This window comes from Ranitomeya imitator, chromosome 2, assembly GCF_032444005.1.
Source record: "Ranitomeya imitator isolate aRanImi1 chromosome 2, aRanImi1.pri, whole genome shotgun sequence".
Classification (NCBI taxonomy): Eukaryota; Metazoa; Chordata; class Amphibia; order Anura; family Dendrobatidae; genus Ranitomeya; species Ranitomeya imitator.
The window spans coordinates 572,289,964-572,350,911 of NC_091283.1; the positions used below are offsets into that span (position 1 = coordinate 572,289,964).

The following is a 60,948-nucleotide window of genomic DNA, read 5'->3' on the forward strand; positions in this document are numbered from 1 at the left end:
ATGGAATAGGACACCGCAAAGGCTCCAAGAAAAATCCACAACGTTTAGCATAATCCAAATCCATCAGATTCAGGGCAGCGCCTGAATCCACAAACGCCATGACAGAATACGATGACAAAGAGCACATTAAGGTAATGGACAAAAAGAATTTGGACTGTACAGTACCAATAACGGCAGAGCTATCGAACCGCCTAGTGCGTTTAGGACAATTAGAAATAGCATGAGTAGAATCACCACAATAGAAACACAGTCTGTTCAGACGTCTGTGTTCTTGCCGTTCTACTTTAGTCATAGTCCTGTCGCACTGCATAGGCTCAGGTTTACTCTCAGACAATACCGCCAGATGGTGCACAGATTTACGCTCGCGCAAGCGACGACCGATCTGAATGGCCAAGGACATAGACTCATTCAAACCAGCAGGCATAGGAAATCCCACCATTACATCCTTAAGAGCTTCAGAGAGACCCTTTCTGAACAAAGCCGCTAGTGCAGATTCATTCCACAGAGTGAGTACTGACCACTTCCTAAATTTCTGACAATATACTTCTACATCATCCTGACCCTGGCATAAAGCCAGCAGATTTTTCTCAGCCTGATCCACTGAATTAGGCTCATCGTAAAGCAATCCCAGCGCCTGGAAAAATGCATCAACATTACTCAATGCAGAATCTCCTGGTGCAAGAGAAAACGCCCAGTCCTGTGGGTCGCCGCGCAAAAAAGAAATAATAATCAAAACCTGTTGAATAGGATTACCAGAAGAATGAGGTTTCAAGGCCAAAAATAGCTTACAATTATTTCTGAAGCTCAGGAACTTAGTTCTGTCACCAAAAAACAAATCAGGAATCGGAATTCTTGGTTCTAGCATCGATTTCTGATCAATAGTATCTTGAATCTTTTGTACATTTACAACGAGATTATCCATTGAGGAGCACAGAGCCTGAATATCCATGTCCACAGCTGTGTCCTGAAGCACTCTAATGTCTAGGGGAAAAAAAAGACTGAAGACAGAGCTAAGAAAAAAAAATGCTGTCAGGATTTCTTTTTTCCCTCTATTGGGAATCATTGGTTTGGGCTCCTTGTACTGTTATGGCTGGCAATCAGGCAACACAGCGTGCAGTAATCAGCGCACATACAGAGATCTGGCAATAACCAAAAACAATAGGACGAGCTCTGAGACGTGGAATCTCTGTAGACTGCAGTACCTGATCTATCCTCACACAACTATAAGCAGCAGTGGATTGCGCCTATCACTACCTATGCAACTCGACACTGCCTGAGGAGCTGACTAGCCTGAAGATAGAAATACAAGCCTGACTTACCTCAGAGAAATACCCCAAAGGAATAGGCAGCCCCCCACATATAATGACTGTTAGCAAGATGAAAAGACAAACGTAGGAATGAAATAGATTCAGCAAAGTGAGGCCCGATATTCTAGACAGAGCGAGGATAGCAAAGAGAACTATGCAGTCTACAAAAAACCCTAAAACGAAAACCACGCAAAGGGGCAAAAAGACCCACCGTGCCGAACTAACAGCACGGCGGTGCACCCCTTTGCTTCTCAGAGCTTCCAGCAAAAGTTAATAGCAAGCTGGACAGAAAAAACAGAAAACAAACTAGAAGCACTTATCTAGCAGAGCAGCAGGCCCAAGGAAAGATGCAGTAGCTCAGATCCAACACTGGAACATTGACAAGGAGCAAGGAAGACAGACTCAGGTGGAGCTAAATAGCAAGGCAGCCAACGAGCTCACCAAAACACCTGAGGGAGGAAGCCCAGAGACTGCAATACCACTTGTGACCACAGAAGTGAATTCAGCCACAGAATTCACAACACCGGGCCCCCCCTGCAGGCGCTGCGGCTCACTATTGACGTGCGGGCCCGTGCCCGCACGTCAATAGTTAACAGTCGCCGCCAGCCAGTCGGAGGCTGGCAGCTGACTTGAACGGCGGCAGTGCGCAGGCGCACCTCGCCGGCGTCTGACGTCATCGTCAGCCGCCGGCGAGTGCGTCCTTCACCTGCGTGGAGGAGCTTCGCCCGCCGCGGGAGCATGGCAAGGTAAGAAGTTTTTTTTTTTTTTTGGTAGCGGCGATCCAGGGGAGGGGGCCCGGGGCAGAGGAGATGCTGGACACAGACAGGGGCAGAGGAGATACTGGACACAGACAGGGGCAGTCGGCAGAGGAGATGCTGGACACAGACAGGGGCAGAGGAGATGCTGGACACACAGGGGCAGAGGAGATGCTGAACACAGGGGCAGAGGAGATGCTGAACACAGACAGGGGCAGAGGAGATGCTGGACACAGACAGGGGCAGAGGAGATGCTGGACACAGACAGGGGCAGAGGAGATGCTGGACACAGACAGGGGCAGAGGAGATGCTGGACACAGACAGGGGCAGAGGAGATGCTGGACACAGACAGGGGCAGAGGAGATGCTGGACACACAGGGGCAGAGGAGATGCTGGACACACAGGGGCAGAGGAGATGCTGGACACAGACAGGGGCAGAGGAGATGCTGGACACAGACAGGGGCAGAGGAGATGCTGGACACAGACAGGGGCAGAGGAGATGCTGGACACAGGGGCAGAGGAGATGCTGGACACAGACAGGGGCAGAGGAGATGCTGGACACAGGGGCAGAGGAGATGCTGGACACAGACAGGGGCAGAGGAGATGCTGGACACAGGGGCAGAGGAGATGCTGGACACAGGGGCAGAGGAGATGCTGGACACACAGGGGCAGAGGAGATGCTGGACACTGGGGCAGAGGAGATGCTGGACACAGACAGGGGCAGAGGAGATGCTGGACACAGGGGCAGAGGAGATGCTGGACACAGACGGGCAGAGGAGATGCTGGACACAGACAGGGGCAGAGGAGATGCTGGACACAGACAGAGGCAGAGGAGATGCTGGACACAGACAGGGGCAGAGGAGATGCTGGACACAGACAGGGGCAGAGGAGATGCTGGACACAGGGGCAGAGGAGATGCTGGACACAGACAGGGGCAGAGGAGATGCTGGACACACAGGGGCAGAGGAGATGCTGGACACAGACAGGGGCAGAGGAGATGCTGGACACAGGGGCAGAGGAGATGCTGGACACACAGGGGCAGAGGAGATGCTGGACACAGACAGGGGCAGAGGAGATGCTGGACACACAGGGGCAGAGGAGATGCTGGACACAGGGGCAGAGGAGATGCTGGACACAGACAGGGGCAGAGGAGATGCTGGACACACAGGGGCAGAGGAGATGCTGGACACACAGGGGCAGAGGAGATGCTGGACACAGACAGGGGCAGAGGAGATGCTGGACACACAGGGGCAGAGGAGATGCTGGACACAGGGGCAGAGGAGATGCTGGACACAGACAGGGGCAGAGGAGATGCTGGACACAGACAGGGGCAGAGGAGATGCTGGACACAGACAGGGGCAGAGGAGATGCTGGACACAGACAGGGGCAGAGGAGATGCTGGACACAGGGGAAGAGGAGATGCTGGACACAGACAGGGGCAGAGGAGATGCTGGACACAGGGGCAGAGGAGATGCTGGACACAGACAGGGGCAGAGGAGATGCTGGACACAGGGGCAGAGGAGATGCTGGACACACAGGGGCAGAGGAGATGCTGGACACAGACAGGGGCAGAGGAGATGCTGGACACAGGGGCAGAGGAGATGCTGGACACACAGGGGCAGAGGAGATGCTGGACACAGACAGGGGCAGAGGAGATGCTGGACACACAGGGGCAGAGGAGATGCTGGACACAGGGGCAGAGGAGATGCTGGACACAGACAGGGGCAGAGGAGATGCTGGACACAGACAGGGGCAGAGGAGATGCTGGACACAGACAGGGGCAGAGGAGATGCTGGACACAGACAGGGGCAGAGGAGATGCTGGACACAGACAGGGGCAGAGGAGATGCTGGACACACAGGGGCAGAGGAGATGCTGGACACAGACAGGGGCAGAGGAGATGCTGGACACAGGGGCAGAGGAGATGCTGGACACAGACAGGGGCAGAGGAGATGCTGGACACAGACAGGGGCAGAGGAGATGCTGGACACACAGGGGCAGAGGAGATGCTGGACACAGGGGCAGAGGAGATGCTGGACACACAGGGGCAGAGGAGATGCTGGACACACAGGGGCAGAGGAGATACTGGACACAGGGGCAGAGGAGATGCTGGACACAGGGGCAGAGGAGATGCTGGACACAGGGGCAGAGGAGATGCTGGACACAGGGGCAGAGGAGATGCTGGACACAGACAGGGGCAGAGGAGATGCTGGACACACAGGGGCAGAGGAGATGCCGAACACAGACAGGGGCAGAGGAGATGCTGGACACAGGGGCAGAGGAGATGCTGGACACAGACAGGGGCAGAGGAGATGCTGGACACAGGGGCAGAGGAGATGCTGGACACAGACAGGGGCAGAGGAGATGCTGGACACAGACAGGGGCAGAGGAGATGCTGGACACAGGGGCAGAGGAGATGCTGGACACAGACAGGGGCAGAGGAGATGCTAGACACAGACAGGGGCAGAGGAGATGCTGGACACAGGGGCCGAGGAGATGCTGGACACAGACAGGGGCAGAGGAGATGCTGGACACAGGGGCAGAGGAGATGCTGGACACAGACAGGGGCAGTGGAGATGCTGGACACAGGGGCAGAGGAGATGCTGGACACAGGGGCAGAGGAGATGCTGGACACAGGGGCAGAGGAGATGCTGGACACAGGGGCAGAATGGAGATACGGGGTATGATGAAAGACATGGGGGCATGACTGGAGACAGATCTTGCAGGATCATGGGGCAGGATTGATATGATGGAGACAAATGGGTCAGGATGGGGAGATCATATGGGGCAGAATGGATACTCATGAGGGCAGGATGGGAGAACATATGGCTGACGCCAGGAATGAGACACACGGTGGCCAGGATGGGGAATATTATTACCATAGGGACTAATTTAGGGATATTATTACTGCAGTGATGTATTTATTTTATTTTTTGAGGATACTGTTTTAAATGAGGGGGCGATCCTGTTACTGTGTAGAGTGATACTATGTCGCCTCTTTTTCTTCATGTGGTGTAATGTAGAAGTTGGGAAAATTAATTAATGTATTCTACAAGCAGAGCTCGAGATAACTGTGTTATTTGCTGCAGAAACGAGTCCTGGCTGGATGAAATGATGGCGGTCTGTGCTGGATGAAAGATGAAGGACTTCAACCTAGAGACGTCACTGGTAAGTCAGTGTGTTACCTATACACTGACACTATACACTGTATACAGAGCTCCTGTGTATAATTTCACTAGTGATCACTGTATTATCTGTACACAAACACTGCATACTAAGTACAGATCTCCTGTGTATAATGGCACTTATGGTGATAGTATGGTGCTTTTTTTTTTATTACTGATCAGAATTGTAGTATTCAGTCACTATGTGGTGGTAATATGTGGTCTGGTCATGGTGTTGTGGTATTTGTTCTTTGTATGTGATATTATTGGTCATTTAAAAAATTGAAAAATAAATATAAATATACCTAAATTGTATTGCATATTTTAACAAATATTTAATAGGTTACAGTAGAGTAGGGCCCGGCCAAAAGTGTCTACTGTGTTATGGTGGCAGCATAAAAAATCTTTTGGCCAAAACAAAAGCTGCCGGCTATATGTGTGATCTGGTGATGGGAACTGTTAATGTGTGATAGGTGAGAAGTGGAGTTTTTCCAAGAGAGAGCGGTGGGACTGTGGACAGCTCGAGGGGTGGAGCCTGGAGGCGGGGCTGGGGTGGAGCCTGGGCGGAGTCTCAAGGGGGCCCCGAAAATTTTGCCAGTATGGGGCCCCGAAATTTCTAGTGGCAGCCCTGCCCATGTGTATAACCTTACATTTATCATTGTTAAACCTCATCTGCCACCTTTCAGCCCAAGTTTCCAACTTATCCAGATCCATCTGTAGCAGAATACTATCTTCTCTTGTATTAACTGCTTTACATAGCTTTGTATCATCTGCAAATATCGATATTTTACTGTGTAAACCTTCTACCAGATCATTAATGAATATGTTGAAGAGAACAGGTCCCAATACTGACCCCTGCGGTACCCCACTGGTCACAGCGACCCAGTTAGAGACTATACCATTTATAACCACCCTCTGCTTTCTATCACTAAGCCAGTTACTAACCCATTTACACACATTTTCCCCCAGACCAAGCATTCTCATTTTGTGTACCAACCTCTTGTGCGGCACGGTATCAAACGCTTTGGAAAAATCGAGATATACCACGTCCAATGACTCACCGTGGTCCAGCCTATAGCTTACCTCTTCATAAAAACTGATTAGATTGGTTTGACAGGAGCGATTTCTCATAAACCCATGCTGATATGGAGTTAAACAGTTATTCTCATTGAGATAATCCAGAATAACATCCCTCAGAAACCCTTCAAATATTTTACCAACAATAGAGGTTAGACTTACTGGCCTATAATTTCCAGGTTCACTTTTAGAGCCCTTTTTGAATATTGGCACCACATTTGCTATGCGCCAGTCCTGCGGAACAGACCCTGTCGCTATAGAGTCACTAAAAATAAGAAATAATGGTTTATCTATTACATTACTTAGTTCTCTTAGTACTCGTGGGTGTATGCCATCCGGACCCGGAGATTTATCTATTTTAATCTTATTTAGCCGGTTTCGCACCTCTTCTTGGGTTAGATTGGTGACCCTTAATATAGGGTTTTCATTGTTTCTTGGGATTTCACCTAGCATTTCATTTTCCACCGTGAATACCGTGGAGAAGAAGGTGTTTAATATGTTATCTTTTTCCTCGTCATCTACAACCATTCTTTCCTCACTATTTTTTAAGGGGCCTACATTTTCAGTTTTTATTCTTTTACTATTGATATAGTTGAAGAACAGTTTGGGATTAGTTTTACTCTCCTTAGCAATGTGCTTCTCTGTTTCCTTTTTGGCAGCTTTAATTAGTTTTTTAGATAAAGTATTTTTCTCCCTATAGTTTTTTAGAGCTTCAATGGTGCCATCCTGCTTTAGTAGTACAAATGCTTTCTTTTTACTGTTAATTGCCTGTCTTACTTCTTTGTTTAGCCACATTGGGTTTTTCCTATTTCTAGTCCTTTTATTCCCACAAGGTATAAACCGCTTACACTGCCTATTTAGGATGTTCTTAAACATTTCCCATTTATTATCTGTATTCTCATTTCTGAGGATATTGTCCCAGTCTACCAGATTAAGGGCATCTCTAAACTATTCAAACTTTGCCTTCCTAAAGTTCAATGTTTTTGTGACTCCCTGACAAGTCCCCCTAGTGAAAGACAGGTGAAACTGCACAATATTGTGGTCGCTATTTCCTAAATGCCCAACCACCTGCAGATTTGTTATTCTGTCAGGTCTATTAGATAGTATTAGGTCTAAAAGTGCTGCCCCTCTGGTTGGATTCTGCACCAATTGTGAAAGATAATTTTTCTTGGTTATTAGCAGAAACCTGTTGCCTTTATGGGTTTCACAGGTTTCTGTTTCCCAGTTAATATCCGGGTAGTTAAAGTCCCCCATAACCAGGACCTCATTATGGGTTGCAGCTTCATCTATCTGCTTTAGAAGTAGACTTTCCATGCTTTCTGTTATATTTGGGGGTTTGTAACAGACCCCAATGAGAATTTTGTTACCATTTTTCCCTCCATGAATTTCAACCCATATGGACTCGACATCCTCATTCCCTTCGCTAATATCCTCCTTTAAAGTGGACTTTAGACAAGACTTTACATAGAGACAAACCCCTCCTCCTCTCCGATTTTTACGATCCTTTCTAAACAGACTGTAACCCTGTAAGTTAACTGCCCAGTCATAGCTTTCATCTAACCATGTCTCGGTTAAACAGTGCTTCTTCCCTTCCAAGTTCTCCCGTGCGCCCAAACAGGGGTTTACCCCAACATATGCAGTATCAGCGTACTCAGGACAAATAGGACAACTTTTGGGGTCCAATTTCTCCTGTTACCCTTATGAAAATACAAAACTGGGGGCTAAAAAATAATTTTTGTGGGAAAAAAAAAGGATTTTTTATTTTCACGGCTCTGCGTTACAAACTGTAGTGAAACACTTGGGGGTTAAAAGCTCTCACATCACATCTAGATGAGTTGCTTAGGGGGTCTAGTTTCCAAAATGGTGTCACTTGTGGGGGGTTTCTACTGTTTAGGTACATTAGGGGCTCTGCAAACGCAATGTGACACCTGCAGACCATTCCATCTAAGTCTGCATTCCAAATGCCGCTCCTTCCCTTCCGAGCACTCCCATGCGCCCAAACAGTGGTTGCCCCCACATATGATGTATCATCGCACTCAGGACAAATTGGGCAACAAATTTTGGGGTCCAATTTCTCCTGTTACCCTCGGGAAAATACAAAACTGGGGGCTAAAAAAATAATTTTTGTGGGAAAAAATTTTTGTTTTATTTTTACGGCTCTGCATTATAAACTTCTGTGAAGCCCTTGGTAGGTCAAAGCGCTCAAAACACATCTAGATAAGTTCCTTAGGGGGTCTACTTTCCAAAATGGTGTCACTTGTGGGGGGTTTCAATGTTTAGGCACATCAGGGGCTCTCCAAACGCAACATGGCGTCCCATCTCAATTCCTGTCAATTTTGCATTGAAAAGTCAAACGGCGCTCCTTCCCTTCCGAGCTCTCCCATGCGCTCAAACAGTGGCTTACCCCCACATATGGGGTATCAGCGTACTCAGGACAAATTGTACAACAACTTTTGGGGTCCAATTTCTTCTTTTACCATTGGGAAAATAAAAAATTGGGGGCGAAAAGATAATTTTTGTGAAAAAATATGATTTTTTATTTTTACGGTTCTGCATTATAAACTTCTGTGAAGCACTTGCTGGGTCAAAGTGCTCACCACACCTCTAGGCAAGTTCCTTAGGGGGTCTACTTTCCAAAATGGTGTCACTTGTAGGGGGTTTCAATGTTTAGGCACATCAGGGGCTCTCCAAACGCAACATGGTGTCCCATCTCGATTCCAGTCAATTTTGCATTGAAAAGTCAAATGGCGCTCCTTCGCTTCCGAGCTCTGTCATGCGCCCAAACAGTGGTTTACCTGTTGTGAATTCTGTTGTCGGGCTCCCTCCTGTGGTCATGAATGGAACTTCGGCTGGTTCTGTCCATGGACTTCCTCTGGTGGGTGTTTCGGAGTTTCCTTCCTCAGGTGACGAGGTTAATTCGTTAGCTGGCTGCTCTATTTAACTCCACTTAGATCTTTGCTCCATGCCACCTGTCAATGTTCCAGTATTGGTCTAGTTCGCTCCTGGATCGTTCTTGTGACCTGTCTTCCCAGCAGAAGCTAAGTTCCAGCTTGTATTTCTTTGGTTTGCTATTTTTCTGTCCAGCTCGCTATTTTTATTGTTGTCTTGCTTGCTGGAAGCTCTGGGACGCAGAGGGAGTGCCTCCGCACCGTGAGTCGGTGCGGAGGGTCTTTTTGCGCCCTCTGCGTGGTCTTTTTGTAGGTTTTTGTGCTGACCGCAATGTAACCTTTCCTATCCTCGGTCTGTTCAGTAAGTCGGGCCTCACTTTGCTAAATCTATTTAATCTCTGTGTTTGTATTTTCATCTTTACTCACAGTCATTATATGTGGGGGGCTGCCTTTTCCTTTGGGGCATTTCTCTGAGGCAAGGTAGGCTTTATTTTTCTATCTTCAGGGCTAGCTAGTTCCTTAGGCTGTGCCGAGTTGCATAGGGAGCGTTAGGCGCAATCCACGGCTATTTCTAGTGTGTTTGATAGGATTAGGGATTGCGGTCAGCAGAGTTCCCACGTCCCAGAGCTCGTCCTTTATTATCAGAAACTATCAGGTCATTCCGTGTGCTCTTAACCACCAGGTCCATTATTGTCCTGACCACCAGGTCATAACAGTACAGGTGGCCCAAAGTACTAATGCATCTCAATAGAGGGATAAGAGAAGTTCTGAGACCATTTTTTTTCTTTGCAGTGTGTTTTGTCTCTCTCTTCCCCTTTACCTCTGGGTGGTTCAGGACACTGGTGTAAACATGGACATTCAAGGTCTGTCCTCTTGGATGGATAATCTCACTACAAGGGTACAAAACATTCAAGATTTTGTGGTTCAGAATCCGATGTCAGAGCCTAGGATTCCAATTCCTGATTTGTTTTTTGGTGATAGGACTTTGACCAGAGCTGAACGGCAAGAACACAGACGTCGGAATGGGCTATGTTTTACTGTGGTGATTCCACTCATGCTATCTCCGATTGTCCTAAGCGCACTAAGCGGTTCGCTAGGTCTGCCACCATTGGTACGGTACAGTCTAAATTTCTATTGTCTGTTACTCTGATTTGCTCTTTGTCATCCTATTCTGTTATGGCATTTGTGGATTCAGGCGCTGCCCTGAATTTGATGGACTTGGAGTATGCTAGGCGCTGTGGTTTTTTCTTGGAGCCCTTGCAGTATCCTATTTCATTGAGAGGAATTGATGCTACGCCTTTGGCCAAGAATAAGCCTCAGTACTGGACCCAATTGACCATGTGCATGGCTCCTGCACATCAGGAGGATATCCGCTTTCTGGTGTTGCATAATCTGCATGATGTGGTCGTTTTGGGGTTGCCATGGCTACAGGTTCATAATCCAGTATTGGACTGGAACTCTATGTCTGTGTCCAGCTGGGGTTGCCAGGGGGTACATGGTGATGTTCCATTTTTGTCTATTTCGTCTTCCACTCCTTCTGAAGTTCCAGAGTTTTTGTCGGATTATCGGGATGTATTTGATGAGCCCAAAGCCAGTGCCCTACCTCCTCATAGGGATTGCGATTGTGCAATTAATTTGATTCCTGGTAGTAAGTTTCCTAAGGGCCGATTGTTCAATTTATCTGTGCCAGAACACGCCGCTATGCGGAGTTATATAAAGGAATCCTTGGAGAAAGGCCATATTCGCCCGTCGTCATCACCGTTAGGAGCAGGGTTCTTTTTTGTGGCCAAGAAGGATGGTTCTTTGAGACCTTGTATTGATTACCGCTTTCTTAATAAAATTACAGTCAAATTTCAGTATCCCTCGCCGTTGCTGTCTGATTTGTTTGCTCGTATTAAAGGGGCTAGTTGGTTCACCAAGATAGATCTTCGAGGGGCGTATAATCTTGTGCGTATTAAACAAGGCGATGAATGGAAAACAGCATTTAATACGCCCGAGGGCCATTTTGAGTACCTGGTTATGCCATTCGGGCTTTCCAATGCTCCATCAGTATTTCAGTCCTTTATGCATGATATCTTCCGAGAGTACCTGGATAAATTCCTGATTGTGTATTTGGATGATATTTTGGTCTTTTCGGATGATTGGGAGTCTCATGTGAAGCAGGTCAGAATGGTGTTCCAGGTCCTTCGTGCGAATTCCTTGTTTGTGAAGGGGTCAAAGTGTCTCTTTGGAGTTCAGAAGGTTTCATTTTTGGGGTTCATTTTTTCCCCTTCTACTATCGAGATGGACCCTGTTAAAGTCCAGGCCATTTACGATTGGACTCAGCCGACATCTGTGAAGAGCCTGCAAAAGTTCCTGGGCTTTGCTAATTTTTATCGGCGCTTCATTGCTAATTTTTCTACTGTTGCTAAACCGTTGACTGATTTGACCAAGAAGGGTGCTGATGTGGTCAATTGGTCTTCTGCAGCTGTAGAGGCTTTTCAGGAGTTGAAGCGTCGTTTTTCTTCTGCCCCTGTGTTGTGCCAGCCAGATGTTTCGCTTCCATTTCAGGTTGAGGTTGATGCTTCTGAGATTGGAGCAGGGGCTGTTTTGTCGCAAAAAAGTTCTGATGGCTCGGTGAGGAAGCCATGTGCTTTCTTTTCTAGAAAGTTTTCGCCTGCTGAGCGTAACTATGATGTTGGTAATCGTGAGTTGTTGGCCATGAAGTGGGCATTCGAGGAGTGGCGTCATTGGCTGGAAGGAGCCAAGCATCGCGTCGTGGTCTTGACAGATCACAAGAATTTGACTTATCTTGAGTCTGCCAAACGGTTGAATCCGAGACAGGCTCGATGGTCGTTATTTTTCTCCCGTTTTGATTTTGTGGTTTTGTACCTTCCAGGCTCTAAGAATGTGAAGGCTGATGCCCTGTCAAGGAGTTTTGTGCCTGACTCTCCGGGTGTTCCTGAGCCGGCGGGTATTCTCAAAGAGGGGGTAATTTTGTCTGCCATTTCCCCTGATTTGCGGCGGGTGCTGCAAAAATTTCAGGCTGATAGACCTGACCGTTGCCCAGCGGAGAAACTGTTTGTCCCTGATAGATGGACTAGTAGAGTTATCTCTGAGATTCATTGTTCAGTGTTGGCTGGGCATCCTGGAATCTTTGGTACCAGAGATTTGGTGGCTAGATCCTTCTGGTGGCCGTCTTTGTCACGAGATGTGCGTTCTTTTGTGCAGTCCTGTGGGACTTGTGCTCGGGCTAAGCCCTGCTGTTCTCGTGCCAGTGGGTTGCTTTTGTCCTTGCCGGTCCCGAAGAGGCCCTGGACGCATATTTCTATGGATTTTATTTCGGATCTCCCCGTCTCTCAAAAGATGTCGGTCATTTGGGTGGTTTGTGATTGCTTTTCTAAGATGGTGCATTTGGTACCTTTGTCTAAATTGCCTTCCTCCTCTGATTTGGTGCCATTATTTTTCCAGCATGTGGTTCGTTTACATGGTATCCCGGAGAACATCGTTTCTGACAGAGGTTCCCAGTTTGTTTCGAGGTTTTGGCGATCCTTTTGTGCTAGGATGGGCATTGATTTGTCTTTCTCCTCGGCTTTCCATCGTCAGACAAATGGCCAAACCGAACGAACTAATCAAACTTTGGAAACATATCTGAGATGCTTTGTTTCTGCTGATCAGGATGATTGGGTGTCCTTTTTGCCGTTGGCTGAGTTCGCCCTTAATAATCGGGCCAGCTCGGCTACTTTGGTTTCGCCGTCTTTCTGCAATTCTGGTTTCCATCCTCGTTTCTCTTCAGGGCAGGTTGAGTCTTCGGACTGTCCTGGTGTAGATACTGTGGTGGATAGGTTGCAGCAGATTTGGACTCATGTGGTGGACAATTTGACATTGTCCCAGAAGGCTCAACGTTTCGCTAACCGCCGGCGCTGTGTGGGTCCCCGACTTCGTGTTGGGGATTTGGTTTGGTTGTCGTCTCGTTATGTTCCTATGAAGGTTTCCTCTCCTAAGTTTAAGCCTCGTTTCATTGGTCCGTATAAGATTTCTGAGGTTATCAATCCTGTGTCATTTCGTTTGGCCCTTCCTGCTTCTTTTGCCATCCATAATGTGTTCCATAGGTCGTTATTGCGGAGATACGTGGCACCTGTGGTTCCATCCGTTGATCCTCCTGCCCCGGTGTTGGTTGAGGGGGAGTTGGAGTATGTGGTGAAGATTTTAGATTCTCGTGTTTCGAGACGGAAACTCCAGTACCTGGTCAAGTGGAAGGGTTATGGTCAGGAAGATAATTCCTGGGTTTTTGCCTCTGATGTTCATGCTGCCGATCTGGTTCGTGCCTTTCATTTGGCTCATCCTGGTCGGCCTGGGGGCTCTGGTGAGGGTTCGGTGACCCCTCCTCAAGGGGGGAATACTGTTGTGAATTCTGTTGTCGGGCTCCCTCCTGTGGTCATGAATGGTACTTCGGCTGGTTCTGTCCATGGACTTCCTCTGGTGGGTGTTTCTGAGTTTCCTTCCTCAGGTGACGAGGTTAATTCGTTAGCTGGCTGCTCTATTTAACTCCACTTAGATCTTTGCTCCATGCCACCTGTCAATGTTCCAGTATTGGTCTAGTTCTCTCCTGGATCGTTCTTGTGACCTGTCTTCCCAGCAGAAGCTAAGTTCCAGCTTGTATTTCTTTGGTTTGCTATTTTTCTGTCCAGCTCGCTATTTTTATTGTTGTCTTGCTTGCTGGAAGCTCTGGGACGCAGAGGGAGTGCCTCCGCACCGTGAGTCGGTGCGGAGGGTCTTTTTGCGCCCTCTGCGTGGTCTTTTTGTAGGTTTTTGTGCTGACCGCAAAGTAACCTTTCCTATCCTCGGTCTGTTCAGTAAGTCGGGCCTCACTTTGCTAAATCTATTTCATCTCTGTGTTTGTATTTTCATCTTTACTCACAGTCATTATATGTGGGGGGCTGCCTTTTCCTTTGGGGCATTTCTCTGAGGCAAGGTAGGCTTTATTTTTCTATCTTCAGGGCTACCTAGTTCCTTAGGCTGTGCCGAGTTGCATAGGGAGCGTTAGCCGCAATCCACGGCTATTTCTAGTGTGTTTGATAGGATTAGGGATTGCGGTCAGCAGAATTCCCACGTCCCAGAGCTCGTCCTTTATTATCAGAAACTATCAGGTCATTCCGTGTGCTCTTAACCACCAGGTCCATGATTGTCCTGACCACCAGGTCATAACATTTACCCCCACATATGGGGTATCGGTGTACTCAGGACAAATTGTACAACTTTTGGGGTCCATTTTCTCCTGTTACCCTTGGTAAAATAAAACAAATTGGAGCTGAAGTAAATTTTTTGTGAAAAAAAGGTAAATGTTCATTTTTATTTAAACATTCCAAAAATTCCTGTGAAGCACCAGAAGGGTTAATAAACTTCTTGAATATGGTTTTGAGCACCTTGAGGGGTGCAGTTTTTAGAATGGTGTCACACTTGGGTATTTTCTATCATATAGACCTCTCAAAATGACTTCAAATGAGATGTGGTCCCTAAAAAAAAATGGTGTTGTAAAAATGAGAAATTGCTGGTCAACTTTTAACCCTTATAACTCCCTAAAAAAAAAAAATGTGGTTCCAAAATTGTGCTGATGTAAAGTAGACATGTGGGAAATGTTATTTATTAAGTATTTTGTGTGACATATCTCTGTGATTTAATTGCATAAAAATTCAAAGTTGGAAAATTGCAAAATTTTCATAATTTTCGCCAAATTTCCGTTTTTTTCACAAATAAACGCAGGTACTATCAAAGAATTTTTACCACTATCATGAAGTACAATATGTCACGAGAAAACAATGTCAGAATCATTGGGATCCGTTGAAGTGTTCCAGAGTTATAACCTCATAAAGGGACAGTGGTCAGAATTGTAAAAATTGGCCCTGTCATTAACGTGCAAACCACCCTTGGGGGTAAAGGGGTTAATTTTTTGAGATGCACCTGTATAAGCAGCTGTTGGGTGTTAGTCCGGAGATCCTTGGCCGTTCTGTGCAGCGCAGGCCATAATTCGGATTGTAAATCTGGTCTTAAAGGGAAGGTTGTCTGGTCTTCTGATGAAAGTCTGCAGTCACTCTATGTGACTATAGGCTTCTGATTCCTTACAGCACACGCAATACAAATGAATTGTATTATTGAATACAAGTGAGGTTTCTTTCCTTTTTTTTCAGAAGATCAAGGGTCGTCAGTTGGATTGAGCGTACAGTAAAGATATTAAAACCCCATGTGTTTATTTCATTCAAATACTTTATTCATAATGTGTGTATTTATTTAACCCTTCATTACTATTGGATTAACCCCTTTCTGACCTCGGATGGGATAGTACGTCTGAGGTCAGAACCCCTGCTTTGATGCGAACTCCGGCGGTGAGCCCGCATCAAAGCCGGGACATGTCAGCTGTTTTGAACAGCTGACATGTGCCCGCAATATCGACGGGTGGAATCGCGATCCACTTGCCGCTATTAACTAGCTAAATGCCGCTGTCAAACGCAACAACGAGTGCAATGTGTTGTTTTTGCGCCTCTCATATGTCTGTAAAACTCGCTAGTGTGACGCCCGCCATAGACATTATTCTGAATGACGTTACACAAGTGTGAGAGTATGTGCATACGTTACGGATTTTGCTGCGGATTCGCAGCAGTTTTCCCTGAATTCACAGTTCCATGTAAGCCTATGGAAAACAAAATCCACAGTGCACATGCTGCGGAATAGTAGCATTGTTTATTCCGCAGCATGTCACTTCTTTGTGCGAATTTACACCTGCTCCATAATAGGAATCCGCAGGTGTAAAACCGCAGGTGGAATGTGGAATAAAAATCGTGGTTTACCTGCGGATTTACCAAAATCAGTCCGGAAAAATTCGCACCACTTTCTGCAATGTGTGCACGTGGCCCGAAAGCAGCTTGTGCCAACTCTTCCTTGGTGAACTTTAGGCAATTTATGCCAAAACTTAGCAAGGCGCAATAATAAAAATGTGCTCTGTGACCCCAGCTCTGTGCATCCTTTCTGGTGTAAATCACTCATTATTCCTGGGAGACTGCACCGTGCACAGCAGGCGGAGGAGGAGCAGCGGTGCTCAGTGCTAGCTGCCAGGCCACTAGCTGTAGCTGGAGAATGGCGGGCGCGGCCAGTGACGGCGGCTGCAGCCTCAGGACTTCCTTTCAGCGAGCGCAGCAGGGCCGGCGCAGGCAGTAAGGGTATGTTCACACGTTCCTGATTTCCATCCTTTTTTTTTCAGGACTGTTTTTTAAAAAACTGCAGCTCTTGGCAGAAAACGCAGGTCCTTTTTTTGGTCCTTTTTTTGTCCTTTTTTGATGCGTTTTTTGATCCTTTTTTTGATCCTTTTTTTGATCCTTTTTTTGATCCTTTCTTTGATCCTTTTTTTTATGCAGTTTTCTATGCAGTTAAAATGGCTGAAAATACCCTAACCCTACCCCTAACCGTACCCCTACCCCTAACCCTACCCCTAACCCTACCCCTAACCCTACCCCTACCCCTAACCCTACCCCTAACCCTAACCCTAACCCTATTCTAACCTTAGTGGGAAAAAAAAAAAAATCTTAATTTTTTTTATTGTCCCTACCTATGGGGGTGACAAAGGGGGGGTGTCATTTACTATTTTTTTTTATTTTGATCACTGAGATAGGTTATATCTCAGTGATCAAAATGCACTTTGGAACGAATCTGCCGGCCGGCAGATTCGGCGGGCGCACTGCGCATGCGCCCGCCATTTTGCAAGATGGCGGCGCCCAGGGAGAAGACGGCCGGACGGACACCGGGACGCCGGGTAAGTATAAGGGGGGGAGATTAGGGCACGGGGGGGGGGGGGGCATCGGAGCACTGGGGGGGGGGCATCGGAGCACGGGGCGGTGGGATTGGAGCACGGGGGGCGGGATCGGAGCACGGGGGGGCAGCCACACTCCGCCCACGCACTTCCGCCCGCTTCCCCGCACTTCCTGCTGCAGCGGTTCTGCACCACAAACCGCAGTAAAACCCGCAGATATTTGTTTCATCTGCGGGTTTTACTGCGGGTTTGACCTCACAATGGAGGTCAATGGGTGCAGAACCGCTGCGGCTCCGAAAAAAGAAGTGACATGGTACTTCTTTTTTCCCGCAGCTATTCAGCGCGTTTTTTTTTTTTATTTTCCGCATTGTGGGCACAGCAGTTCCTGTTTTCCATAGGGTACAATGTAATGTACCCTGCATGGAAACAGCTGCGGACCCGCTGCGGGAAAATCGCGGCAATTCCGCATGAAAAAAAGGATCGTGTGAACATGGCCTAAGGAGGACAGCCCCGGCAGTGAGGAGGAGGGCGCAGGCAGTGAGGAGGACAGCCCCAGCAGTGAGGAGGACGGCACAGGCAGGGTTGTGGCTAAATCCAAGTCGGCTAAAGGACCTGGTCCCTCTGCCGACTTGGAAATAGCCGGCTCAGTATAGAGAAAGCTAAATCCCAGTCGGCTAAAGGACCAGGTCCTTCTGTGCACTGGGATTTAGCTTTCTCACACTGAGTCGGCTATTTCCAAGTCGGCAGAGGGACCAGGTCCTTTAGCCGACTTGGTTTTAGCCTGCTCTGTATAAGAATGCTAAATCCCAGTAGATAGAAGGACCCTTACTGTATATAGATATATATCAATACTGTCATGTGATTTTTTTTGAGCCGCAGACTAAATATGACATCTGATCACACATTTATTTATATGTGACAATTACACGCAAGAATTTTCCCCTTAATCCCAGTGTGTACAATATTCTGCGCCAATCTCATCCGTGTCCCGTTTTATTTTCTGGTGATCATTTTTGTAGATTACACGACCACAGATTTTTTCCATGCATGCACCTAGGAGTGTTTTAACCCTCGGGCGATTTTCCGTTTTTTAACATTTTTTTTCCTTCCCATAACTTATTTTTCCATCCACATCGCCGTTGGGATTTTTTTTTTATTTTGGCGGGACGTTATTAATGATACCATTTTGGCGCGGATACCATGTTTGGATCACCTCTTATTTCATTTTATTGCGATGTTTGCGGCGACAAAAAAAAACGTAATTATGGCGTTTCGAGTTTACTTCTCGTTATGCCGTTTACCAATCAGATTATTTTATATTTTGATTGGTCAGACCTTTCTGAACACATCAATTCCCAATTTATTTATTTTTTTTAATGGAGCAAAAGCGATATTTTTTTTTTCTTATATTTTTATGATATATGACGTAACTTGTAGATCACACAACCACAGATTTTTTTCCATGCATGCACCTAGGAGTGATTTAACTCTCTGGCGATTTTCATTTTTTTAATATTTTTTTTCCTGCCCATAACTTATTTTTCCATCCACATCGCCTTTGGGATTTTTTTTTATTTTGGCGGGACGTTCTTATTGATACCATTTTGGCGCGGATACCATGTTTTGATCACCTCTTATTTTATTACAATGTTGCGGCAACCAAAAAAAAGTCATTATGGCGTTTCGAGTTTTTTTCTCTTTGTGCCGTTTACTGATCAGATTATTTTACATTTTGATTGGTCAGACCTTTCTGAACACGTCAATTCCAAATTTCCAATTTTTTTTTTTTTTTTTAAATGGAGCAAAAGTGATATTTTTTTTTTATATATTTTTATGATATATGATGCAACTACATCATGCGTTGTGAAGGGGTCAATTCTATAACTATTGGCCAAATGGACCAGGTCCTTCTGCCGACTTGGATTTAGCCTGCTCTCTGTGAGAAAGCTAAATCTCGGTCGGCTAAAGGACCAGGTCCCTGTGAGTGTTTTAACACTAAATCTAGCAGGCTAAGAGACCAGGTCCTTCTGCCAACTTGGATTTAGCCTGCTCTCTGTGAGAAAGCTAAATCCCAGTTGGCTAAAGGACCAGGTCCCTGTGAGTGTTTTAATACTAGATCTAGCAGACTAAAGGACCAGGTCCTTCTGCCAACTTGGATTTAGCCTGCTCTCTGTGAGAAAGCTAAATCCCGGTCGGCTAAAGGACCAGGTCCCTGTGAGTGTTTTAACACTAAATCTAGCAGGCTAAGAGACCAGGTCCTTCTGCCAACTTGGATTTAGCCTGCTCTCTGTGAGAAAGCTAAATCCCAGTTGGCTAAAGGACCAGGTCCCTGTGAGTGTTTTAATACTAGATCTAGCAGGCTAAGGGACCAGGTCCTTCTGCCAACTTGGATTTAGCCTGCTCTCTGTGAGAAAGCTAAATCCCAGTTGGCTAAAGGACCAGGTCCCTGTGAGTGTTTTAATACTAGATCTAGCAGGCTAAGGGACCAGGTCCTTCTGCCAACTTGGATTTAGCCTGCTCTCTGTGAGAAAGCTAAATCCCAGTTGGCTAAAGGACCAGGTCCCTGTGAGTGTTTTAATACTAGATCTAGCAGGCTAAGGGACCAGGTCCTTCTGCCAACTTGGATTTAGCCTGCTCTCTGTGAGAAAGCTAAATCCCAGTTGGCTAAAGGACCAGGTCCCTGTGAGTGTTTTAATACTATAGGAGGCTAAAGGACCAGGTCCTTCTGCCAACTTGAATTTAGCCTGCTCTCTGTGAGAAAGCTAAATCCCGGTCGGCTAAAGGACCAGGTCCCTGTGAGTGTTTTAACACTAAATCTAGCAGGCTAAGGGACGAGGTCCTTCTGCCAACTTGGATTTAGCCTGCTCTCTGTGAGAAAGCTAAATCCCAGTTGGCTAAAGGACCAGGTCACTGTGAGTGTTTTAATACTAGATCTAGCAGACTAAAGGACCAGGTCCTTCTGCCAGCTTGAATTTAGCCTGCTCTCTGTGAGAAAGCTAAATCACGGTCGGCTAAAGGACCAGGTCCCTGTGAGTGTGTGAGTGTTTTAATACTAGACCTAGCAGGCTAAAGGACCAGGTCCTTCTTTCAACTTGGATTTATCCTGGTCTCTGTGAGAAAACTAAATCCCAGTTGGCTAAAGGACCAGGTGCCTGTGAGTGTTTTAATACTATAGGAGGCTAAAGGACCAGGTCCTTCTGCCAGCTTGAATTTAGCCTGCTCTCTGTGAGAAAGCTAAATCCCATTCGGCTAAGGCCTCTTTCTCACTTCCTTTTCTTGCAATCCGTCGCAATCCGTCATTTTGGGCAAAAACGGATCCTGCAAATGTTCTCGCAGGATGCGTTTTTTTTACCATAAACTTGTATTAGCGACGGATCGCAACGGATTGCCACACGTCGCGTCCGTCGTGCTACGGATCCGTCGTGTTTTGGCGGACCGTCGTCACAAAAAAATGTTCAATGTAACGTGTTTTTGTACATCGTGTCCGCCATTTTCGACCGCGCATGCGCGGCCGAAACTCCGCCCCCTCCTCCCCAGACTGCAGAATGGGCAGCGGATGTGTCGAAAAACTGTATCCGCTGCCCACGTCGTGCAAAACTTTCACAACGTCCGTCGGTACGTTGGCCCGACGCATTGCGACGAAAGATGATCTACTAGATCTAGCAGGCTAAAGGACCATTGGGCGTGCGCTAGCGATGTGCCATCATTTGAGTGTCGGACCACGAACACTGCTTGCAGCGTTCGCGGTCCGTTCCTTGCTAGCGCAGATCGGGGATCTGCGCTAGCGGGATCGGCTAATGCGATCCCTTTTGGGACATTGCGTTAGCGCAGTCCATAGCGCTATGCGCTAAACGGACTGCCCTAACGCAATGTGACCCTAGCCTTAGTAAGCTAAGCTTAGTAAGCTAAAACACCAGATCCTTCTGCCCACTTAGATTTAGCTTGCTGTATGTAACAAATTCTAGTGGGCAACGCAGTCCAAAAGTGATTCACCATCTGATGCACTGTAATGATTCCACTGGTTCACTGTCGGACTTCCGTACTGTAGTGCCCCTGTGTCACGCAGGGGGCAGTCCGGCAATCCAACCTACTACAATGTTTCCGCCAGGTTATGCATATTGCCGGTCACTGTGCTCCTTGAGTTCACCTCAAGTGACAGTTGACAGCTCAGAGGGTTCTGTGATAACCGCAAACTGTAATCTCCAGTGACCTCACAGGTGGTGGCTTCCATGCCACCCTTAGGCCGGGGTCACACTCGGCATAAGACAATACGGTCCGTAATTTACGGCCGTAATACGCAGAAAAGTCCCCAAAATAGTGGTCCGTATCTCCTCCGTAGGCAGGGTGTATCAGCGTATTTTGCGCATGGCATCCTCCGTATGTAATCTGTATGGCATCCGTACTGCGAGATTTTCTCGCAGGCTTGCAAAACCGACCTATGGACATACAATGGATCCATGTGCTCAAAAAATCGTAACAACATATATACTGTCTATATATATATATATATATATACATATATATATATATGTCAGTAGACACATATATGTATATATATTAATATTTCATCCAGCGCGAGATAGCAAAAGCCGGCAATTGAATTATCGGCTTTAAAGCTATCTCCTTCCTAAGCCCGACATGATATGAGACATGGTTTACATACAATGAATGAACAAAACGCACCAACCCATTTCCTCAGGTTACCAATGGGCCACATTCCAAGCTCAATATAAACATATTGACCATAAGGTAATAAACCCTAGTCACGAAGTGTATTCTTTAAGACAAAATCTTTATTTAACATACATAAAACAACATATAAATATTAAAACAGTGCCTCACAATCAGATGAAATACTACACCAAGGTGAACAGCGAACATCACAGGTATATAATCTTAAGTGTATTTTATAGTTACCTAGAAATCATCGGATAGATATTTCCTATTTCATATCTCCACCAGAGTAGTAAAGCCAGTGACTGAGGGCAGATAGTCCATGGTTATTGGCCCCCTCCCTGGCTAAAAACATCTGCCCCCAGAAAAGGCACATCTGGAAGATGCGCCTATTCTGGCACTTGGCCACTCTCTTCCCATTCCCGTGTAGCAGTGGGATATGGGGTAATGAAGGGTTAGTGTCACCTTGCTATTGTAAGGTGACATTAAGCCAGATTAATAATGGAGAGGCGTCACTTATGACACCTATCCATTATTAATCCAATTGTATGAAATGGTTAAAAAACACACACACACACACACACACACACACACACACACACACACACACACACACACACACACACACACACACACACACACACATACACATACACACACACACACACACACACACACACATTATTACAAAATCTTTTAATGAAATACAAACACAGGTTGTTGGAATATTTTATTATCCTGGTAATCCACCTGAAGACCCTCGCTCTGTAACAAAGGAAAAATAAAAAAACAACATCTCATACCTTCCGATGATCTGTCACGTCCCACGATGTAAATCCATCTGAAGGGGTTAAAATATTTTACAGGCAGGAGCTCTGCTATAATGCAGCTGTGCTCCTGCCTGTAAAACCCCAGCGAATGAACGGAAAGTAGGTCAATGACCTGTAGTTACCTTCATTCGCGGTGATGCGCCCTCTGCTGGTTGTCCTCATATGACCTCGAGGCTGGGAGAATATTCTGAAAAGGTCCCACGCTCGAGGTCATATGAGGACAACCAGCAGAAGTGTCTATCAGCCATAGGCCGGCGTCACACTCAGCGTAAGACAATGCGGTCCGTATATTATGGCCGTAATACGCTGAAAAGTCCCCAAAATAGTGGTCCATAGCTCCTCCGTAGGCAGGGTGTTTCAGCGTTTTTTGCGCATGGCATCCTCCGTATGTAATCCGTATGGCATCTGTACTGCGTGTTTTTCTCACAGGCTTGCAAAACCGACATACGGCTATACAAGGGATCCATGTTTAAAAAAAACCCAAAAAACATATATACTGACATATATATGTCAGTAGACACATACAGTATATGTATATATATATATATTAATATTTCATACAGCGCGAGATAGCTTTAAAGCCGGTAATTCAATTACCGGCTTTTGCCATCTCCTTCCTAAACCCGACATGATGAGACATGGTTTACATACAATAAACCATCTCATATCCCCATTTTTTTGCATATTCCACACTACTAATGTTAGTAGTGTGTATATGCAAAATTTGGCCGTTCTAGCCATTAAATTAAAGGGTTAAATGGCGGAAAAAATTGGCGTGGGCTCCCGCGCAATTTTCTCCGCCAGAGTAGTAAAGCCAGTGACTGAGGGCAGACATTAATAGCCTGGAGAGGGTCCATGGTTATTGCCCCCCCCTCCCTGGCTAAAAACATCTGCCCCCAGCCACCCCAGAAAAGGCACATCTGGAAGATGCGCCTATTCTGGCACTTGGCCACTCTCTTCCCATTCCCGTGTAGCGGTGGGATATGGGGTAATGAAGGGTTAATGCCACCTTGCTATTGTAAGGTGACATTATGCCAAATTAATAATGGAGAGGCATCAATTATGACACCTATCCATTATTAATCCAATACTAGTAAAGGGTTAAAAAAAACACACACATTATTAAAAATTATTTTATTGAAATAAAAACAAAGGCTGTTGTAATAATTTATTCTACGCTCAATCCTTCTGAAGACCCTCGCTCTGTAACAAAGTAAAAATAATAAACCAACAATATACATACCTTCCGAAGATCTGTAAGGTCCCACGATGTAAATCCATCTGAAGGGGTTAAAACATTTTGCAGCCAGGAGCTCTGCTAATGCAGCGCTGCTCCTGCCTGCAAAACCCCGGGGAATGAAGGTAAAGTAGGTCATTGACCTATATTTACCTTCATTTGCGGTGAGGCGCCCTCTGCTGGCTGTTCCTGGAGCGTGGGAACTTTCCTAGAAAGCTCAATGGCTCGAGTTCATATGAGGGCGCCCTCTGCTGGTTGTCCTCATATGAACTCGAGCCTGGGAGCTTTCTAGGAAAGTTCCCACGATCTAGGAACAGCCAGCAGAGGGCGCCTCACCGCAAATGAAGGTAAATATAGGTCATTGACCTACTTTACCTTCCTTCCCCGGGGTTTTGCAGGCAGGAGCAGCGCTGCATTAGCAGAGCTCCTGGCTGCAAAATGTTTTAACCCCTTCAGATGGATTTACATCGTGGGACGTTACAGATCTTCGGAAGGTATGTATATTGTTGGTTTATTATTTTTACTTTGTTACAGAGCGAGGGTCTTCAGATGGATTGAGCGTAGAATAAATTATTACAACAACCTTTGTTTTTATTTCAATAAAATAATTTTTAATAATGTGTGTGTTTTTTTAACCCTTTACTAGTATTGGATTAATAATGGATAGGTGTCATAATTGACGCCTCTCCATTATTCATTTGGCTTAATGTCACCTTACAATAGCAAGGTGACATTAACCTTTCATTACCCCATATCCCACCGCTACACGGGAATGGGAAGAGAGTGGCCAAGTGCCAGAATAGGCGCATCTTCCAGATGTGCCTTTTCTGGGGTGGCTGGGGTCAGATGTTTTTAGCCAGGGGGGGGGGGGGGGGCAATAACCACGGTCCCTCTCCAGGCTATTAATATCTGCCCTCAGTCACTGGCTTTCCCACTCTGGCGGAGAAAATTGCGTGGGGGCCCACGACAATTTTTTCCGCAATTTTACCCTTTAATTTAATAGATAGAGCCCCCAAATTTTACACCAAGACACTTCTTACATTACTAAAGAGGAATATGTAATAAAAGAAGAGATATGAGATGGTTTACTGTATGTAACCATGTCTCATATCATGTCGGGTTGGGGAAGGAGATAGGAAAAGCCGGCAATTGAATTACCGGCTTTTCTGCTATCTAGCGCTGCATGAAAAAAAAAAAAAAATATTTATATATATATATATATATATATATATATATATATTAATATGTGTCTCACTGACATATATATATATCCCTATACTATGTATAGACATTTATTTTAGCTATTCTATGCTAACCTGTCAGTGTGATTTAACTGTACACCGCACTGAATTGCCGGCTTTTCTATAGAACACCGCTGCGTCTTTCTCGCAAGACACACTGTTGGTCCGTGTGTAATCCGTATTTTTCTCGCCCTCATAGACTTTCATTGGCGATTTTTTTTTTTGCGCAATACGCTGACAAACGCAGCATGCTGCGATTTTCTACGGCCGTAAAAGACCGTATAATACGGATCTATAAAATACGGCAGATAGGAGCTGGGCCATAGAGAATCATTGTACCGTGTGCAATCCGTATTTTCTACACCTCTCATACATCCGTAAAACTCGCTAGTGTGACGCCGGCCTAACTCTCGACTCTGCCCTGTCCATCAAACCGCACGTCCAAACTCTTGCCACCTCCTGTCGCCTCCAACTCAAACATATTGCCAGAATCCGTCCCTTCCTCTGCCCTCAATCTACTAAAACGCTTGTGCATGCCCTCATCATCTCTCGCCTCGACTACTGCAACATCTGTGGCCTCCCCGCTAACTCTCTTGCACCACTCCAGTCTGTCCTCAACTCTGCTGCCCGGCTAATCCACCTCTCTCCTCCCCTCTGCAAATCCCTCCACTGGCTCCCAATTCCCCAACGAATCCAGTTCAAACTACTAACACTGACCTACAAAGCCATCCACAACCTGTCCCCTCCCTATATCTCTGAACTATTCTCCCAATATCTTCCCTCACGTAATCTTCGATCCTCCCAAGACCTCCTACTCTCCTCCACACTTATTCATTCCTCACACAACCGCCTCCAAGATTTCTCCCCAATATCCCCCATCCTCTGGAATTCAACACCTCAACACGTCTGATTAGCCACTAGTGCCACCACCCTCGGATCCTTCAGACAGAACCTGAAAACCCATCTCTTCAGGAAAGCCTACAGCCTGCAATAACCATTCTGCCGCCTCCCCACCACCAGAGCTGCTGCACCCCCGACCTTCTGTCTCTTTCCCATTATCCCATAGAACATAAATCCGCAAGGACAGGGTCCTCTCCCCTCTGTACCCGTCTGTCATTGTAAATTTGTTCACTGTAAATGATATCTATAACCCTGTATGTAACCCCTTTCTCATTGACAGCACCATGGAATTAATGATGCTATATAAATAATAATTCATGCCAGGCTGCCCAGAGGCAAAGACAAACTGTCCTCTGTGGGAGGTGTATGGTCTATGTCCTCCCTGCCATGCTCCAGTGATGCCCGTGAGCTACTTTGAGTGCCACCCTGTTGTGTTCACGACATGGTGAAGTGTTGTTCCACAGAACTACTCACCCGTGCGTGCTGCAGCTGAAACTCCAGTATTGCTTCTGCTCGCACAGCCTCTACAGCGTATGCAACTTTTGAGTTCCACCTTGTTGATGTCGCATATGAGGCGCTGAGCGAGAAGGCAGAAGTGACGCTGCAGTGCAGACCGTCAAGCAGCTGCAGGGTGTGAACGCCATAATTGTGCACGGACGACCTCTCACATATGGGTAATTTTTAAGAAAGATTTGCACCACTAAACTTGACACATGTGCCAGGCAAGGGATGTGGTCAAACCAGCTACGCCTAGAGGTGCTACCAGATTTCGTCCGTTATTGCACACCACCAGGCCTGGATTTAGGTCCAGCAGCACCAACCACTCATCAGTCTCGTTTATTCCTTGTCCACAGCTCTTGAGCAGTATGGAACTTGTCCCCCAAAATGATGAGTTTGAGAACAGCCTACTGTCTTTCCCCCCTGGCTGTGTTAAAGTTGCTGGTGCAAGTCTTACTGCTAGGTGATGGGAGTAAGTGGAGTAGGCCACATGGGCAGAGCAATGTCCAACAATAGATGTAGGACATGCGCTAGAACGCCTTCCTCCTCTGTCCCAGCTGCAACATTTACCCAGTGTGCAGATAGGGAGATATAACGTCCCTGCCAATACTTACTGGTCCACGTATCGGTAGTTATCTGGACTGTGCCACTGATGGCGTTGCACAGTGCACACCTGATTTTGGTTGCAACATGTGTGTGCTGGGCAGGGATGGCCAACTTGAAACATTAGTGGTGGATGGGAACCATGTACTTAGCAACAGCCACCACCATCATTTATTTAAAATGTTTTTTCTCCATCAGCTGGAATGGCAGTGTTTCAAAGGCCAGGAATTGGTAAATGCTGTTATTCAGGACCAGGGCCTGTGGGCGGGTAGTGGGGTATTTCCTCTTTCTCTATGGGGTTTGGGTGATGGAGAGATGAACACTTCAATGGGACAGGGTGGAGATGCTTGGTGACACTGCTGGTGGTGGTGCTGTCATATCCTGTCTTTGCGGGTAGGCTGTTGTTCGTGAGCTGGATGAAGAGGTCAAGACAGCAGCAGAAGAGGGAGCAGGAGGAAAGCTCACATCTGTCATGCTTTTTTTTTTTTAAGGTGTCTACTCTACTGCTGCTCGTACTTAGAACTCAGATGCAGGTGGTGCTCAGGTTAAGAAAATGTTAAAAAAAAAAAAAAAAAAATCAGAAGAGACTGCTTCATGACTTTGGGCTGATACTGCTTGGCCGATTTGCAAAGGGGTGAGGTGGTAGAAAGATGCCCACGGTCCTCAGGTGAAAACTGCGCTTTCAGCAGTAGACCCAGTGGAAGGAACTAGAGGCGCTCTCAGCCATCATAGATGAGGAGGGTGAGGTTTTATTGTCCTGTGATTTAGGCCTGATCCAGGGTTGTGAAGTCTCCAGGAGGTCTGAGGGAAACATTCCTTAATTGATGGAGCAAGATAAATACATGCGACACATTCATTCCAGCTGTGTCACAGGTCGTCAGAATTTTGTAAACCATTAGTACAAAAAAAATAAAAAAGTATGTAAATATTGCCTAACATTCCAGAGATACATTATTCCTCTGGAAAATATGTCACAGCCTGTCCCATCAGTGGTGGCAGCAGCACCCTCAGAGGAAGCCAGCTTATGTCTTTTACAGAAAAAACAATTATGGATTTAAAAAAAAACACCCAAGTGCGGGTCCGGTCTACTGGTGAGGACATCCCTACAGATAGTTTCCCCAATAACCTGCAATGTGTAAACTCAGCCTGATACAGATCCAACTCCTTACTCTCCACTAATGTCACCCCGCGCTTAAGAATTATAGAAATGAAAATTCAACTCATAGCTGTCAAACAATTTTATTACAAGTCAAATAGTTAGAAATAAAAGAGATATATAAATATATGCATAAATACAAATGAATAAGTTGTGTTTTAGAAATCAAAACAATAAATTAAACATTAAAGACAGATTAATGATAAAAAAGCAAAACACATTTTGTACCAAAGTCCCCTGTGCTTTAGCTGCAAAAATTGTATTGTGGTGCTTAAAGGGAACCTGTCACCCCCAAAATCAAGGGTGAGCTAAGCCCACCAGCATCAGGGGCTTATCTACAGCATTCTGTAATGCATTCTGTAATGCCCCCGATGTATCCTAAACAAATGAGAAAAAGAGGTTAGATTATACTCACCCAGGGACAGTCCCGGTCCTGTCCAATGGGCATCGCGGTCCGGTCCAGCACCTCCTATCTTCATCAGATGACGTCCTCTTCTTGTCTTCTCACTGCGGCTCCAGCACAAAGTACTGCAGTGCGCAGGCCCCAGGCATCTCTGACCTTTCCCGGCACCTGCGCACCGCAGCGTGAAGACAAGAAGAGAACGTCATCCTAACAAGATGTGAGGCCCCGGACCGCGACGCCCATCAGATCGGACTGCCTGCGTGACTATATTATAACCTCTTTTTCTCATCTTTTAGGATACATCAGGGGCTTATCTACAGCAACAGCATTACAGAATGCTGTAGATAAGCCCCTGATGCTGGTTGGCTTAGCTCAACTTGAATTTTGGGGGGCGGCGGAGGGACCCGACGGGGCCGGGGCGGCGGAGGGACCCGACGGGGCCGGGGCGGCGGAGGGACCCGACGGGGCCGGGGCGGCGGAGGGACCCGACGGGGCCGGGGCGGCGGAGGGACCCGACGGGGCCGGGGCGGCGGAGGGACCCGACGGGGCCGGGGCGGCGGAGGGACCCGACGGGGCCGGGGCGGCGGAGGGACCCGACGGGGCCGGGGCGGCGGAGGGACCCGACGGGGCCGGGGCGGCGGAGGGACCCGACGGGGCCGGGGCGGCGGAGGGACCCGACGGGGCCGGGGCGGCGGAGGGACCCGACGGGGCCGGGGCGGCGGAGGGACCCGACGGGGCCGGGGCGGCGGAGGGACCCGACGGGGCCGGGGCGGCGGAGGGACCCGACGGGGCCGGGGCGGCGGAGGGACCCGACGGGGCCGGGGCGGCGGAGGGACCCGACGGGGCCGGGGCGGCGGAGGGACCCGACGGGGCCGGGGCGGCGGAGGGACCCGACGGGGCCGGGGCGGCGGAGGGACCCGACGGGGCCGGGGCGGCGGAGGGACCCGACGGGGCCGGGGCGGCGGAGGGACCCGACGGGGCCGGGGCGGCGGAGGGACCCGACGGGGCCGGGGCGGCGGAGGGACCCGACGGGGCCGGGGCGGCGGAGGGACCCGACGGGGCCGGGGCGGCGGAGGGACCCGACGGGGCCGGGGCGGCGGAGGGACCCGACGGGGCCGGGGCGGCGGAGGGACCCGACGGGGCCGGGGCGGCGGAGGGACCCGACGGGGCCGGGGCGGCGGAGGGACCCGACGGGGCCGGGGCGGCGGAGGGACCCGACGGGGCCGGGGCGGCGGAGGGACCCGACGGGGCCGGGGCGGCGGAGGGACCCGACGGGGCCGGGGCGGCGGAGGGACCCGACGGGGCCGGGGCGGCGGAGGGACCCGACGGGGCCGGGGCGGCGGAGGGACCCGACGGGGCCGGGGCGGCGGAGGGACCCGACGGGGCCGGGGCGGCGGAGGGACCCGACGGGGCCGGGGCGGCGGAGGGACCCGACGGGGCCGGGGCGGCGGAGGGACCCGACGGGGCCGGGGCGGCGGAGGGACCCGACGGGGCCGGGGCGGCGGAGGGACCCGACGGGGCCGGGGCGGCGGAGGGACCCGACGGGGCCGGGGCGGCGGAGGGACCCGACGGGGCCGGGGCGGCGGAGGGACCCGACGGGGCCGGGGCGGCGGAGGGACCCGACGGGGCCGGGGCGGCGGAGGGACGTTTTGCTTTCTTGGGGGTTTTTTGTAGGAAATATACTCATCTATCTGACATTATCAGACACCCACAGTGCCATCACTTTGGGTCCTCGCATGGATTGTGGGGGCACAAGCATTCCACTTGGTGAAGAGAAGTCCAGTGATGAAATGACATCTGCAGGGAGGTCACTGCTCTGGAGGACACAGGATGGGGAAAAGCCACAATACCTAGAATAAAACAGAAAAAATCATGCAGAAAACTCAAGTAGTGGCTGACACCAGTGGCCACCAGGCTAATACTGAACAGAATAGCGTGCGAGGAGAGAATAAAGCCCGGGATCTGGAGACATTATCACGCAGTTTTGCTCCCAGAGGTCATAGGTCAGTCATCATCCTGACGTCATGTGCTCCCAATAATATTAATGAGAAAGTTTTATAATAACATCAGCCCCACTCAGCAGGTAGACCCCCCTGCACACAGATCCCCCACGCATGCAACATGACCCCCTTCCCAACAGAGACTCCAGCACACAGCCTCTCTTCCCCAGAGACCCCCAGCACGCTGCCCCCCTTCCCAACAGACACCCAGCCCAGCTCGCAAGGAACATGACCCCCTTCCAACAGAGACCCCCAGCATGCAGTCTCCCTTCCCCAGGCAGGCCCCTCCAGCACGCAGTCCCAGGCAAGCAACGTCACCCCCTTCCCCAGGCAGGCCCCTCCAGCACGCAGTCCCAGGCAAGCAATGTCACCCCCTTCCCCAGGCAGGCCCCTCCAGCGTGCAGTCCCATGCAAGCATCACCCCTGTCCCCAGGCAGGCCCCTCCAGCGTGCAGTCCTATGCAAGCATCACCCCTGTCCACAGGCAGGCCCCTCCAGCGTGCAGTCCTATGCAAACATCACCCCCTTCTCCCCAGGCAGACCCCCTCCAGCATGCACACGCAGCCCCATGCAAGCAACATCACTCACTTCCCCCAAGGCAGACCCCCTCCAGCATGCCCATGCAGCCCCATGCAAACATCACCACCCCTTCTCCCCAGGCAGACCCCCCTCCAGCATGCACATGCAGCCCCATGAAAGCATCACCCCCTTCTCTCCAGGCAGACCCCCCTCCACTATACACATGTAGCCCCATGCAAGCAACATTACCCCCTTCTCCCCAGGCAGACCCCCCCGTCCAGCATGCACATGCAGCCCCACGCAAGCATCACCCCTTTCTCCCCAGGCAGACCCCCCGTCCAGCATGCACATGCAGTCCCATGCACATGCAGCCCCATGCAAGCATCACCCTTTCTCCCCAGGCAGACCCCCCCCCGTCCTGCATGCACGTGTAGCCCCATGCAAACATCACCCCCTTCTCCCCAGGCAGACACCCTCCAGCATGCACACGCAGTCCCATGCAAGCCCCCTTCCAGCATGCACATGCAGCCCCATGCAAACATCACCACCCCTTCTCCCCAGGCAGACCCCCTTCCAGCATGCACATGCAGCCCCATGAAAGCATCACCCCCTTCTCTCCAGGCAGACCCCCCTCCACTATACACATGCAGCCCCATTCAAGCAACATTACCCCCTTCTCCCCAGGCAGACCCCCCGTCCAGCATGCACATGCAGTCCCACGCAAGCATCACCCCTTTCTCCCCAGGCAGACCCCCCGTCCTGCATTCACATGCAGCCCCATGCAAACATCACCCCCTTCTCCCCAGGCAGACCCCCTCCAGCATGCACATGCAGCCCCATGCAAGCCCCCTCAAGCATGCACATGCAGCCCCATGCAAGCCCCCTCAAGCATGCACATGCAGCCCCATGCAAGCCCCCTCAAGCATGCACATGCAGCCCCATGCAAGCATCACCCCCTTCTCTCCAGGCAGACCCCCGTCCAGCATGCACATGCAGCCCCATGCAAACATCACCCCCTTCTCCCCAGGCAGACCCCCTCCAGCATGCACATGCAGCCCCATGCAAGCCCCCTCAAGCATGCACATGCAGCCCCATGCAAGCATCAACCCCTTCTCTCCAAGCAGACCCCCGTCCAGCATGCACATGCGGCCCCATGCAAGCATCACCCCTTTCTCCCCAGGCAGACCCCCGTCCAGCATGCACATGCAGCCCCATGCAACATCACTCCTTTCTCCCCAGGCACTTACCTGATCTGTGACTATGGAGAACGACCCAAAACACTCCAAATCTTGCACAAAATCCTCGAAATCCCGCCATGACATCCACATCTTCCTCCTGTCTGCTCTGCTCTATGGAGGAAGAGGCAAATCCTGCACAAAACAGTCCAAATCCAAATCCTGCACGAAATCCCGCCATGACATCCACAGCTTCCTCATGTCTGCTCTGTCTGCTCTATGGAGGAAGAAGCTCCGCCCCTTCCGGTCACATGGGCACGACGTCAGCAGAGGTCCCTTAGCGGCTTAGCCGACTTGGATTTAGCCTCTACCGCACAGTGAGGAGGACGGCGCAGGCAGTGAGGAGGACAGCCCCGGCAGTGAGAACTCGGAGGACAGCCCCGGCAGTGAGGACTCGGAGGACGGCGCAGGCAGTGAAGAGGACAGCCCCGGCAGTGAGGACTCGGAGGACGGCGCAGGCAGTGAAGAGGACAGCCCCGGCAGTGAGGACTCGGAGGACGGCGCAGGCAGTGAAGAGGACAGCCCCGGCCTCACTGACATCAAGCGGGAACCTGGGAGTGGAGGAGAATGATGGAGGAGCTGGACGAACAGCCTGCGGACACGGTAACCTGCCGCTCCCCCTCACCGGCTGTATCTGTGGGGCAGTGGCGGACCCCCGGAGTATGTGTGCCCCCGTGCAGCAGCCATGAACGCCAGTGTCAGCACAGACATGTGCACATTGGGTTCGCAGCACTTGTAAATCCGCTTTCAGGTAGACTCTGAATGCAGCCCATGCTGTATGGTAAACCACAGGGGTGGCGGAGCCTGGCATGGGGCCACAGTGGGCTACCAATGATGGCAGTGTGTTATGTCACTGGGCAACTGTGAGCTAGCATTGGCGCCACATTGCCATCAGGCCACTGCATGGCGGGCACGGCTCTAACACGTCGCGCCTCAGTGGCTGGCAAAGCATTGGGCCACAGAGTGCCAGGCACGGGGACCAGGCATCAGGCCACGGCACCTCATGCAGGGTAGAGCATTGGGCTAGCACGTGGCAGCGGTGCACGGTGGCTGCGTTGTGCCAACACTTCGGATCAGTATGACAGCAGGCCCCAGGGCGTCGGTTGGCAGAGCTACTGCAGACCATGGGTCCCTTTAGTTCCTTGGAAACCGCACCAGCGAGACCCCATGATCAAATGTAGTTTGTGGAAGAAATAATTCCTTGTGGTCCTACGTCTCCGGCCTCTGATGCCAAGGGTGTATGCCACTAGCCGTACCTGTGTCCGCGCCGTGTATACAACGATGTGCCACTTGTATCATGTTCAAAGCCGGGGCTGCAGAAATCAAATGACCTGTTTATGTAGCAGATCGGACTGGTCACCCAGCGTAGCCGCATCGTTCTCCCAACAGTGAGCTAGTGTAAAATCTGCCTGCTCTCACTTATTGCTTCCTCATGCTTTAGGCTAAGTGACGCGGGTATATCGCATGTGGAATTGGCATGTGTATTCCCGCTAAACACTAGCGTTTTACAAGTGTAATTAGCTTGCAGAATGCTAGCGTTTTCCAAGCGATCTGTAGCATCACTTCGTAAACTGACTGACAGGTTGGTCACACTTGTCAAACATAGTGTTTGACAAGTGTGACCAACTTTTTACTATTGATGCTGCCTATGCAGCATCAATAGTAAAAAATAGTGTTTAAAAATAATTTAAAAAAAATCATGATATTCTTACCTTCCAGCGTCCCCCTCAGGCTTCCAGCTACACGCAATGCTCCAATTCCCAGTAATGCCTTGCGGCAATGACCCCAGATGACGTAGCATCACACAAGACCACTACGTCATCACAGGTCATTTTTGCAATACATTATTGGGAACGCGAGTATCGCGAGGAGCTGGAAGCCTGAGGGGGATGCCGGAAGGCAAGAATATCACGATTTTTTATTTAATTTTTTTTTTTTTTAACAATTATATGGTTCCCAGGGCCTGGAGGAGAGTCCTATAGACTTTCAACAGTGCAGCAACGCACACGTGTTCTGTTCTTACAGGACCCTATGAGTAATGATAAAGCACTATATGGCATTTGCTGTGTGTATATATATATATATATATATATATATATATATATATATATATATATATATATCCTCATTTTGTCATCTAAATCTGACTCATTGGATTCCTTTGCCCTTGTGGTGAAATGTGTGTGTGTGTGTGTGTATATATATATATATATATATATATATATATATATATATATATATATATATATATATATATATATATATATATATATATATATATATATATCTATCTATGTGTGTAGTGACATGTGTAGGGTTATATGTGTGACTAGTGATAATGTAACATCTGTCCTGAAGGCAAGTCGCACCTAGGTGTTAATAGGTACTTCCTTGGGACTAGTAGAAATTGTGTCTCCATATCTCACCAGGAGGTCTAGCTAGGGCCAAGAAGAAAGGTAACATTTGGCACCCCGTAGGTCTTGGAGGGGAGATGTTAATTGTGGCCTGAGGGTATCTATTCCTGAGAACCTTTTCACAAGTGTCTCAAGAGAACAATAATATATTCATTAGTAGAGCGGCCGTGGCCAATCAGAAAGCCAGCAATTATGATATTAACCTGAGGGGCCGGTCTAGAAACCTGACCTCCAGACCAAAGTTATAAATTTAGGCTGCAGACAGAGAATTGTGTATTGTGTTCACATGATGGGGGCAGCCTGAGAAGCTGATGTGATCCAATCTACATTCGTCCTACCCTCAGGAAGCAGAAGCAACTACCAGTTAGATAATTTCTGTAAGTTTCTCCTCTTTATTTTATATTGTTTTGCATAAGTTTTATGTCTTTTTATTATCATATTTTTATACCTTTTTCTTATTGTAAGCATTGAACCTTTTGTTATTAAAGTATAAAACTTTAACAAGTTGAACCTTGAATGTTCTAAAAGAATCCATAGCCTAAGGTGTGTGAGCCTTGTGAGTGATAGACATTATTAGTATTATTAGTACCGGGACTCATCGCCCATGTATTCGGTGAGTGGTGGCAGCGTGTATGAGCGGGTGTGTGGCCTGCGTCGGTGTGTGATTTATGCTCCCATTACAGCATAGGACAGAGGTTGAATGCTGGACTGAGAGTGGGGAGATAGATTAACCCTTGCAGGCGCACAACCCCAAGTCACTTGTGAGAGCAGGCATGTGACGAATAAGTGACACCACAGAGAAGGGATCCGTGACAGTCCTTTTCTTTTTTTTTTCTTTTTTTTTTTTTTAAATTAGATTGTAAAAGGACTTGGGCGACGTGACACACATATTGGGTTCGATTGGGGACCAGGAGAATTGCTTCTTTATGAAACCCATTACCCCCAAAAAGGTATGTATGGTACTCCCTTAAATAGTAACTACATTTTTGTCACAAATCAACAATAACAGTAGTTGTAAAGATATATTGCAAAGTTGTTTTTTTTTAATTAGATATAAATACCTATTTTTTAATCATTCACAAACTGCTCAAATATGTCTACAACTCTGTCTGCAGTGAGAGATCAAATTATACCTGCTGTTATAACATAATTTTATTATCCTGAAAAGTCCCTTGAAAGTTCAGTTATACTTTAGACCATAGCCAGTATTGTTTTTCTCCCCAAATCGTACAAATAAAAAATTGGAATTGGTTTCCCTGATAACATTACCTTGTTAAAGACCAGATGGCAAGATATTTGACCCCCTAACTAAAGCTATGCGTGAAAATCCCCTTAAATCCTTATTGTACTCATACTTTGCTGGTACAATTTTGTTGTTGCATTTTTGAAAAATCTCATCTTGAAGGCTACTTTAACACTAGCGTCGGATTCGGCCCGTCGGGCTGAGATTCCGACGCTAGCGTTGGATGCGCTGCACAACGGGTGCAGCGGATGCATTTCTCCAGCGCATCCGCTGCCCCATTGTAAGGTGCGGGGAGGTGGGGGCGGAGTTCCGGCCGCGCATGCGCGGTCGGAAAAAGCGGTCCTTCGGCAGCAAAAAACGTTACATTTAACTTTTTTTGCTCCCGGCGGTCCGCCACAACACGGCGCAACCGTCGCATGATGGTTGCGACGTGTGTCAATACGTCGCAATGCGTCGGTAATGCTACTCTATGGGGCAAAAACGCATCCTGCAAACAACTTTGCAGGATGCGTTATTTCCCCTAAATGACGCATTGCGACGTATTCCAAAAAACGCCAGTGTGAAAGTAGCCGAAGTTTTATGCTCAAATACAGTGTGGCTGGCACTTGACTCCTCAGTGCTGCTGTACTTTGCTTCCCACTGATGGCCTCCGGTCAATGATTGACTCTTCCCTCGATGACATGCATCGCTTGCTCAGGGGCCATCATTGCCTGGATTAACGTCATCAGAAGAGGTGGCATGTGCGTGGTAAGCTCCTGATGACGATGCAAGATCAATGTACAGGATCCTACAACATCATTAGGCGCCGCCATTGCAGCAAACCCAGGCAGTGCTCCTTAATAACGTTGCGGGAGCCAGTATGTTGATCTCGCATGGTCAACAGGCGCTCATTGTGCAGGCGCCACAATGACATGAACCTGGGCAATGACTGCACCAGTTCAGGGGAGGCAGCTCACTGAGGGAAGATGTAACCTGGCAATAAATAACCAGAGGTTGGCGAAGTACAGAGAGGCTGGTGAGTGAAGTGCCCACCCCAATGACCTTGAGCGTAAAACTTCAAGACTAGATTTCTTGAAAATGCCCAATAAAATTCTTCTAGCAAAGTATGAGTGCAATCCGCATAAGAGGGGCTTTACACTCATGCCTTTAGTTAGGAGTTGACTATCCTACTGACAGGTCCTCTGCTTGAGCCACCCTAGACAGGCTAGGCTGATATGAAATGGATATGCTAGGTGATCTTTATAACCCCTGTTAATTCGTTGTGACAATTTTTATCCCCGTAGTCAATCTAATAATTGAGACAACTAATTTTTTTTTTTTCTCTGCAGACAACTTGCATTTGCCAACCACCGGCCTCCTGGCTTTCATGCGTAGTGACGAAGATCTGTACTCTCCAGTACTGAGAAAGCTATTCAATGAGTCTCACGGAATATTTGTGGGTCTGCAAAAGAACAAAGAGGCAGCGTCCAGCAGGACACACAAAGCTCAGTATGTGATTGCTGTTAGGAGAGCCTGTCCTTACACCGTTAACCTCTTAGGGTCATAAGTTGCCAGAAACCTCTGATGTTAATTGATGTTTGACTATTTGTAGTTTACTGTTGAACTACAGTACAGACCAAAAGTTTGGACACACCTTCTCATTTAAAGATTTTTCTGTATTTTCATGACTATGAAAATTGTAAATTCACACTGAAGTCATCAAAACTATGAATTAACACGTGGAATTATATACTTAGCAAAAAAGTGTGAAACAACTGAAAATGTCTTATATTCTAGGTCAGTGTTTTTCAACCTTTTTTGAGCCGCGGCACACTTTTTATACTTAAAAAATCCCGAGGCACACCACCAACCAAAATGGCACAAAATGGTGCGTCCAGGTTTGAGATGAAAGTCTGCAGTCATTCTATGTGACTGCAGGCTTCTGAATTCTCACAGCGCAAGCACTGCACACTTTCAGGATTCTCCCTTGCCGGTGGCCAGAGTGGACGGTCATGACAGCACAAGTATGTGATTTGGATACTTCTGGTCACATTCTAACTAGACGTGTCCGGCCTCAGTCAATTCATTTTCATTGAATGAGGCCACACATGTCTAGTCAGCACGTGACCGCATGTATGTAAATCACCAACATCAGAGAATTATGATAGCAGTGCGCACTGTGAGAATTCAGAAGTCTGCAGTCACATAGTATGACTGCAGACTCATCACAACCTTGGACATCCCCTTTAATGTTCCTAACAAATAAAAATGAGAATTAGTATCACAAAAAAAACACATTTACATCCAGGTACCTGATAGATGACGTTGTTTGTGGAGTCGCCTCTTTCTTTTCATCTTCACCTTGTCCAGATGCCATGATGACTCTTCTCTTCCACCGGCAGAGCTCGTTTCTGCAGACTTCCATCTTCTCCTGTCTTCTGCAGCACATCCCGACACAACACCCTTAAAGATAGCAGTGTTATTATAATGCTCCGGAATAACAATATCTGCCCTAGGCTGAGCCCCTGAGTAAATAATTGCCCCTCACTTTATTCCCAGCACATAATATGACCCTCACTGTCCCTCTTATGGTACATGCCATCCACACTACCCTCTCTCTCTTTTCCATACTTCACACTGCCTTCTCATACGGTGTCCCTCATAGAGAGCCCAGTCTCTCTACTGTGCCCCTTCATTACACTCCTCCTACTTGGCATACTGTCTCCTCCTGGCTGTTACCCTCACACTACTCAGTATCTATTCTGTGTCCACTCACACTTTCATCCCCCCATACTGTCTGCACACATTTCTAATAGCCTCCTCCTGTACATCCCCCCCTGCTAACATACCCCTTTGCTCTCTCCATATTTCCTCCTCACACATTCCCACCTCACACATTCCCCCGACTCCCCATACTGTCCTCACACATCCCATCACCGTTGCTCCCAGTACTGTCAGCACACATTTTTCCCCTCGCTACTGTGTCCACCCCCATCTCCCCACTCACCCCCACAGAATATATCCACTGCCCTTCCGATAGAATAAATCCATCCCCTTCCACAGAATAAATGCACCCTGCCCCACACATGCTAAATAAATTCCAGCCCCCCCACGTACACACTGAATAAATCCCCCCCATACACTGAATAAATCCCCCCACTCACTGAATAAATTCCCCCACACACTGAATAAATCCCCCCCACACACTGAATAAATCCCCCCCACACACTGAATAAATCCCCCCCACACACTGAATAAATCCCCCCACACACTGAATAAATCCCCCCACACTTAATAAATCCCCCCACACACTTAATAAATCCCCCCACATACTCCCCATAAACCCACCCCACGCTGAATAAATCCCCCCACACTTAATAAATCCCCCCACACACTTAATAAATCCCCAACATACTCCCCATAAACCCACCCCACGCTGAATAAATCCCCCCACACTTAATAAATCCCCCCACATACGCCCCATAAACCCACCCCACGCTGAATCTTCGGTGTCTTCAGCTCCACAGCACAGGAGCACTTACCACCAAGTGTCTTCTGTCCCCTGCGCGCCGGATAGTGACGCCAGCAGCGTGATCACATGACTTGATCACGCTGCTGGCGTCGCTCTGACCCAGCGGTCAGAGCCTCAATTGTACTCGCAGCTGGTAGATGTCTGCGAGTACAATTGATCTCCGGGAGCCGGCGCGCTGCAGCTTCTCTGTGCCGGCTGTCAGCTTGACAGTCGGCACAGAGAACAGCTGACTCCCGTTCCCCCGCGGCACACCCGACCATGTGTCGCGGCACACTAGTGTGCCGCGGCACACTGGTTGAAAAACACTGTTCTAGGTTCTTCAAAGTAGCCAAGAGTGTGCAAAGCAGTCATCAAAGCAAAAGGTGGCTACTTTGAAGAACCTAGAATATGACATAATTTCAGCTGGTTCACACTTTAAGTATATAATTCCACATGTGTTAATTCATAGTTTTGATGCCTTCAGTGTGAATGTACAATTTTCATACTCATGAAAATACAGAAAAATCTTTAAATGAGAAGGCGTGTCGAAACTTTTGCTCTGTACTGTGTGTGTGTATATATATATATATATATATATATATATATATATATATATATATATATATATATATATATATATATATATATATATATATATATATATATATATATATATATATATATATATTTATATTCACCAATGCGATTGTTATTTCATTTCACAGGTTGGTTCTTGTGAGTAAGAATTATCGCTCACTTCTCCAGGCTTGTATGCAAGAAATGCACAAAGTGGCAAGTAAGTCAAACACTCCTGTATTCCAAGTCCTCATGAGATACCAGAATACTGCTTTGCGTCACACCTTATTTTCTCTGGAAAATAGTGAAAACACCAGCACCGATTGCACTAGATTGTGTAGGGAAGTAATGGGAGTGATAATATCCAGTTGTCTTTCTATTCATACATTTGCAAGAGGAATAAATGTGCAATGTAGGCTTCTTGCCAGTGCTGAGTCGTGGAGTCAGCATAAAATACTCCGTTCCTAAAATATATAATAAATAGGGTAGAGTAGTAAATGTCTGTTCTTTTTCTGATCTAAGGATTTTGGCTTTTAGTGGAGATGAATCTGTGCTGCACTTTATGCACATGCTCAGTAGTAGGCCTGGGCTGTGGGGTTGGAGTCAGGGAAATTGAGGAGCCGGAGGTTTGGCTTACCGACTCCACACCCCTGCTTCTCGCAATAAGAGAAATGACCACCCATCCACCGGCATGGTGGAATCATGACTCCTCTCACACTGTCAAGACTTTGCAGTGTACAGGCACATAGTGTGACTGCCAGCTTTACAGAGGACCAGTTAGCTGTCATGGTATGTGCCCAGTATTTTCTATTAAATAGCAGTTCTTAGAAATCTGTGCACTTTTATTCCTCCTGGAAATATATGTATAGATCAATGTCTAGGCTTTGGCACAAACCAGAGTTTTAAGTAAAGATGCTCCTGAGTTGTCTTTTCAGGGGGATTACTTGTGTTTAGGAGCAGAGTTGTCAGGAGAACACACAATGTGTCTGGTCACTGTCCATTGGATATTCGGTCCTTTGCTTTCTAACTATTTTGCCACCTTTTGTGCTCTGCTTGTATTGCCCAGCATGCCACTTCTTTTCAGTTTTGACACTTTTTTTTTATCTAAAGCAGTATCATGTATTAAACAGAATTTTGAAATCATTTTTTCAGGCTGCACACGAGACGGGAACCAAAGTGCCAAGTACTCTGCGCTGGTGAGGCAAAATACTGTTTGTTTGCTTTTTTCTTTTCCTGTTAAAAATAAATACCGTATATACTCGAGTATAAGCTGAGATTTTCAGCCCATTTTTTTTTGTTACCGGGAGGTCGGCAGGGGAAGGGGAGCGGGGGCTGTGTAATTATACTTACCTGCTCCCGGCGCGGTCCCTGCGGTCCCTGCAGTCCCTGGCTTCCCCGACGCTGCAGATTCTTCCTGTATGGAGCGGTCACATGGTACCGCTCATTACAGAAATGAATATGCGGCTCCACCTCCCATAGGGGTGGAGCCGCATATTCATTGCTGTAAATGAGCGGTAACTGTGACTGCTCAATACAGGAAGAAGATGCAGCGCCGGGAGAAGCCGGGACTGCAGGGACCGCGCCGGGAGCAGGTAAGTATACGGGGAGCGCGGCGCTGCGCGATATTTACATGCTCCTCACTCCGGTGCAGCTCCGTCTCCAGCATCCTCTGGCAGTGATGCTCAGGTTAGAGGGCGCGGTGACGTAGTCAGTGCGCGCCCTCTGCTGAGCGTCAGTGCTGGAGACGGAGCCGCACGAGGAGCAGGTAAATATTGAAAGCGCCGGCGTCCTGAGCAAGAGAGGTGAGTATGTGATTTTTTTTTTTTTTAATTTATTTTTTTTTATTGCAGCAGCATTATATATGGCACAGCTTTCTATGGAGCATCTATGGAGCCATAATCAACGGTGCAGAGCATTCTATATGGCACAGCTTTATAAGGAGCATCTATTGGGCCATAATGAACGGTGCAGAGCATTCTATATGGGGCACAGCTTTCTATGGAGCATCTATTGGGCCATAATGAACAGTTCAGAGCATTCTATATGGGGCACAGCTTTCTATGGAGCATCTATGGGGCCATAATGAACAGTGCAGAGCATTAAATGCGGCATAGCTTTATATGGAGCATCTATGGGGCAACAATGAACGATATGGAGAATTATATGTGGCACAGCTTTATATGGAGCATCTTATGGGGCAATAATAAGCGGTATGGAGCATCTATTTTTATTTTTGAAATTTACCGGTAGCTGCTGCATTTTCCACCCTAGGCTTATACTCGAGTCAATAAGTTTTCCCAGTTTTTTTGTGGCAAAATTAGGGGGTCGGCTTATACTCGGGTCGGCTTATACTCGAGTATATACGGTAAATAAATAAATTTGTTCATTGTACCTACTGTACTCATTTTAAAATGTTTCTATGTTTTCCTCTCTGATGGTAGGGAGACCGATTATAGAGTTTTCTATTATATAAATGAGTCTGGCCTTTCCTGGTCAGAAAAAGTGACTGTATAAGGCTTCTTTCACACTAGCATCGGAATCTCCCCGTCGCAATGCGTCGGGGAGAGATTCCGACGCTAGCGTTTGCTGCATTGCACAATGGAGGCAGTGGATGCATTTTTCCGGCGCATCCGCTGCCCCATTGTAAGGTGCGGGGAGGTGGGGGCGGAGTTCCGGCCACGCATGCGCGGTCGGAAAAAGCGGTCCGTCGGGAGAAAAAAACGTTACATGTAGGGTTTTTTCTCCCGACGGTCTGCCAAAGCACGACGCATTCGTCCCAAGACGGATGCGAAGTGTGCAAATCCGTCGCAAATGCGTCGTCAATAGAAGTGTATGGGGAAAAAACGCATCCTGCAAGCACTTTTGCAGGATGCGTTTTTTCTGCAAAACGACGCATTGTGACGGATTTAAAAAAACGCTAGTGTTAAAGTACCCTAAGATAGCTCAGAAAGGAAAACCTTTTAGTCATTCAGAACGCTAAATCAGGGGGTGCAACTTTACTTATTCTGATCCACTGTCTATTCTATGCAATGCTGCCCTTAGAAGCATTGTCATAGAATAGGTTCTCAAGCTCCTTGTTCATTTTTACTGAACCCCCACAGTGAGCTTGGACTGGATCAGGGGTCCCATGTTCCATTCAATGTCTGATCTGAATCATTTGGCCAAGCTTGGCACTTATTTTGTTGACCAGAATGAACATCTGTTGCTGCTTTTAGAAGGTGTTAGCTGCTCTGTCTACTTGTAGTGGCCATGGCTTGGTACTGCACACCCGCCTCTTATTCAGATGAATGGAAGGGAGATGTGTAGTACCCTGCAGCGACAACCACAAGTAGACAGAGCAATTCGGCAAGTACTTGCAGCCGCTGACGCCAATCAAAGCTAATTATTTGGGGTGCCGGGTGTCATAGGTCATCAATGTAAATGTAGTGAACATCGTCTTTAAACATAGTTGGCCTCAAATTTTGAATCACCTGATTGAAGTCTTGCGTTGTCTAATCAAATTATCTCTTATGACATTTAGCTGTCTATCCTGTCAGCCATGGAACTATGCTGGAACCTTTGTGAAATACTTTTCATTGAAGCTGCCGCAGGTGAGCATTTTGGGCATTTTTTTATTTTTAAATAGACCTTTTTAAGTGATTTCTAAACCTAGAAATTAACAATGAGAATCAGACCTGAAGGAATTTTGCATAGAGCAATGTCAAGTGTTAAATCTTATCCATGTTCACATACTAAAATGCCAAGAGGGTGGGTTTAATGATTGTGTCCTACGGCAGACATGGTAAAGTGGTGGTGGGTTCCTACTGCTGTAAGTTGTCATACAGGCACATATAAGATAGCAATGTTGAGGAGGGAGACATGGCTGAACTCCTCCGACAGACTTCCTAGCCTTGGCTCACAAACTACATGGGTGATTTCAGCGTTGGGGTTGTTTCAAACTTGCTGTTTTGAAGCCAAACATTCTACTTTGCTTTTTTTTCTTTAATCCATAGAAAAACTACAGTGAAATGGTTCCTTAGTTTATTTTAAAAAACGAGGTATAAAAAAGTTGCATATATTTTTAAAAATGCAATCAAGAGTCAATGTGCTAGTAGTGGCCAGTAGTGATGAGCGAGTGTACTCGTTGCTTGGGTGGTCTCTGAGTATTTGTAACTGCTTGCATGATTTACGGCTGCTAGACAGGCTGAATACATGTGATGATTCCCTAGCAACCAGGCAACCCCCACATGTATTTAGCCTGTCTAGCAGCCGTAAATCATGCAAGCAGTTACAAATACTCAGAGACCACCCAAGCAACGAGTACACTCGCTAGTGGCCAGTAGTATATATGAATGACCACGTAAATACTGCACAGAACAGTTCTGATTATTTAATTAGTAATTCTTGATAAATGACATACATTTGCATAAACTTATTAATTTCACTTTTAGCTGGTTCCCTCCTGGTACTACTTCTTGACTGGATACGTTTGCATGCAAGTGACATAGACAGCATAGCTGAAGAGGTTCTACAGAGTGAAAATCCCCTGCAGCATGACAGATTCTGGGATTTGGTGAGTGTTCCGATAACTAATAGTTGCCAGCTATGCTTGGTTACCATTGTTATCCTTTACAGCCTTAAACCCCTTCTTGCACATGGACATAAAAGCACATCTAGTTTAATTGTGCCTTTCCACAAATGGGTGGGGTACTGAAGGGTTGCCATTGGAACCAGAGATTTAACAAGGGCCTCCAGGCTTGTCAAAGTTGTATGCATTTTTGGCAAATGGAGCTCCTGTCCGTTATACACTCTATATACCAAAGCATTAGATCAATGATCGTATTGTGAAGTCTTAAAGTGGGACTTAAAAACATAAAGGGCTATTCTGGCCCCTGTCACTTTTCCATTGCGAGCACAGTACCTGTAAATCTTGCACAGGCTCGCTGCTCTCTGTAATCGTGGTGTCACTGGCGCCATTCACCTCCCAACGTAGACATGGGCAACAAAGAAAAATAATGCTTTACAGTATATTAAATAAATGTGCACAGTAATATAAGTATAGCAATAAAATAAAAAGTGCAAAAGTAGTGTGACAGTAGTAAAAAAAAAAAAAAAAAAAGTCCCAAAAACCCCAGATTTGGTGACAGCATGAAATAAAGCTGTTACTGATGAGTACGAGACACAGCACCAGCACTTTGAAGAGGTGGATCTTGAGGTTGATGTATTTCATATTGTCATTGAGTCGCTGTGTTGCAGCTTTGGGCCCGCTTTATTTTTAAAAAATTATTGGGGGAATCTACAATGCTTGTCACGTATTTCAATTTATGAATTGTATTGTGGAATTGTGTGTACTCGTTTTACACCTGATTCCTCTGTGGTCCGCTGTATGGTTTTATTTTTCATACCTTAGATTTTTTTAACCCTTCCTTACATTATACCTTCATTACAGATCACTGGATATGTCCTACAGGCTCGTATGGATGAAGCCCGACAATTGCTGGCCAAACAAGCGGCTGCTTCCTCAAGCACCCGGAGCATGTGCCGAGTCCTAGACGATCTTCTCAAGAAAATGCCTATATTCAGTGTATGAATGATGATCTATTGAAAAGAGTAGCATTAGATTATAGATTTCTGTTTGTCTGGAGCATTATATATATTGTATAAGTACTCTGTAGAAAAGGTAAAAAAGAAAAAAAAACACCCTTTCTTGCAATGCGTAGTCCATTGCTCCAGACAAACAGAAATCTATAATCTAATGCTACTGTAATATATATATATATTACAATAGTTATCTACAAACATAACCTAGTACCTACATTATTCATACTGTATATTTGGGTTTTTTTAACGTAGATTTTTTTTATTTTTAGAAATAAAGCAGACAGTTGTTCATCCTTATAATATAAAGTAACTGCAGTAAAAGAGATCCTAAACTGATCTGTTGTGGCGAAGCAAAAATTTACAAAACTGAACGTTAAGTTCTTAGTTTAACATTCTGATCGGACAGTATGAAGCCCACTGCCACATGACGGTGACCCTGTCGGTGAGTCCCTGACTTTAAAGATGCAGCACCCATCACCAAAACTCTTTTATCTCCTTTCATCTGGTATTGGTGCTTTATGGCAGGCGTTGTCCCTGTGGGGTGGTGTGACCTAGAGCAAGGCTTTGCCTTGCAGCATAGCTTCTCTAGGAGACCTGATTGCTCTCCCGCTGTTATGGCGTGTAGTCACACCTTTGAAACCAACCAAGAGGTTCGCCTTGATGTGGCAGTGGGCTTCATACTGTCTGATCAGAATGTTAAGTTTTAGTTCTTAGCCACAATAAATCAGTGTATAGGTTTGGGTTGTGTGGTCCACATCCCTTTTTCTACAACTTGGTCATCTTTGTAATATCAGTTCCCATAATATGTTCCATGTTTTTTTTTTTCTTTTTCATAGTCTCAGACATTGACAGAGTTTGAATTAAAGTGGCAGCACTGGCGGGAGGAATGTGAACGTCACTTACAGTGTGCAACCTTCTCATCCAGTCCTGACATGGAGACTATCTGTAAGGTGTGTACCCCTACAGTGATATTCGCTTTTGAGGAGCCAGGGTCCGATGATGGGTCCATTATTAAAACAAAGAGCTACCACAAGACCAGACTTTTTACTTAGATTCATTGCATGACCTGTTGAGGTAATTGAGAATGTTTAATAATGCAATAATGTGAAGAAAACCTTAAAAAGGTAGTTATGTATTTTAATGTCAGGCGGCGAAGAAAGAATTGTTAATTCCTGTTAAGTCTTGTGGGACTAGCTTACTTGTGTCTTGTGATCACTGAGCTTCTTGACTAATAGGTTTTACTGGGATCTGAGGACATCATGCTTGAGAAGAAAGATCTGATGGGCACTTGGTATCATTTCCTGGTATCACAGCTGCTTTTTACACATCCGACGGTGACCCTGGCAGAAATCCACACCTATGCTCAGGTGACATGCAACCTGAAGATCATGTACTGATAAAATGTTTTGGCTGTATTGTTAGCAAATTAAACGTCACATTTGTCACATTTCATTTTGCATTTATATTTTGTTTTTTTATTTTTTTTCTTTGTTAATTTTTACAGTACTTTGATTGTTGTGGATTTAAAAGAAAAAATACTGGAACAGATTTTTTGCTCATATACATAAGGGAAATTCTACTACCCTGTCCTCGTCTAATAGATATGAGACTATACAATTTCTGCCATATGAAAGAATTATTTTTAATAAAAGTTCTATTTTTTAATGACTGCCCCTCTGTTCCCTCGCCCCCTCAGTCCTGTCTGGACATCTTTAATGCTGGAGACAGCAGTTCAGAGCCTCTGGACAACATTCTGCTAGCAGCTTTTGAGCTCGATATTCATCAAGTCATAAAGGAATTCAGGTAATCGGCCATGTCACATCTCTTGTCTCTCAATAATGTTACTCCAGTGTATGTTCACTTTAATTCTATACACTTTTTTTTCTTCTGGTTTTCAGCATTGTGACAAATAACTGGTGGTTTGTGGCTCATCTTACTGACCTGCTGGATCACTGTCAGCTCTTTCAGTCCCACAAGCTATAGTAAGCTGGTGTAAGATTTGGGAGAGGGAGGAGAAGGAGAAAAACATACCTGTGATATATCTTTCTTACTGGATGTGATTTACTATGTTTTTAGAAACTATCTTTTATTAATGGTAATCTATGCTAAAATGGATTGTTAGGAACACTAGATTAATAGTCTATTCTTGTAATAGGCCAATAAGGCATGATCCCTGTGGGTCAGTGTGCCTATTCACTGTGTATATATAGACCTTTTATATGGAATTGCTTGGTATTACAAGTATGCCTATTTGAACAATCCTGGGCAACCCATTTAAACAGAACGGCTTTATTCCAAAAATAGCACCACACCAGTCCACAGATTGTGTTTGTTATTGCAGCTCAGCCATCTTCACCTCTGTGGAGCTGGGCTCCAATGCCAAGGCATGTATGGATAGGTCTTGGTATTGTTTTTGCAATAATTTGGTCATCTTCTAATGTTAGGCAATTGTCACTGGCAAGACACCCGTGCGATCAGCCGGTATTGTGCACCTGTCCAATCATTTCCTGACAAGTATCAATAGACGCAATGTCACAGGCCCCGCTCACCTGATACGCAAGTCAGAGGAGCCGGAATAACCCTCTAAGTTCTCCCCCATAACAAGCTCCACCCTTCAGCCAGTTAGTAATGGGAAATTGTAAGCCAACTTTACCCAAAATGCAGATTTTCTTGCTGTTTCTTTTTAGCATTCATTTCTAGTTGTTTAAGTCAAACCATATCTTAATTTCTGCTAAATTTTAGTTTTGGGTCCAACATGCGAGAACACTTACTACTGGAGTATGCCGCTGGCCTCTTCTCCCATCATAGGTATGATATCCCTTTCCATCTGGTTTACACCCTTTATATGGCCATTGTCATGTCCTTTTCGTTCAGCAGCCCTTCATCACTTTTATAATGAAGTTTGCGCTTTTCTTTTACATCCTGTAATAGATGCGAGGGATTTTTTCTTTCAGCCTTTGGCAGCTTGGGGTTGACTATTTAGATCACTGTCCTGAACTGGGTCGAGTTTACCTGGAGCTTCACATGGAGAGGATTCCTTTGACCACAGAGAAGAAAGCTTTGAAGGCATTGCGCATCTGTGAGGACCGGCAAATGACAGAGCAAGGTATGTGAGAAGGAAAATAAAGAATTTGTGGTTTATTGAGAATTTCAGTCATCGTGTGGTGAAATCTCCAACTGTAAAAAGGTAGGCTTTTATCTTTTTATGATGTCCTGAATGTTATAAGGTCCACAACTTATTCCTCTTTTCTAGTTCGCAGTATTTGTAAGACAATGGCGATGGAAGCTATGCGCAATAGACGATTAGGATCAGCACTTTCATGGAGCATTCGAGCCAAAGACGCAGCATTTGCCACACTTATATCTAATCGGTGAGTGCACACTGAGTTCTTCAAAAAAAGAAGAAAAAAAGACCTTTCACTGGATTTTGTAATTTAAATGTCACACCTCCCCAATTAATGCAGCTCCCATGATTCTGAAAGTTCTTTTTTTTTTTTTTTTTTTTTTTTTTATGCTGTGCCCCTCAATTACAAATTTTTCTCTGCTCCTTTGGTAATGAAACTCGATATGCAAGCTTTCTTTCTAACCAAGCAGGTGTATGCATTGGAACGTCTATTTCGTCTTTTGCTTTTTCTTCTCTACGACGCTGGCCAATCAAATCACAGTGGTGTCTCAGAGGGGGAAAAGTAAATGCCCACAGAGAAGGTCACAGCTGTAGCCTGGTTCAGTGTTTTTTTTTTTTCTGAGACGAGGTGAGCTTTGTCACAAGTGAACACAGGAGAATGTCAGTCACTGCTTCCCTTCTTCCTATTTGAGTGCAAGAGCAAAGGAGAGCAGCTGTGATAAAGACCGCTGTGTCGGTCGAAACGCGTAGCCTACCTCGCATGTGCTATGGTGCTGTCCCAGGAGTTGTTTCTCCATTTTAAAAGTTGGAATAAATTTTCATGATTTTACTGAAGCTGGAACCATTCTCTTTTCGTTAAAGGAGAGCAGCAACGCATTGTACACAACCAGGCTGCAACTGGGTCCTTTCTTGTGGGCGTTTTTTTTTTTTTTCATTCTATGACATGGCAGTGTTTTACTTGACTTTTCTCCTCTGACATTTGCCAGATACCTACATAAGTTCTGTGGTATACGACCACTTGGCATAAGGGAAAATGTGCTTCTTTATTACCAGGAGGCGTAACTTTGCAACAGGGGGCAAAGAAAAACTGTCTGAGAGTCAGGGAAGCAGCGCCAATGGGAGATGTTAACATTAAAAAATAAAATCAAGTGGAAGATCCTCTTTAAAGTGAACCTGTCAGAAAAAAATGCTAGCAACATGCAGATATGGGGTTAATTTGCAGGTTAATAGTGTTATTAATCTGCCTAGTGCCCGCAGTTAGCCGAACGATGCCAGGAGAAAATTAACTCCCCCCTTGCACCCATGGCAGTGTTCCGGTTTGTCACTCCGGTTACACCGGCGCTGGTTCAATCACCGCTCTCAGTATACAGAGAGGTGGCTGTTGCCTCTCCCCCAGCCCTGACACTTGCTCTGCATTAGGGCTGGCTGTGAGTCAGTGTCGGGCACTCTTGTACCCACTGCTGCTCTGTATACTCAGAGCGATGATGGATCCAGCCCTGCCCCCGTGACTGAAAGCGAAACGCTGTCAAAGGGGAATAAAGTGAATTTCTTTATCGCTTCATTGGGGGACACGGGTAACCATGGTGTATTCTGCTGTCGCTAGGAGGCTGACACTATGAAAAAAAGGAAAATAGCTCCTCCTCAGCAGTATGCACCCACCCACAGGCACAAAGCACCTCAGTTTAAGCTTAGTGTCTGTAGGAGGCGGACCTGGATCTGACCCCAGATCCGTCTTTTCCTTTTCAGGTCACCTGTTTTATTAAGCTTTTTCCTTTGCCTTTCAGGTACTTCAGCTTCAGGGTAATGGTGTAATTTCTCACCCTGTTTTCCCACACTTATGTGACCGACAGAGCAGTGTGGTGTCACCCACATTGACTACTCTCGGACCCGCAGGCAGGACTTTATCCCCTGTCACCTTTACTGGTGTTTCAGGGTGATTACTGGTGACCAGTCCTTGCCTTTTGCCCTCCTCACCCCTCTCCTCATAGAGAGGGTGGTCACCAGCGGTGGCATCCCCCCTTGTAAGGGGTTGATACCATCTTCTGCTCCGTCTGGAGGCGGTGTGGAAAGGAGGATTCCAGTGACAGTCTCCCACCCGAGGGCTCCTGATGTGATCCTCATCGCTGCAGCGGGACTGGGACTTACCGCAGGTATGTCTCACACCGGGACTCCCCGCAGGTATGTCTCCCTCCACAGCGGCAGGCGTTATTCTGGGGTATGCTGTCCCTTCATCCCAAAGGGACAGGGCGGCGTTAGTGATAGCGAACAGCTGGCGGCTGTAGCCATGTTTCCCATAGCAGGGCCCAGCACCCCCCACCTCTTCCCCTTGCTGGCCGCACCTTTCCTGCTTCCTTTAGCCAGTCACTGGCATGCGTTTAAATCACGTGCTCATTTTATCCAATAGGACGTGTTTTCCTCCTCTTCCGTTGAGCTGGCCACGCCCCCCGCAGCATGTTTTTTTTTTGCTTTCTTTCTTCCGCTCCTATCACAGCTCTCTGCAGACAGCTTCTACAGCTTTCTGCTGGGTTGTCGCTGGCATCAGGTAGGCTCTGTTCTGTTTGTCTTGAATCCTCCACCCCCATGTCTACCCCACAGGAGAACCCTAACGCCCGGGATGAGAACACTCCCCTTCCTCTGGAGTGGGCTGTTGCCACGACGTCAATCTCAGATCTGACAAAAATTTCACAGTCCCTGGTCCAGGTCACGGAATAACCCCTGCGTTTGTCTACTGCCACCAGTGCTCCGAACGCCTCTCATGGTGGTTCGCACACACCTGACCGACCTCCGCAGGGTCAAATCGGGTACAAAGCAAAGGAATCGGGCTCCTTCCAGTTCTTCCTCTAGTTCTCCGGGTCCCTCTGCATCCTCCCGGATGCATTCCTCACGCCATGCCCCCTCCTCGGAGGCAGCTTTTGGGTCGGAGGTGGATTCCCAGTCAGTCTGATACAGACCAGAACTCAAAGACGCAGGACATGGTCAATAACCTTATCTTGGCAATTACCCAAACTCTGTACCTAAAGGAGGATGAGGCACCTGCTCAGGAGCACTCTGTTTCCTTCAAGCGGGTAAACATTCCTTCCCGGAGTCTTCATTGGGGAACACAGCACCCTCCTTAATTGTTTGCACCATTATTGGGCCTATGTGCCTTCGTTGTTGGGTAGGTACATATGTTAAGTTTTTGGTTGCTTCTCCTACTGCTTTAACACTAACTGAGGTACTTTGTACCTGTCTGCGGGTGTATACTGCGGAGGAGGAGCTTTTTTTTGCATAGTGTCAGCTCCCCTAGCTACAGCAGCATACACCATGGTTACCTGTGTCCCTCAATGAAGGCTCCAAGAAAGAGATTTTACAGTGAGTACCAAAATCCCTCTTCCAGCAGCGTTCAGCTAAGTGCAGGCGCCGGGCAGGTGAATAACTATTGACCTGAAGATTAACCTCATATCTGCAGGTTAATAGCATTTTTTTCATTTCTTGTGACAGGTTCCCGCTGAAGTGAATATATCTTCACTCTGGCTCTATTTGACATCTGGCATTGTATAATTGTCATGAAACCGGAATCTCCATACAATGCAAGGGGCACTGAAACCTTTGCTTTTGGTCTTGATCTTCTAGCCACTTAAAGGGAACCTGTCACCCCCCCCCCCCCCCAACCCCCTCGCCCCCAGGGCCTGTTAAAGTATAATAGCCACCTTCAGCAGCACTAAATCCCCCGTCTCACATAGCGAGATCGCTAGCGAGATCGCTGCTGAGTCACAAGTTTTGTGACGCAACAGCGATCTCAGTAGCGATCTCGCTATGTGTGACACGTAGCAGCGATCAGGCCCCTGCTGTAAGATCGCTGGTCGTGTCTGAATGGCCTGGACCATTTTTTGATCGTTGAGGTCCCGCTGGGTAGCACACATCGCTGTGTTTGACACCTTACCAACGACCTCGTTGACAGGACGTCCCATTGAATCATCATGAAATAGCATCGTTCTACAGGTCGCTACAGTTCGCCGCATCGCTGCTGCGTCGTTGGGGAGATCGCACTGTGTGATATCTCACCAGCGACCACATAGCGACGCAGCAACGATCCCTGACAGGTCGTATCGTTGTCGGGATCGCTTAAGCGTCGCTATGTGTGACGGGGCCTTAAGGCTGCATTCTGTGAAGGTGGCTCTTATGTTTATTATCCCTAGGAACGCTGAAATAATCACTTTTATACATTTCCCGCCATACCTCTATTGAGTCAGGGAGGTATGATTTCTCCCCCTGACTCAACCGCCTTGCAGACGTCCATCATCCAGCTCTGTCCTCCGTATGCCGCCTCTTCCCTTTTGTGTGACGTCACCGGCGCCTGCAATCAGTTCTCGGGCATGCGCCGTGCGCGCTGCCCGTGAACTTACATCAGGCGCCTGCGTGTAGAGGAGGCCCCAGATCCTGCCCCGCATTGTGTTATGATGTATTCACACTGCTGTGCTGGGAATCTGGTGCTTGCGCAGTGGAGCGGGTCACCGTGCTCCTCGATGGAAGTGCAGAAGTCCTGCGAACTTCACAAATCTTGCGAGACATCAGCACTATCTTGAATGGAGCACGGTGACCCGCTCCACTGTGCAGGTGCCAGATTCCCAACCCCGCAGTGTGAATACATCATAACACACTGCGGGGCGGGATCTAGGGCCTCCGAAACACGCAGGAACCTGACGTAAGTTCACGGGCAGTGCGCACGGCGCATGTTTGAGAACTGATTGTAGAGCGCAGGCGCCGGTGACGTCACAAGAAAGAGAAGAGGCGACGCACGGAGGACAGAGCTGGATGATGGACGTCTGAGAGGTGGTTGAGGCGGGGAGAAAACATGTCTCCCTGACTCAATAGAGGTATGGCGGGAAATTTATAAAAGTCATTATTTCAGCGTTCCTAGGGATAAGAAACATATGAGCCACCTTCACAGAATGCAGCCTTAGTGCCCCCGAAGGTGGCTACTTTACTTTAATAGGCCCTGGGGGTGGGTGACTGGTTCCCTTTAAGGCCATCTTCTCATGTTAAAGTAGTTATTTACGTTTTTTGGAATGACAAAATGGAAATAAAACGATCCAGTTCAGGATCACTTGATTTGACAGCCCTATTGCCACAATCCGAACTGCCATCTGGGCCCGCTCTTGCTGTCGGTGCAAGGCATTCTCATCTTGGCTCCCTGTTTTTGTTTTATTCTGACCCAATCAATGTTTCCATAACCGCTCATGTTCCTTTCATACCTGCATGGTATTCTCATGTTATTGCCTTTTAACTTGTATAGATGGTTTTTGTCTTTTCTCCTTCCCCTCATTGGGGGACACAGGACCATGGGTGTTATGCTGCTGACACTAAGTGAACACAAAAATATTAGCTCTTCCTCTGCAGTATACACCCCACACACTGGCTCCAAGCGAACCAGTTCAAGCTTAGTGTCAGAAGGAGGCACATGTTCTGTTTCTCAGATCACTTCTATAACTTTTTTTATTTCTCTTTTTATTCTTAATGTTTCAAGGATTACAGGGGCGACTGATCCCTTAAGGGCACCACTCTCCCCAAACCTTCAACAGGCAGGAAAGCGGAGTGTCGTTTCCACGTACCCCCTCCTGCATCATTATCATTGGAAGGCCTGAGATTTTTTTTTTTTTTTTAGTGGTGACTGGTCCCTTCAGGGCACCGATTTCCCCACTCCAGCAACAGATGGGAACATGGAGTGTCGCCTCCATGTACCCCTCTCTGCATCCAGACTCATCCCGTTTTTGTACCGGACCAACAGCCCTGACCCATCCTCGGGGAGTTAACCCCTTGGATGTCCAGAGGCATTCATGGCGTCCGTGCGGCCCCCACTGCATTGCCCCTGATATACAGCGGCAATGGAAGGAAGGCGAACGGTCCCTCTCTCCCTTCCTGCAAACGGAGTGGAGGATAGAGGGTCCCTGCACCGTCCAAATGAGAGCAGCTGACCTAGGAGTGGAAAACTCAGGCATGTGCCCGGGCCCTGCAATTCATACCTCCTGCGGCGGCTTCTGCAGGGACGCACACCGCTGATAAGATGGGCTGGGTGTGTGCTGGGCCTCAGTTTCCCTCAGCCAGGGAAAATCTTTTCTCCCGGTTCAATGGCTGGTGGTCACCACCGACGCCACTCTTCGTGGCTGCGGGGTATCTTTCGTCATCACACTGGCCAGGGGCACTGGTCACTTCGGGAGTCGCGCCTTCCAGTCAATGTCCTGGAAATTCGGGTGATTCGGTTGACCCTGCGGTGGTTCCATTACCTCTTGGCAGGTTGTCCCGTCCGAATTCAGTCGGACGATGCCACGGCTGTGGCATATATCAGTCACCGGGGGGCACCCGCAGCAGGGCGGCAATGCGCAAGGTAGAACACATTCTCTGCTGGACAGAGATGACCAGTCAGTCATTTCAGCGGTTCACATCCCGGGCGTGGAAAACTGGGCGGCAAGACTTCCTCAGCCGTCAGGGCCTCGCCTCGGGAGAGTGTTCACTTCATCTGGAGGCACCAACAGATTTGTTATCGTTGGGGGACTCCGGACATGGACCTGATGGCTTCAGGACTAAACACAAAGGTGCCAGAGTTCACAGCTCGGTCACGGGATCCAGAGGCCATTGGGACGGACGCACTAGTCCTTCCGTGCCGTCAATTTAGTCTTCCGTATGGCTTTCCCCCTCTTCCCTTCCGAGGGTCATCGGGAAGATCAAGACGGCAGGGATTCCAGTGATCCTAGTAACTCCGGACTGTCTGCACTGGGCGTGGTACGTGGAGTTGTTGCAGCCCATCATCGACGTTTCCTGGTGACTGCCGGATTGTCCAGATTTGCTCTACCAGGGCCTCATTTGCCACCAGATCTCAGGGGCCCTGTGCTTAACGGCCTGACCTTTGAATCCTGGGTTCTAACCCAAGCTGAGTTTCCACTATGATTAGAGCTCGGAAACCCGCATCGTGCTGCATTTATCTCACCGCACTTGGAAAGTGTTTTCGCATATTGCAGGTCGTTATCCTCTTCTCCATTCCGACTATTTTGTAGTTCCTCAGACCAGTCTAGACTCAGGCCTAGCGCTTAGTTCCCTCAAAGGCCAGATCTCTGCTTTATCAGTTTTGTTCCAGCGCCGGATTGCTTCTAAGCTGCAGGTGAAGACTTTCATTCATTTCATTTAGGGGGTCTTCCACATGGTACCTCCCTATAGAAGGCCGTTGGATGCCTGGGACCTTAACCTGGTCCTGGGTGTTCTACAGGAGTCTCCCTTCGAGCTGGTACAGGACAGCTCTCTGACCCACCTTTCATGAAAGGTTGCCTTTTTTGTTGTGGTTACATCAATCAGGCGGGTATTGGAACTGGCCGCTCTTTCCTGTAGACTCCTTTTCCTAATTTTTCACAAGGATGAGGTGGTTCTCAAGTCCTTTTTGCCCAAGGTGGTCTCTTCACCTTAACAAGGATATTGTCCTGCTTTCATTTTGCTCGACTCCAATTTACCGTTTTGAAAGGGCCCTTCACACTCTGGACCTGGTGAGGGCCATCAGAAAATACGTCTCATGGATGGCGTCATTCCACAAGACGTCTTATTCGTTCTTTCTGAGGGTCACAGGAAGAAACTCACCGTTTCAAAGTCTACAATAGCTAGGTCTGGACAGACGGATCTTGCAGGTGGCGGTAGAGCATCTCTAGACAGTTGGTACGTGGAGTTTGGTCTGTTCTGTAGGTTCCCCACCCAGGGACTGCTTTGGGACATCCAATGGTCCTGTGTCCCCCAATAAGGCAAAGGAGAAACAGGGATTTTTATGTACTCACCGTAAAATCTTTTTCTCCGAGCCACTCATTGGGGGACACAGCACCCACCCTGTTGGTCTAATAGCTTGAGTATGTTCTTTGGTATGACGTTTTCTATACTCTCACAGTATGGTCTTGCTTTTTCATACTGCTTTGTCACGGAACTGGTTCGGCTGGAGCCAGTGTGCGGGTGTATACTGCAGAGGAGGAGCTAATCTTTTTGTGTTTTAATTATTGTCAGCCTCCTAGTGGCAGCAGCATAACACCCATGGTCCTGTATCCCCCCAATGAATGGCTCTAAGAAAAGGATTTTACGGTGAGTACACAAAAATCCCTGTTTTTTAATGTTAATTTTATGGTCATGAGAGCCAGAAGGTTGATTTCAGTTGTCAGCTATACCATTATCTAGTCAAGGAATCTGTCTGCTTTATCGATCAATGCTTGAGGGATGATGACAGGTTGATCTGTCCCATAACTAGTACTTAGAACTCCCTGGTCCCCACTCTGAAACTGAAGGAGTGGGGGTGGAATAAACGTAATTAAGTATGTACATAACAGCAGGAAACGTATTAACAGATTATGATGGTGTATGGCTGAACCTAGGACTAGGTATCTCCATTCTTCTATTGATAGGGGTGACCGTTGAAATGCCAAAAATATAAGTTGTGAGAAAAGCCATTGAGGTTTAACATTTGACTGTGCAGTGACCTGCCATCTGAGATCTGCTGAGTTAAAGAATCGGTAATTTCTGGGATCGTCCATTAAACACAAGCTTTTTTGTTTTATTTTCTGAAGGTTTTTAAAGGATTACTGTGAACGAGGAAGATTCTCTGATTTGGACCTGATTGATAATCTGGGTTCTGCAATGTTGCTCAGTGATCGTCTGACATTCCTAGGTGGGTTGTATTTATCAAAGCTGTAGTGTTGTACCACTGTTTAAACCTAATTACTCTAGTCATTCTGATCTAATGGTTGTGAATTTTTAATAAAGGAAAATACAGGGAGTTTCACCGGATGTACTATGACCAGCAATTTGAAGAAGCCGCCTGCTTACTCCTTTCACTCATGACTGCTCGCATTGCTCCCTGCTCTTTTTGGCTTACTTTACTGCTGGATGCACTGCCTCTACTTGAGCAGCAGCAGGTAAGTCCTGTACAATGCACACATATTAGCAAAAATGCCTGAAATTCAAAACCAGATGTTGCCAAGAATAAAACTACTTTTTTTCAGACCTCTATGGCAAATTCCATGACATATGCCAAAATGTATTGGATGGTAATATTAGAATATTAGCCATCAAGCAATATAAGATGTGAGTGCACATGGAAAGAAAAATCCAGCTCCAGGAATAAAAAATATCAGAAATTTATTTAAACATATTAAAATATGGAAAACTGCTGACAAGCGAAAAATTACATCATTTGGATGGAAGCTACCATGTAGTCGCTGGACGCGTTTCGAGCTCAAACGGCGCTCTCAGACTTCAGCATAAGACTAAACAGAAGAACCCAAACAAATTTTTGATACTTTTTATTCCTGGAGCTGGATTTTTCTTTCCATATGCACAAGTTTCAACGTCAGACAGAGATGTTTTTTCCTTGCTCGGACATTATGTGGACTACAGACGAATGTTTCTACTGGGTGAGCTGAAAAGTTTTTCTATAAGATGTGAGTGCAATTTCCAAGGGCAGCTCGGGAATCAAATGGTTTTTTTTTTCTTCTTCTGGATTAAGTATTTCTATAGGGAAGTAGGTCCTTGCTGTGTCCCCAGGTAGGGGGGTGGGAGCATAAAGAACATTTATTTTTTTTTTTCATGTAAACCCCATCTCTTGCCAGATGGTAATTCCATGTGCTCTTTTATTACACTTAGGAGGAGTTTCTTAGTTCAGGAACTGCTTGGGTCAAATTCTTAGTCAAAAATGTCATTATTTTTTTTCCATATAAAATGCTGCTTTTGAATGCATAATTCCAAGAAAGTGCCCATGCATTTTGTGCAAAGGGTCTAATTTCAGAAAATCCCCAGCCCCACTAACAAACTGTCTTCTTTAGGTGATCTTTTCTGCTGAGCAGACATATCAGTTAATGAGCTGCTTGCAGGAAAGAACGACGGCAAAGCTGGAACCTCTCCAGTCAGAGGAGAACCTAAGAGCCCAGGTAAATTGCATTGGGTAACAGAATAAGAAGCTTCTTCTGTAGTGCATGTCAGGAACTGACTGACAACCTTGTGGTTTGTGCCGTTTTCTTCTACAGGACAGCAGCATTGAACACACAAAGCTTGAGATGCTTAGGCTGGCTCTTGCACGAAATCTTGCCCGCGCCATTGTTAAAGAAGGAACTGCTCAAGTGTAAATAGAGAAAATATCACATGTAATTATTTTTTGCAAATAAACATCTTTTTCTTATTTTCTGGTTGAGCTTACTGATGTCTATGCAGCTAGAAAAAAAAAAAACAGCTGGTATCAAAAATGTATTAGTGGTTACAATATACTACAGGGTGGGCCATTTATATGGATGCACCTAAATAAAATGGGAATGGTTGGTGATATCAACTTTCTGTTTGTGGCACATTAGTATATGGGAGGGGGAAAACTTTTCAAGATGGGCGCCATTTTCAAGTTGGCACTCCCATATACTAATGTGCCACAAACAGGAAGTTGATATCACCAACTATTCCCATTTTATTTAGGTGTATCCATATAAATGGCCCACCCTGTACAATGCCAAATCAGATCTGATCTATGCACACATTACAGAAACAACCTCATTGAGATATGAAGCAAAATCATGCAACAAATCTCATGGAAGGAGCACTGCATTCTCAAATGCATTGCTAACCAAGGCATTCATCAGTTCTTTGCATAGCCAAGTGTCTGTGGCACAAATGAAAAACGGTGAAGAGCTTTATCACTTCATTCTCCAGATTCTATATGATTCACTGATGAGATGGGAAAAGGAGTTTTACTAAAATTCCTTTTTCCAGGACGTCCCCCTGACAGCACATTGGAGGACGTCCTCCTCCTCCTTGCAGGGACAGGAAAAACAACACGAGAGGTTAAAAGGTCCCAATCCGCCCCCTTTCCTTTAGTGTTTTTCCTGTCCCTGCATGGAGGGACACACGAGGGAAGCAGCGCTGCACAGCGCGGAAACTTACCAGTCCGGAGGGCTCGGGGGATCGTGTGGCTAGGCCAATACCCTTCCCCCGCAACATTAGCCTGAGGCAGAAACTTCCCGGTGGGGAGTCCCTCTGCCCAGAGACCAGTCGAGCGGACGGGCTCTTGGGTAGAACCGCTTCCTCCTGGTGGGGGGCTCTCGGTTCAGGCGCCAGGTGAGAAGAGGCGCCGCATGGAGGAGAATCCGGCGCCAGCAGCAGGCACAGCGTGCGTTCCAGTGTGGAACGCGGAAGTAAGAATTCATATACCTGAGGGAGCTTCCAGTGACATCGCAGGGTAAGGTGACGTCATATCCGGGGGGCGGAATCTCGGCGTGCGTTCCACCTCGTGGAACGCGGAAGTGCACGTCTTTTAAAGGCGCAAAACCAGAGTTGCCGCAGATATTCATCCAGCATTCCTTCCTGTGTGAAGGAAGGTGGAGGCGCCAGATTTGAATTCTTGGGAGGTATCTCGGTTGCAGGACACAGGATTATCGTGGGGTCCGTGCTAGCCAGGCTGTTACAAATGCCGGAAACGAAGGGTGAGTGCAGCAGAAGCTGCTATATCCCTTATTTGATTAAGAGATCACACATTTATCCTGTGTATCTCTCAACAGAAAATATGGAGGCCAGAAATGAGGAGACGGGGTAAGTGCGCAGAGTACATACATACGCCCGCACACACACTGAGCAGTTCTTATTCTTATGTTTAGGATAAAGAGTCCACTCAGACACCCCTCCCTCAGACAAAAAAGTCTGGCAAGGTGTTGGCAAAATCTAAGAGGTGCTCCATATGTAATAATACAAGAAAGCTCTCTGCAGCTCTTGTATTACTAAGATTGTCAGAGATGAACAACCGGCGGTGTTATCGGAGATGAGTCTAATCCGGGAGGAGGTCCAAAATTCTTTGGCCTCAATGTCTCAACGGGATCTGTCCAGTCCGGCTCGTAAGAGACAAAGAAGTGATCCAGACCAAGAGGATCAGGATGGTTCCTCGGAAGCAGAATCGGAATTTAGAGGTTCAGACCAGGAAGAAGGAGAGTTGCCACTGGAAGAGCAGGAGCAAGGAAGAAAGTATTACTTTCCAGTGGAAGACACGGAAGAGCTGGTTCAAGCAGTAAGAAGTACTATGCAGATAAAGGAAGAACCACGTCCAAGATCTAGACAAGATCAGATGTTTGGAGGTCTCACATATCAGGAACAGTGTTCCCAGTGAGCGAACACATTCGTCGGATGATATCACAGGAATGGAAAAATGCGGAACGTAGATTGGTGATGTCCCGAGAGTTTAAAAACAGTCTACCATTTGATCCAGAAGAGATCAAGACTTGGGAGG

General features: G+C 47.2%; 1 protein-coding gene across 1 annotated transcript; it reads left to right on the forward strand.

Annotated features, from left to right (window-relative positions):
• The first annotated feature begins 32,577 nt into the window (after window positions 1-32,577).
• Window positions 32,578-58,866, forward strand: NUP85 (nucleoporin 85). The gene is made up of 19 exons (XM_069752167.1): window positions 32,578-32,868; window positions 35,536-35,629; window positions 37,251-37,410; window positions 40,138-40,208; window positions 41,141-41,184; window positions 43,509-43,578; window positions 44,419-44,540; window positions 45,417-45,551; window positions 46,405-46,518; window positions 46,804-46,935; window positions 47,265-47,371; window positions 47,467-47,550; window positions 48,311-48,376; window positions 48,523-48,674; window positions 48,822-48,939; window positions 57,260-57,360; window positions 57,456-57,607; window positions 58,514-58,618; window positions 58,715-58,866. The coding sequence occupies exons 1-19, from the start codon at window positions 32,833-32,835 to the stop codon at window positions 58,811-58,813; spliced, it is 1,962 nt and encodes a 653-aa protein (XP_069608268.1). The 5' UTR covers window positions 32,578-32,832; the 3' UTR covers window positions 58,814-58,866.
• The last annotated feature ends 2,082 nt before the right edge of the window (window positions 58,867-60,948 follow it).

Excerpts from the sequence above, each read along its gene's own strand:
- NUP85 (XM_069752167.1), top strand. The coding sequence starts at position 32,833 with ATGATGGAGGAGCTGGACGAACAGCCTGCGGACACG. Across the intron at positions 41,185-43,508 it reads GTGCCAAGTACTCTGCGCTG|CTGTCTATCCTGTCAGCCAT; the intron begins GTGAGGCAAAAT and ends TATGACATTTAG. Across the intron at positions 58,619-58,714 it reads AGGAGAACCTAAGAGCCCAG|GACAGCAGCATTGAACACAC; the intron begins GTAAATTGCATT and ends TTTCTTCTACAG.